General features: G+C 40.3%; 4 protein-coding genes across 7 annotated transcripts; 2 read left to right on the forward strand and 2 right to left on the reverse strand.

Annotated features, from left to right (window-relative positions):
* The first annotated feature begins 19796 nt into the window (after positions 1-19796).
* On the forward strand, positions 19797-25291 carry LOC142372071 (somatostatin receptor type 2-like). 3 transcript variants are annotated; one of them, XM_075454855.1, is made up of 3 exons: positions 20170-21435; positions 21544-21624; positions 21725-25291. In XM_075454855.1, exon 3 carries the CDS (start codon positions 21769-21771, stop codon positions 22882-22884), a length of 1116 nt encoding a protein of 371 aa, XP_075310970.1. In that variant the 5' UTR covers positions 20170-21435; positions 21544-21624; positions 21725-21768; the 3' UTR covers positions 22885-25291. The 3 variants fall into 3 exon arrangements, with proteins under 3 accessions (XP_075310968.1, XP_075310970.1, XP_075310969.1); XM_075454853.1 differs by lacking the exons at positions 20170-21435; positions 21544-21624 and adding an exon at positions 19797-20138; XM_075454854.1 differs by having other exon boundaries at positions 20170-21624.
* An 88-nt stretch (positions 25292-25379) lies between these two features.
* Positions 25380-51716, reverse strand: LOC142372070 (ubiquitin carboxyl-terminal hydrolase 22). 2 transcript variants are annotated; one of them, XM_075454851.1, is made up of 14 exons: positions 51220-51716; positions 50394-50426; positions 40438-40570; positions 37630-37743; positions 37433-37534; positions 35968-36134; positions 33777-33936; positions 33148-33253; positions 31906-32064; positions 30953-31079; positions 29222-29313; positions 28726-28788; positions 28110-28259; positions 25380-28027 (listed from the first exon to the last, which is right to left on the reverse strand). In XM_075454851.1, exons 1-14 carry the CDS (start codon positions 51337-51339, stop codon positions 27985-27987), a joined length of 1569 nt encoding a protein of 522 aa, XP_075310966.1. In that variant the 5' UTR covers positions 51340-51716; the 3' UTR covers positions 25380-27984. The 2 variants fall into 2 exon arrangements, with proteins under 2 accessions (XP_075310966.1, XP_075310967.1); XM_075454852.1 differs by lacking the exon at positions 50394-50426.
* An 8102-nt stretch (positions 51717-59818) lies between these two features.
* On the forward strand, positions 59819-60645 carry med9 (mediator complex subunit 9). The gene is made up of 2 exons (XM_075454558.1): positions 59819-59930; positions 60106-60645. The coding sequence occupies exons 1-2, from the start codon at positions 59848-59850 to the stop codon at positions 60323-60325; spliced, it is 303 nt and encodes a 100-aa protein (XP_075310673.1). The 5' UTR covers positions 59819-59847; the 3' UTR covers positions 60326-60645.
* A 479-nt stretch (positions 60646-61124) lies between these two features.
* LOC142371812 (dexamethasone-induced Ras-related protein 1-like) lies at positions 61125-62520 on the reverse strand. The gene is made up of 2 exons (XM_075454557.1): positions 62098-62520; positions 61125-62003 (listed from the first exon to the last, which is right to left on the reverse strand). Exons 1-2 carry the CDS (start codon positions 62366-62368, stop codon positions 61480-61482), a joined length of 795 nt encoding a protein of 264 aa, XP_075310672.1. The 5' UTR covers positions 62369-62520; the 3' UTR covers positions 61125-61479.
* Between the last annotated feature and the right edge of the window lie 9569 nt (positions 62521-72089).

The following is a 72089-nucleotide window of genomic DNA, read 5'->3' on the forward strand; positions in this document are numbered from 1 at the left end:
CACAGAGTTGTGCTTGAGCTAAAGCATCTGCTTCCGTCTCTGTGGACAGTCAACATTGTCATCCTTACATGCCTCCAGCATCTAAGATGACGATTTAATGAGGCTGCCATGTGTGGTGGAGGGGTCCATATGTCTAAACCACGATCTGTTCAAAGAGAGGAAGATAGCAACTCTTAGAAAAAAAAGAAAAAAGTACAACCACTTCTTAATTCAAATTGCAGAAATTTGTTTTATTTTTATTTATTTTCTGAGGTTTCGTGTGTGGTGTTCAAGCAGGATGTGCAAATCTATGCACTTTCATGCACTTGAAAGAATCCTAAATAAAGCCAGAGATAAAAAAAAAAATTTTTAAAGTAAAAGACATTCAGCACCTCATGCAGTAAATAACTTTTTACCCACTATCTTATTAAACTGAGCAGTCCTATTTCCATTATTTACTCCTCCTGTGTTGTGCATAATGTACATGATCTACTTGACTTGTATTTAAGCCTTTCTAACATCCTCAATACTCTGGAAAGGATCAGCATTATACCAGATCAAAGGGTGTCTCCAGAAGTTAAATAATACACTGTTCTCTTGTGAACAGAACACCATAAAGCGCTGTGCATCTTTGTGAGGGCAGTACAGTTTCACCCTGACAACATCCAATTAGATGGAATGAGATGTTTGTCCTTGCCTCTTGACTTTAAATCAGACAATGTACATAAAAGGCTTCAAAAGGAATTAACTGAATCTCATCAGTTAAAGGATGAAGGTCTTTTTGTATTTGCATCAGAGAACAAGCATGTTTAACACATTTAAATGAAGAAAACAGGGTGAGAGACCGAGAAGCTTCGAGGGAAAAGAAGGTTTTAGCTTAACCTAAAAGGGAAAATAAAGAAACTTTTAAATTTGATGCATTTCTTCTACTATGTTGTTGTTACATTTTGAAGCTTGTTTTCTCTGTTGTTGTTTTTCTAACTTTAGTACTTCTCCAGGCTTTCTGAAAGCCTTTCTGAGTGTTTTGTGGACATTGGCTGCTTTTTCACTGATATCAGTAGTCCTTCTACCTGACCATTTCAGAAGAATGTTTTTTTTATATATTTTTCTTTAAGCCTTTATCACTGACCTCAAGGGATGAATCAGTGTCTACACCTGAAAAACCACTTAGAAAAAAAAACAATTTTCAAGACAGTATCTGAAGAATTGAGGTTTGGCTCACTACTTTTTTGTAAAACTGTAACATGGCCACTTTTTCATGATGTCGATCAACATATTTCTACTATTTAAACTTAAAATAGAAGATATAATTTCAGTTTAATGAGTTATTACATATAAACTTCCACATATGTTCCCAGGTAACAAATTGCAGCAACAAATATTGCATTTCTCGAGCATAATCTTGAAAGAAAAGAATGTTCTGCATCAGGAATGATTTTCAGCTCTATAGTTATATAATTATACTCTACAATTATACTATTACCAAATAGTTTTGTCTTGTCCTCTTTGAATTTGTTTCTTCATCATTACACTTGGTTTTTAGCCTCTAATTACTCTATAACTTAACATTTTGAATTAGTGTTGCTCATTATTAGGTTATAACCTGGTTACTCCTTTGTAATTACATGATAATTACACAATTATAACATCTTTATTTTCAAACTATGACCCTATTATTAGTGTATTATTAAAGAGCTATAATGGAAAGTGCTTCCACTCAGTATCCTCAGTATTGACATCACGACTAAGGCTAAGAGACTTAATGCATTAACAGAGGAATAAAGAGAAAAGTAAAGTGATCAATTAAGACCAGTCAGGTATTTCTTCAGTTTTGTTGCTGGAGCAGAGATTCACAAAACGAATAGCAACTAAGCAGACAGAGAGCTGGCCTTGGTGTGTGACTAGGATAAATATTTGTTGGCTTGTCACGATGGTAGATAACATTCTTTTTCTTTATTTCAACATACCGTGTGTCCAAAGAGGCCACAAGCTTTAACAAGGTTTATTTACCATACAAGCAAAACATGACAATAGTTATGTCATAATCAGGTAATGGTTAAATGGGTAATTCGTTCTCAGAAGGTATTGTCAACTTCTTTAAATGTATTGCGAACCACATTTGAAATGGATATCCTTTTGGCAGAAAATTGTATTTGAAACTGTCAGGATCTGGGTTTTTTGGTGGTGTTTTTTGTACTTGGTTATTGGTTCTGTTTTTGTTCAGTGCTCTTGGTTCTTTCTGTGTTAGATCAGTCTTTGTTTCATCTTAGTTCTGTTTCTCTTAGTATTCAGTTATGTTTAATTAATCCTTGTGTATTCTTTGTGTTAGATTCATTTTCATAGTTAGCGTGCTCTCCCTCGCCCCCTGTGCCTTCTCTATCTCTCTCTCTCTCTTCAGTCCGTCTCCTGCCCTCTGCTCTCATTCACTCTCACCTGCAACCTGTTACTAATCAGCCACCAGTTCCTGCTCCAGACATATATCCCTAGTATATATGTCTTTCTAGTTCCACTACTCCTCGTCAGATCCTCATCTTATACATCTGAAATCCCCATTTGATTTCCACGTCTGATTTCCACGTCTGTATTCCTTGTCTTCCTCGTCTGAATTTCCTGCCCTATGCCCCTGGTCCCTGGTGTTCCTCGTCAGTCCTGTCCAGCAAGTATTCAGTCTGGTTTTGTTATTTTTTTAGTTTTATGTTCAGTGTAGTTTTTCAGTGTTCCAGCTTTGCTGTGCCTTTTGTTTATATCTAAAGAAAAAAAACTACATTAACTTAATTTCTGGCTCTTGTCCGTGTCTGCACTTGGGTCCTCCCTTAACGCACCATGACAGATACATTACTTTCATTGCATTCTGAGCCAGATATTTCACAAAAATGCACGCTCACAGAACCAAGACGAGCACATCCTTTGGCAAAGAAAGGAAGGTTTTCTTCGATCTCAACAACAGAAATGAGTGAGACCTTAATTTTCTAAGCTTGTGAGCCTGTAGCTTGGTCCAAACACAAACTGATCTATTTTTAGGGATACCAAACGTATTGAGATGAAATGCTCATAGAGTTATATTGTAAAATGACAGATCGGGCTACTTTGAAGCCAACATCAGCTTTTATAAGAAATCTTAATGTTGTCGGGTGTCTTTTTGCAGTAGCCAGTCGATGAGAGATCTGTGTTGTACAGATGGCTGAGCATTCTGTTTGCACCTCCCCTCAAGAACAGAGCAGCAGGCTGAACTAGCTTTCCTTTACCAGACTGATTTTTATTATATCTAGAGCATCACAGTCATCTTCACAAACACTCACACATCCACCACAAATATAATCAGCCCTATATTTTCATTTACATTACAAATCTCTCTCCTAGCACTTTACAAAGGTCTTTGTTCATATTGCTATTCTGTAACCTACTTTCTCAAGGATACGTAGAACTACCTGTACTTCCTACTCATTGTATGTATCAAAGACATCTTCATCACAGCATCTGCAATTCAGGATTATGACAACACACATACGGTTAGATACCAGTTAAATCAAGCTTAGGGAAAAATTTCTCAGATTGTCTAACAATAGAGACAACAACAACTTTTACAAAGAAAGAAAATGTATCACATCTTAAGCAAAGATTAAATGACAAAGTTTACTTTATCAGAGCATTCACCATTCCGGGATGAGATCATTTTTTCTACATAAGTTTGAAGTCAGTTATCATGCTGAACACAGCTTTAACAGGCTGCAATTTTATCTGAACTTTGAAATGTTCTCATTACTTAACTCGTATGTGCTAAATTAAAGACAGAAGAAGGACAGAACATATCTATTTAGCATTGTGTTAGTTACTCCATTAGTTTCCCAAGAGTCCCGTAGGCAATTTATAAATAAAATGTACATGGAATGATATGTCTTCATTATCAACAGTGCAAATTTTTTAAATGAGAAAAATTATGTGACTTAGTGAGGCAATTCAAATCAAATATGATATAGAAAAGCAGTTATAGAATTTTTAAATTCAGGGACTTCTAGAACCTCTTTCAGCAGTTATTGACGTCGGTTATTACCTGTAGTTTCCTGAGACTCAGACAAGGATAATAACAAGTCTCAGGTAATTTCTCCCATGAGAACAGTTTTAGTTTTGACCACATTTTCTTGGGCTTCTCCATTGAGCAGCAAAGTATTACATTTTCTCCATTTTTTTAACCTTTCGGTTTTTAGTTTACTCTTGTGCTCTGGGTCACTGTCTTGTTGTGTCACCACCTTCTCAAAAGCATCATGTCAAACTGCCCTGACATCGCTGTGTAGAATTTCTTGATGCGATTTTTAATTCTCCATCTACCTTGGAGATTTCAAGGCTTCCGCATTGTGTGGTGGCAAGATGCACTAAAATAATGGGGCTCACTGAACCACAGAACATTGTCCCAGATGTGTTGTGGAACATTTGATGAGACTCCATGCTGGTTTGGGAATTTTCTTTGTGGCGTCCCTCTAATAACACTACTCTAAAACCATGTTTCATAAAAATTGAGATTCTGCGAAAACAAATCTCATAAACCAATATTTTATTCATTGTATAACATAGAAAACATATTGAATGTTGAAAATGAGACATTTTACTATTTCCTAAAAATAACTAGGACATCCCTAAATTGATGGCAGCAACACGTCTCAGAAAGGTTAGAACAGGGTCGTGTTTATCACCATGTAGCATCCTCTGTTCCTAAAACATCTGGGAGCTGAGGAAACCAGTTGCTGGACCTTTGGTAGAAGAATGTCGTCCCATTCTTGTCTGATATAAAATTATTGTAGTTCAACAGTTCTGGGTCTTTTTTGTATTATTTAGCTTTTCATGATGAACCAAATGTTTTCGACTGGTGAAAGGTCCTGACAGGCCAGTCCAGCACCCACACTCTGACAATAAAACCATGCTGCTGTTGTGGATTCGGTACAGGGTTTAGCATTGTCTTGCTGAAATAGGAGAGGCCTACTCTGAAAAGAGGTCATCTGGATGGGAGCATATGCTGCTCTAAGAGCTGATGATCCAGATGTACAAGTTATCACTCCAATGCCCACTAATGCATCCCCATACTATCGGAGATGAAGGCTATGAAACTGAGTACTGTAAACAAGCAAGATGGTCTCTCTCCTCTTTACTCAAGAGGAGGTGGCATCCATGATTTAGAAGATAAAAATAAATAGATAAAAATTAGACAGTACAGTTTTCCTCGTTGCCTCAGTCCATTCTAAAGGAGCTTTAAATCCAGAGAAGATGGCAGTGTTTTTTAGTGGATTAAGTTCAAATTATGGTTTCTTTTTTCCACGATAGAGCTTTAGCCTGCATAATGTGGCTGGCACGATGAACTCTGTTCATTGATTTCTGTTTTTAATGCAGTGCTGATGGAGGACCCAAAGATCACAGGATTTTTTGTCATGTCCCTTATGCAGAGATATTTTGCAAGATTATCTGAATCTTTTACTTACATTATGTACTGTGGATGATGGAATATTCAAAGTCCTCACAATTTTAGTACAAGAAACATAATTTTTGAATTTGATCCAGAATTTTATTGTGTAGTTTTTTTGAAGGTTGTTGAAACTATGCCTATCTTTACTACTGAGAGACTGTTTCTCTAAGGGACTCTTTTTAAACCCAATCACGTCACTGTCCAGTTGCCCGTTAATCCTAATTAGTTGGAATTGAGGTTGTAATTTTGTGTGCTTCTCAGATTATTTAGAATTGTTTGTTGAAAACAATATGCCGTCTGGGGGATCAACAGTAAGAAAGAAATGGCTTTATATCTTATTCCAGCATCTTGCATGTATGAAGTCGTTGCTGAAAATTTCCATCCCTTTAAAGAAGGTTCATCTCACGACATAATGTTATGATTGGAATCAGTGGAGCTTGACATATAAGATGGCCAATGAAACTGAAATAAAGTCACAGCTTGAACCAGGAGGTGTTGTTTATCTGCACTGACTGCTGATCCAAAGATTATAACTTTGAGAAAAGGGTGTTTCCAGGCACTGGTCAGTTAGTCAGAGACAGTCTAGCGAGGCGGTCAGGGCTGCTGACAGATCATTCAGGCAGAGACCACCTAAGAGATCTTATCCAATGGCTGCTTTCAGCCATGAGCGTCATTATCTATCATCTCTGGGATCTGGAAATAGAGTGAAAAGCAATTGGTTTTGGAAGATTAGAAAACTGCACTCAGTGACCAGAAGCTACACCCCCACCTTGTACGGTGACATTAAATAGTGGGCAGAAAATTCTGTATGGCAGTGTTGCCCTGAGACAAAAAGGGTTCATCTGAGGAATAAGTAAGTTCAGATTTACCTGTTTTAAAGCTAATGTTTTTTTGGGTTTTTTTAACTTGTTTTTTAAATAGCCTGAAGAAGAAAAATCATCAGTTTATTTGCTTTTAGTATAACATTTGTAGTATTTCTATGGGAGAAATGCATTATAATAATCGTTGCTATGTTTTCATCTTGAATGTGTGATTGCTATATTTATTCACAGCACAAAATAGTTGCAACAATATTGTCTTCATCTTCATGCCTTATCTCTTTACAGAGATGCAGCTTACAGTCTATCATCACACTGATGTTTGACATCTCACTAAATGATGATGGAAACATTTGATATTGTTGATTGGGCCTTTGAACCATTTTGGCTCTCACTCACAAATAGTCAGAGTCAGTGGATAGAAATGGATGGCCAGGATTAACTGCATTCTGCAAATTCTGGCCAGATGTCACTATGTCCTACAAACTGAACCACTGATGATAGTGAAGTAATTCAACTTGTGTGAAATACACACAAAATGTTCAATCTATTTACTAGACAAAGTTTAAACCAGACGACAAGACAACAAAACTTAAAAAAAGACCAAGGATCAGACAATAGTACTACCTTTAAAGCTTTACATCAAAAGCAGATGAAAACCAATACAATGACATTGAAATCTACGCCAAGAAGACAATATAGATTATGACCTTGAAGGCATATTACATTTGACAGTAGACTCGCAATGCAAACCTACATATACACCTGAAGGTTGTGAACGAGCTGCCAAGCTCTGAAATAGTATTGAGTCCTAAAGTCTGAAAGTAGTATGGAATATTCAAAGGCTTCGTCTACATTTGAATCATTATGTTCCTCTGGATAAACATACACAAGTGTGCATAATGAGAGGGATAATGAAATGAAGACAACAAGACTTGACAGTGAAAAAGAAAAAACACAATGTGTCACCTCAAGGCAGGAAAACAATATAAAATGCTTAGTTCAAATAATGCCTTTAGATTTTCTGCTTTCAAAGATGTTGCTCACAAATCACACTTTTTTGTTTGATGTCTAATGTTGTCAAAACGAAAGTTATCACTGAGATATGCCGCCTGCCGTTATTACCAGAGAGGGAATGAACCAGAATTTTTAACTGAATCGGAGAGCCTTAAGAAGTCCGGTGACACAATCAGTCATACTTAACAACACTGAAGCAAGCAGATATTTAGCTCCCTTGCATCAAGAGAAAAGTGAGCAGCGGCTCTTGCAAGCTGACAGGTTTTGACAAGCCTTTGAGGTTCTGCGAGTACACTTCCAGTTGCCCAGGAACTGGCCAGCTGTCAATTATTAAGTGACAGGAAGTAGAACGGCGGCTGTGTGGATGAGCCACAGAAGTCAAGTCTCATTGGGGATCGTTATTAGACTCAATCACAGATTCATGTATACTGAATTTCAGCTTCATACAGGTCAATGTGTAATTCACTTGGATTTAGCATGCTATTGCATAATGTCAGATGTCACTGTTGCATCATCTGTAAGACATTTGAAATTGGTTTGTGATTTTATTCTCTGTCAAGCACTGTGATTAATATTAAATGATTCAATTTGATCCAGACATTTTTTGTGTGAACACAGAGACATGTGCAAAAAACACAACCAACACAGAAATATCATAATTTTAGCTCATGGAAGATTAAATACATGCACAGAATATATGTCACTCCTGCAGATGAAAACCTTTGAATTAGAACTCGATATCCTTCAGGAGTCACTCCCATTGATATTCCTAAAATATTCGTCTAAAGAAATCAAAACACAATAACTTAAAGAGCAAATAGGCGGCTCTTTACCTGAATAATAATGGTTGGAAAATACCTAAAATAGGCCTGTTATTAAAAAGGAATATTTGACAAATGTCTAATAATAATGACCTTACAGTAATTTAGGAAAAATATATACTTTCACTTTTTTTCTGGCTATTTCAGTTTGCCAGCTCTTTGCAAAGCTTTCCGCTGCATCTCACAGACTTCATCCATGAATGAAATTCACTCAGTTGTCATGGAGATTGCTCATTTAACACACAACGGTAAACCACTGGTTGCACATCTGCTGTTTCTGTTAAATCACGGTCCTTGGTCGGCAGTTGCATTAAATAGAAAACTTGCTGTTTCCCTGAACTTTCAAGGGCCAAAATCTGACATCAGCTAACATGTGTGCTTCAAGGTTCCAAAGGTAGATATATTATGGAAAGATTCCTGCAACAGAAGACCTACCACAAGACTTTTAAGTTTATCCATTTTAAAATGCTTACTCCTTGAATGGATTGATTTGAAAAACACCGAATGTGGACAAATCAACACACAATCGCTCAATCACTACAGATGTGCCCCTTGGGAGTTAGAGTCAGCCTCAGTGGGCTTTATCGCCGCAGCCAGACTCATTTTATGTAAATAAACAGCAGTGTGTAAAGAATACTGACAGAACAGACGACACAAATTGGCTTAGGCTTGTGACTGAGACTGCTTTTGCTGATAAGAGTCACAATGCAGTAGCAAGATGGATTCTGTTTCTGTTGTCACAGAAAATGCTTTGTCCTGATTGGCTAGCAAATTGAGTCTGAATATCAGATCAACACAAACACAATTATACTTTCTGAATCAAAGTCCCAAATACATTAAAAAGCAAGTAAACACAGCACGCTTTCATGCTTTAGTGATTTCTTACAAATAAGAGCTGTGTGTTTGGATGTGGAAAATTACACACTGTGAAGTTTAATTAGGGCTCTGACAATCAGTCAAACAAAAACATTCAAGTCACAATTTTTTTTAAACCAAATAATCATCTTCAGGTTGAAAGTTGATGTTTTTCTTCAGCAAACAACAAAATGGATCAGGCTTTGATCCATTAAACCAAAAACCACACTTAATTCTTAATGAAGCAGAGAAAAGAAACTTGCCGAGCAAAATGATCAGGTTAAAAGTATTTTACATTAAATCAAGGTAATTGGTCATTGATTGTTTCATGTGGCAAGATAACTTCTAATAGATTACTGCTTTCTTCTCTTAATCTCTTTAATTTCCTCTATGAACTTTTCACCCTCTACAGTTCCATCGTCAGCAGCCAGCTGAGATAGAAGCCATCGCTGACTTCTGATGTCTCTTTCTTTCTTTGGTTTCTTTTTTTATGTCATTTGTTTTTGCACACTAATGGGCAAAAAAAATCATTTGGAATCAGTCACATACAGGGGTTTTAAAGTGAAGACACAATGCATCTCTTTTTCCCTGATCTGCCAAAATAAAACTACTCACAGCCTACGTCGGAAGATTGTGCCCAACGCAAATCAGCGACTTTACTCCTCTATTTTACAAAGAGCTTGAAAGACACCATGGGTTTGACCTAATTAACCCTAAATTGGTTTCATATATGGACTGATAGAAGTGCCAAAAACAAGAGTGACTCTGTAAATGATTAAGAAAACAAATTAGGAAATATATACAGAAATACGTAAATAACTATGAAAATATAAACAAAATGGATTAAGGATTAAGCAAATGTGGAAATTTAGATAAAAGTGACAAAAAAATAAAAAATTGAGCAATTTCATCTGTATCATATAGAGTATAAATTCTTTTCAACAATAACAGTTTGTTTATTGGACTCTAGAAAAATTTCTGCTGGTAATGCTGGCACTTTTTTTTTTTACATGTGTTATGATGCATAACCATGGCGACGGGAAAGTTGTTTGCATGTGGGAACAGCTGATTGAGCTTTACAAAGCCCAAAAAAATGCCTGGAATAGGACGCCAGTTCCAGATAAATGAAAGAGCTGATGTCCAGGATGCAGAGGAGGAAAAAAGAGAGAGAAGAATGCGAGGTAGATGCAACCATTTCTTCCCCTGATAATAATGGGAAGAGTGAGATCAATGGTGGATTAAATCTACAATCTTGGAGCCCTGACAAGGACACAGCAGGAGTATGATTATGGCACTTATTCCATAGCTTCTGGCGGATTTAGTCAGCCTCATTTTCTGTCAGATAAGTCAGGTCTCATGTGAGATAAAACTAGGTGGGGTCAGCAGACCTTTAAGGTCATCCTGTCAAATCATTAGTCAGAGCTGTGACAAAAAAACACTTTTATCCAAAGTATCTATAACACAAGAGCAGTGTACCATCAAAATTATCTCAGGAGTTCTTCTGACAGTTTTTCTGTGTTTTATAGTTGTCAAACACAAACAAAGACTTTAAGAATACAACGATACAAAATAAAGCTTATTTTTTTTCTGTCATTGCAGGCCACCCAGTCTTTGGATAGAATGTGCGATAGCTAAATTGGTTGGCAGCACAAAATGTTGCAGAAAAAAGAAAGAAGAATATACATAAAAGAAAGAAAATTGTATTGTAAAATGATGACATTTTCTTTACTAATTTCTCTATAGAAATGCAGCCTACGTCTCACTAAATGATGTCACAGATATTCAACATCTTGCAAGCTGATGACCTTAAGACTCAATACCCTCAAGGTCTTGTTAAGTCCATCATGAACCATATGTTCAAGGCTTAGAATTTGGCCACAAATATTTTTACAGGGGAAGGAGATGTGGCTCGAGGCATTTTTTTTTTCTTCTTCACTGTCACTCCTTAATGGTGAGGATTAAGCGTTTTAAAAGGTTAGAAATGATAAAAAAAAAAAAATTGCTGGTTTACTGTAGCCTGCTGTACTAAACTCTTGAACCACCCCTTGTGTGTTCATATTTTGTTTTACAAGGACCAAGGGTTTCTTGTAATCTTTTAAAGTGGTCTCAAGCAATATTTCTCCAGGCTTTGAAGGTCTTTGAGATTTCTATGTATTAATTTATTACACTGGCTGTTCACTCACTTTCAGTCTAGTCCTGGTAAATGACCAAGTTTAGAGGAATGTGTTTTTTGTTTGTTAAGTCACTTAGCACTGACCTTTGAACCTTTTATACATAGAAATGTTCCTGACTCAAAATATGAGCTGTCTTAACACATAGCAGACAACTTATCAAAGAACCGATTTTAAACTGTTAAAAGCAGATTTACTCACATCAACTAATAAGCCAAAGATAACACTGTTTGACAAGAACAAAATACTGTTTGTGTTCCAAAGGGCTATGAGCTGAAAACAATGCATATCTTGGAAGGCATGCAATGGAAAGTTTGTTTCTTCTCATAAAGAAGAGTTTAAGGTGTGTAGGTGACCGCACAGCCTGTGACACCGTAACTGGTTTAGAAGACAGGCTCAGTCCAAACGAGACCACGTATTGACTTTAAAAAATGTGGATGATGATGTGGATCTCAGAGAAAGCAGGAACATTAGGAATGGTCAAATCTATCATTTGGTTACATAGATTTTTAAAAAGATGGGGGATGATCACATTAAATCTTCCATGTAAATAAAGCCATCTTCACTACATCAAGCCAAGTGAAGAACACTGTGCTGAGGGTGGCAGCACGTTGGAGTAGCTCTGTACCTCACATTGAGATTTTTTCTTTTTTCTAAATTTCATTCCTGTTTTTTCTTGGAAGAAATTGCATTTTTTGGACAACTGTTCCTTCCTGCCTTGCATGCTGTGCAGCTGGATTGATTTTTCCCAATACTTTTGTATATTTTGCTCTTTTGTTATGATGCATAACCATAGCAACAAGGTGGTTTACAACAGGGAGCAGCTGATTAACATTGGAAAAGCAAAAATAATTCGACAACTGAAGCCAGAAATCCCACTGGAATTGAAAAGGAGGCGTCGTGGATGCAGAGCAGGAGCAAAGAGGAGAGAGAGAAAGAAGAAGTTCAAACCATCTCTGCCATCCTGTCACGCCCATGGACTTGCTTTTATTAGTTTCATGTTTTAGGTCACGTTTTTGAGTTTGAATCCATGTTTAGTTTTTCGGTTCATGTCTTAGGCTACGTGCTCACGACAACGCTCTGAAGCATAAACGCAGATGTCCGTTTTTTTCCTCCACAATTTATCTGCGTTCTCACGAGCGTCTTGAGGGTGGATATCTGTCTATCCATGGGAACAGGGAAAACGTATAAAACTCATTAAATCCGCAGTTTGCCGATGTAGTATGCACGCCCCGGACGTAGGTGGCAGTAGCAACAATACCTTTTGTATTGTTATATGAGTTCTATTGTTACATATTAATAAATATGAGAAATGCCTGTTTTGTGGCTACTTCCTCCGCGTCAGTTGGAAGAAAATGGCGAAGCGCGGCGGCAACAACAGTACGCCTTCAAACTTTGTTTGGACAGATGATTAGGTCCAGTTGCTCCTGAACACGACACTGAACTACAAAGCCAGGAAGGCTGTGGATAATGTGGATTGGGAGAGTGTCCAAAATAAATATAGTGAGATGTGGGAGTCGTTCATGGAGAACTACCACTTAATGTGTGAAAAAAACGCACTTCTGCGTTTTGAACTGTTCCTACGGCGACGAGAGGTTGGAAAGTTTTCAAGATCTCCACTCTGGGGGGCGTTTGTGTTCTCTCCGTTTTGAACTCCTAAAAACGCCGTCGCCGTGTGCAAGATAGGCACATCTGTCGAAATGTTCTACGTTTATCTGTCGTTACCGTTGTCGTGGGCACGTAGCCTTAGTTTTCCCTGCACCCTGTTAATTAGTTCACGCACTGCACCTGTTTATTCCCCTCCAGCTGCACCATGTCCCAATCACGCTCACTCCCTATTTAAGTTCTCAGTCCTTTTTGTTCATTGTGAGATTCTTACCCTTACCCATGATACCCCTACCTGACCTGCCTGCCTGCCTTGCTTCCCATGTTCCACGTTTTTGCCAAGTTAAGTATTTATTTATTTATCAATGCCATGTTTAGTTCCTTATTTTGTCAGTTTGGTTTTCTGAATCCGGCTTAGCCGCGCCTTTTGTTGTTACTTTGTTTTTGGAAAATAAATCACCCTTTACCTTTGAAGTCCGCAATCGTGTCCTGCCTTCACCCTCAACCCACACCTGACAGAAGAATCTCACCCGCCATGGACGCGGCGGACTCCGATCTCTTCTGGGACTTAATGGAGGCCTTCTGGACCACCACCTCATGGCAGAGGCTGGAGGCAACAAATAAACTACTGGATTTCCTCTCAGTGGAGCGGACTCTCCACAACTGGACTGAGAATCTGCCCGATTTCCAGCAGGTGGCGAGGAGTGTGCAGCGTGCCTTGCTGATGGAACTTTTCGGTTTGGAACCAGAGAAGGTAGGCACGCTGTACACATCCTCCCTCACCTCTTTTACACCTCAGCCCGCAGATTCTCAGTCCAGAGACCCATCAGCCACAGTGTCCGGAGACCCAGCAGCCACAGCCACAGTGTCCAGAGACCCAGCCGTCCCAGAGCTGGCCCCAGCTACAGAGGCCTCAGGGCCTGACCCCGAACCCGACCCAGAACCTGACCAAGAGGCCACAGGGCCTGACCAAGAGGCCACAGGGCCTGACCAAGAGGCCATAGGGCCTGACCACGAGCCTGACCTCGAACCTGTCCACGAGCCTGACCATGAACCCGACCAAGGACCCACAGGGCCTGACAAAGAGGCTACAGGGGCCGACAAAGCCTCAGAGCCCATGGGGCCCCGGCCCATGGACTCACCTCTTCGAGCCCCTCCCTCCCTCCCACCCCCAGACATTGGGGATGTCTGGGATCCATCCCTTAAAGGGGGGGCTCCCCCCCCGCCGGACGTCCGGCCGACCGTCGGACGGTCCCCGGCTCCTCCTCCTGCCGCATCGGCGGGTGTCTGGGTGCCAACCAGACCACTGCCTGCTGCCACGTCGTCGGGGGTCCGGGCGTCCGCCAGACCACCGTCTCCTGCCGCCACGCCGACGGAGGTTTGGGCGTCCGCCGGACCACCGTCTCCTGCCGCCGCGCCAACGGAAGTCTGGGTGCCAACTAGACCACCGTCTCCTGCTGCCACGTCGTCGGGGGTCCGGGCGTCCGCCAGACCACCGTCTCCTGCCGCCACGCCGACGGAAGTCTGGACGTCCGCCAGACCACCGTCTCCTGCCGCCACGCCGACGGAAGGCGGTGGCCTGGGCCACGCCGTCAGAAGTCTGGGCGTCCGCCAGACCACTGCCTGTTCCTGCCACGCCGTCTGGGCGTCCGCCAGACCACTGCCTGTTCCTGCCACGCCGTCTGCGGTCTGGGCGACCGCCAGACCACCGCCTCCTGCTGCCCAAAGCCGGTACCACATGCCTGTTTCTGGTCCCCCGCCTGACCGGCTTCGAGCCCCTCCCTCCCACCCTCGGACTTTTAAGGGATGTCTGGGATCCACCCCTTGAGGGGGGGCTCTGTCACGCCCATGGACTTGTTTTTAGTTTCATGTTTTAGGTCACGTTTTTGAGTTTGAATCCATGTTTAGTTTTTTGGTTCATGTCTTAGTTTTCCCTGCACCCTGTTAATTAGTTCACGCACTGCACCTGTTTATTCCCCTCCAGCTGCACCTTGTCCCAATCACGCTCACTCCCTATTTAAGTTCTCAGTCCTTTTTGTTCATTGTGAGATTCTTACCCTTACCCATGATACCCCTACCTGACCTGCCTGCCTTGCTTCCCATGTTCCCCACGTTTTTGCCAAGTTAAGTATTTATTTATTTATCAATGCCATGTTTAGTTCCTTGTTTTGTCAGTTTGGTTTTTTGAATCCAGCTTAGCCGCGCCTTTTGTTTGTTTTTTGGAAAATAAATCACCCTTTACCTTTGAAGTCCGCATCCGTGTCCTCCCTTCACCCTCAACCCACACCTGACACATCCATCATCATGGGCAATGTAAGATCATTAGCTAACAAGTTGGATGAACTTCTTGCCTTGACAAGGACTCAGCAAGAATATCGGGAATGTAGCATTATTTGTTTTACTGAGACATGACTGCAGGATCATATCCCCGACTCCAGCAGCTCTCTGCCGGGCTTCCTAACTGTACGAGCAGATCGAGATTTAAAGAGTAGCAGGAAAAGGAAAGGGGGTGGATTGGCAGTGCTTGTCAACAACAGATGGTGTCACCCAGGACATGTTACTGTGAAGAGTTGTCTCTGCAGTCCTGACATTGAACTATTGGCAATAGTTTACGTCCATATTATTTGCCAAGAGAGTTCACCAGTGTTGTTTTGGTGGCTGTTTACATTCCACCCTCAGCTGTTGCCGACACTGCATGTGATGTCATCAGTTCCATTGTTGTTAAGATACAGACACAACACCCCAATTCTTTTGTGGCAATATCTGGTGATTTTAATCATGCCTCACTCTCTGCTACACTGCCAACTTTTCAACAGTTTGTCAGCTGCTCTACCAGAGAAAACAAGACATTGGATTTGTTTTACACAAATGTCAAGGATTCATACATTTCCAAATCAAGACCTCCCCTGGGTAAATCAGATCATAACCTTGTTTTTCTCTGTTCAGCATATAAACCCCTTGTCCAGAGACTACCTGTCACAAAAAGGACTGTTAGAAAGTGGTCACAGGAAGCTGAAGAAGCCTTACAGGGTTGTTTTGATGCAACCGATTGGATTTCTCTTTGTAAGCCACATGGAGAGGACATTAATGCCATGACTGAGTGTGTGACTGACTATATAAACTTCTGTGTGGACAACACCATCACCACCAGAACAGTGAGATGCTTCCCTAATAACAAACCCTGGATCACCAGTGAGCTAAAGGAACTATTGAACAAGAAAAAAAGAGCCTTTAGGGAGCGAGACAGGGAGTATACAGAAGCAGCTCAAAGTCAAGATCAGAGAGAGCAAGGAGGTGTATAGAAAGAAGCTTGAGAGTAAACTGCAGAGGAACAATATCAGAGATGTGTGGTCAGGAATGAAGAAGATCACAGGCCTCAAACAGAGGGAGGATCGGATGGATGGAAGTCTGGACAGAGCAAATGAGCTGAACACATTCTTCAACAGGTTCAGTTCAGGAACAAGCTCACCATCCTCCCCTCCTGTTCCCAGCCAAAGAGACATCCCACCCTCCTCTGACCCACAGCTTTCCTGTAACATCTCCACCTCCACCTCAGTCATGGATTCTTCTCCTTCCACTTGTTTGTCTTCAACCAAATCAGGAGATGCTGCTGTCCCCTTTGCCTCCCCCTCCCACTTTTCTGTTTCTAGAAGTCAGGTGAAGATGCAGTTGGAGAGACTGAACCGGAACAAGGCTGCAGGTCCAGATGGTGGCAGCCCCCGAGTCCTGAAGGCCTGTGCAGAGCAGCTCTGTGGGATTCTGCAACACCTTTTCAACCTTAGCTTGACCCAAGAGAAGGTACCACTGTTGTGGAAGACATCCTGTCTGGTTCCGGTACCAAAGAAAACTCATCCTTCAGTCATCAATGACTACAGACCTGTTGCCCTGACATCCCACATCATGAAGGTCCTGGAGAGATTCCTGTTGACCCACCTGTGTGAGCAGACCAGCACATATCAGGACCCCCTGCAGTTTGCTTATCGCCATGGAGTTGGAGTTGAAGACGCTGTCATACACCTGCTTCAACAAACCCACTGTCATCTGGACAAAGCAGGCAGCACTGTGAGGATCATGTTCTTTGATTTCTCCAGTGCATTTAACACAATCCAGCCTGATCTGCTTCGTCTGAAACTCCAGAAGACTCAGGTGGAGGCCTCAACAATCACCTGGATTAATGACTACCTGACAAACAGACCACAGTTTGTCAGACTGAAGAATTGTGTATCTAACCAGGTGATCAGCAGCACAAGAGCACCACAGGGGACTGTACTCTCACCATTCCTTTTCACTATGTACACTTCAGACTTCCAGTACAAGTCAGACTCCTGTCATCTACAGAAATATTCAGGTGACTCTGCAGTTGTCGGGTGTATCAGAGATGGACAAGAAGCTGAGCACAGAGAGCTGGTGGACCGCTTTGTGGCATAGTGTGGGAACAATCAGCTCATCTTAAATGTTAACAAAACAAAGGAGATGATTGTAGATTTCAGGAGAAACAGGGTCAGATCAAACCCTGTTTCCATCATGGGAGAAGAAGTGGAGGTGGTTGAGGAATATAAATACCTTGGTGTTCATCTGGACAACAGACTGGACTGGAGACACAACAGTGCAGCCATCTACAAGAAAGGACAGAGCAGACTGTACTTCTTGAGGAAGCTAAGGTCCTTCAAGGTTTGCAGCAAGATGTTGCAGATCTTCTACAAGTCTGTTGTTGAGAGCGTCATTTCCTCTTGTGTCATTTGTTGGGGCAGCAGCATCAGAATCAGGGACCTAAAAAGACTCAACAACCTGATAAGGAAGGCTGGTTCTGTTCTGGGGACGACTGTGGAACCTCTGGAGACAATAATGCAAAGAAGGATTTTGCATAAAATCAAGAGAATTATGGACAATCCTGAACATCCTCTCCATGAGACTGTTATCGGAAAACAGAGTCTCTTCAGTCAAAGGCTTCTTCAGTTTGGATGCAAAAAGGACCGCTACAGGAAATCTTTCCTGCCCAAAGCCATCAGCATCTATAATAACTCCTTTATTTTAATTGAGTTACATCAACATTTAATTTCCCTCTGGGATAAATAAAGTATTTTTTAATTGAATTTGAATTGAATTGAATTATCATTGGTTGTAGTTTTGGTGTAATTTGTTGCTCTCATTTCTGCGTAAGGCCTTATTCAGATCAGGTTTTGTTCGGGCATTTTGCTCTTTTCCTATTGGGTTGGTCTTAATTATTTGCTTTTCTTATGTCTTCGTTTAGTTTATATTCTATTTAGTTGTCCTGTTTTATTTGTGTTAGTGCATTCCCCTGTAATTCTGTTAACATGGCCTCCCTGTCCTCATTGTTCTCCCGGTCTATGGGTCCAGTCTGTAGTCCAAAAAATGATCTCCTATTGTCTTATCCTAAGCTCGTTACCTTGACCTCCGTGGAAAACATTAAGGAAAGATTTGAGGAAATATTTTAAAGGACTGCAATGAGAATTCGACCACACTTTCACTTATCTGTAATGTGAGTGATGCAGCACTGAAACTACAGGTGTTCAATAAATATTCTGCTTAAAGTACTTTAGATACTTTGTCTAATGCGTCTTATCACACTGTTACACAATGGTTATCATACATACCATATTAGAGATGATATAGAATGATGAGACTTTATCATCAATATTTGTAAAAAATGGAAAAAAAGAGAAGTAGTGTCACGGGCTGCTCCCAATCAATCTCTTGTCTTATCCTATTTATCCAGATGAATCAGTTTGTAGAACTGGATGAAAATGTTGCACTGCAAGGAAATGTGGGAAGAAATTATCTCCTTTCTTTCATTAAGGATAGTCCAGTGTATCTTATAATAGAGATCTTAAACAAAAGTGTTAGTGTTGAGACTTCAAACAGCTCTTGTCATGGCTGCTGCTTAGGGATATTTCACTCAGTTAAGAAGGTTCCGAAGCAAAATAGAAAATTTAACCAAACTCTTAGTTTACTGATTTCTAGACCTGCTTTGGATCTGTCATTAGTTCCCTCAAAATGTATTCGGCCCAGTTTCCTTTACTTATTAGATCATTGTCTTAGTCTTCTCCTTGGTCTCTGTCCATGTTTTTCTCCATATTGGAAATTTCTTCCTTTTAATGAATTCTGTTTTTTTTTCTGCTTTGCAACAATTTTTGTTATAACATAAACTTGTAAGTTCTGATTGAAATTTGCAGTTGCCTTTTAATTGGCTTCCCCCTGCTTTGTGTTCTGCATTTGGATCATTTACCATCTGCCGTCATTCATGGACTGTGAAATATCAAGTCCACAGGATCCAAAGCATACAACATCACAAAATCACATGGACGCAGTATAATGGCATGCATGACTTCTAATGATACAGACTCACAGTCGTTTATTGTTGTGACAACAGACAGGCACATCCTGATTAATTTGAAAGTTTTACAGGGGATTCTTGACAGGCATCTTCAGTCAACAGACTCACATTCTCAGAAAATGTAAATAAACCTAAATATCTCCTTAAGTTTGGATGTAAATAGACTCAAATTTGTCAATCCAACAAGTCTTCCCATATTTATAATGCAACTGAAATTTAAATATGGTTTGGTAGGCTGAAAATAAGTGTCTGTGTCCACATGTTTGCAGAAAAATATTTAATAAAATAAATCAACTAATACTTTTTTTAAAAGAAAAGTGAGCCTAGAATCATGCCCTATTAGTGTCACTGGTTTGTTTAGTTATTTCAACATCATATATTATTTTAAGGTCAAAGTAAAAATAATTCTACTACCAAACACAACACAAGGTCAAAATTTCATCAGACATAACCCGAGTGCACGTCTAGGCAGGCAAAAAAAAAGTCATACTGATCCTGACGTGACCAAAAAACCTAACCCACATTTTCAATTTAGCAGCTTTATCTTGCGCCATTTTGAATCCACTTCTATTTACGTCTTGGTTTCGACTTTATTGTAACCCAAAATTCTCCAACTCTCCTCTCCTCACGTGGTGTAAGACTCTGAGCGCGCGTCAGAGGGGCTAAATGTGTCTTTAAACGGTCAGCTCCACGTAAATAAGCTGATTCTATAAGCAGGAGTGATGTGTGCATTTGAGGCAGCGTTTCTCTTCGTTCAGAGGTGATACTTCTCAGCACCTCCTCGGCTCTGTTCATGACGAGTCCCTTAACATCTTCTTGCCCTCCAGTTGGAGGCAGTCGCTGCGCGCACCACGAGCGCATCGGAGCTTTGCGCCTTTCTGCTCGCGTCAAATGCGCAACACATTATGGGATTCTTCAGAGAAAATTTAAAGTAGCTAGATTTTCTCCGCCTCAAAACCGGTGAAGCAAACTTCAGGAATGTTTGAAAATGAAGAGGAATCTCCCATGAACACTGGAACACTTTCATCAATAAAGAGGTGGCGTAGATGTTTTGAACCGTCACAGGTAAGACAATTCTTACATACTTTACGGCGATTCTCGTGGCTATTCTAAAGGTTATCTGCACGAAGATGGTGCCTGTAAATGTAAAGATTTCACGTTGAAAGATTTTTTTTTAAATTTAACGTTTTATGGACAGTTACACTGTCAGTTTAACGCAGGGCATTTTTTGTTTTACTGTGGGCCAAAAATCCATTAAACAGATAGGATGCTGTTGTGTATTACACAACTGCGATTTCATAGCGCACAAACCAAACAGAATTGTCAGCTGCTGTGTGCAGAGTTTCCCAACATTGTTAATGACTGACATGACCTCGTTCTTCCTACGTTGGATTCAATGAGATTGCATTTATCTGTGGAGCAAAAGTTAGAGCAGAAATGATGGTCTTCTGATAATAATATATAATTATTATTATTAATAATAATAAAACGGGATATATTAATAATTTTCTAAAATAATTTACAGATTCCCCAACATAGCAAGACACACATTTCCCCTTGTATGTGATGGTGATAATGGCTTTCAGCTTGTTTTTCAGAGGTGATACCTGTTGCACTGCAGGCACTCTGCCTGAAAAACAGCATTTTCACGGCTCACCGCAATCTCTCACATTACTCACTTATACCAACAGTGGTCATTGAATTGCGATTGCATTCAGGGCTACAGGAACTGATATGCCTATTACTGCTTTACATTTTTTGTTTCTGTTCAGTCTGACTGAGATAACAGGCATTTAGCTGTCACTGAGCTCCCTTCGAGTCAAATGTGGACACCTGTTCAGCCACTGTCCCCTCTATCTTGCTGCTATGGAGAAAATGACAAACTGGTATGATAAAAGCTCTGATATTACTGGCACTGAGCTAAATTGTCAGATAGTGTTTTCCTCCTGTGTATTGGCGATGACAAGCACTTCAATCTGATTGCAGCAAGGCTATTGGCAGTGCTGTGATTCACTTAGGCTGGGATTCATTTACATCCATGCCCAGACCCTAATAAATTGAAAATAATGTAAGCAAAAAAATCAGCATAACCTATCAAAGCTCATCTTTTAGCAGTATGTGAAAAGGCAAGCTTTTCCCATCTGATTTTAGGATTGTTCGTGTGAAAATATTTCCCTTGGTAGCTGTGGGCTCGACCAAATAAACACACAAGGAGGTCTGATCTGTTTTAAAAAGGTTTGGCTCCTGTGAAGCTGTTCTTCAAACACGCTATCAGCGAGGTTTGTCCTCAAGAGAGATGATCAGGATGTAAAATCATAACATTCCTTCCAGGAACTGCTGTCTTTCTGCTTGACTTGAAAAAGTAAATATACTCTAAAAACGCTGGACACACAATATTGATTTGTGTTTTGTCACTCATGCATACAGCATGACTGTTGAATGTCATGTGATAGCTGGTCATTACATGCAGGTCATCTGGGTCGACTCAGCATCTGTCAACAAGTGATGCCAGTGTCAAAGGAAGAGGGATTACCTTCAATATCCGATGAATGTGATGACTATAAATCTTCATTTTCTTCCTCTGGGATACAATCAATATCAAAATGCATATCAAGCGTTTGTGTTTTGACAAAACTATTCTTTCTGCACAGGTGGGATGCCATAATCAGAAATACCAGGGAGAGATTGAGGTATCATGGACTCCTGGATATTCTCATCAAACCCTCCGAACTTGTCGGACCACCTGTTGTATGACAGCTTCGTGCAGTTTAATGGGTCGAACCTGAACAACAGGAGCGACACAGACCATAGCTTCAACAGAACCAGCACAGTGGTCATCACTTTTATGTACTTTCTGGTTTGTGCTGTGGGTCTCTGTGGAAATGCTCTTGTCATCTACGTTATCCTGCGCTATGCTAAGATGAAGACAGTCACCAACATCTACATCCTCAACTTGGCAGTGGCAGATGTGCTCTTCATGCTGGGCCTTCCTTTCATCGCCATCCAATTGGCACTGGTCCACTGGCCGTTCGGGCCCGTGCTCTGCAGGGTCGTGATGACTGTCGACTCCCTGAACCAGTTCACTTCAATCTTTTGCCTGATGGTAATGAGCATTGACCGCTACCTGGCGGTGGTTCATCCAATTAAGTCCACAAAGTGGCGGAAGCCCCGCATGGCCAAGACGATCAACCTGGCAGTGTGGGGGGTGTCTTTGCTGGTTAATCTGCCAATCGTTATATACAGTGGCCTGATTACAAAGCAAGACGGCTGCTTCTGCACCATTGTGTGGCCTGAGCCTCAAGAGGCTTACTACACAGCATTCATGTTCTACACCTTCATTCTGGGCTTCTTCCTGCCCCTTACAGTCATCTGCCTTTGCTACCTGTTCATCATCATCAAGGTGAAGTCTTCAGGCATTCGTGTGAGTTCCTCCAAGAGGAAGCGATCAGAAAGAAAGGTAACCAGGATGGTGTCCATCGTGGTGGCAGTGTTTGTTTTCTGCTGGCTGCCTTTTTACGTCTTCAACGTGACCTCAGTGACTGGCACCATCAGCACCACTCCCTTTCTGAGAAGCACCTTTGCGTTTGTGGTGGTTCTGGGATACGCCAACAGCTGTGCAAACCCCATTCTTTATGCCTTCCTATCGGAGAACTTCAAGAAGAGTTTCCAGAATGTTCTCTGTCTTAAGAAGGTAGGAGGGCTGGATGAGGTTGAGCGCAGCGACAGCCGGCAGGACAAATCCCGAATGATGAATGACCCCACAGAGACCCAGAGTACTCTGCTGAATGGTGACCTGCAAACCAGCATTTAAGAGGAAGGTAATCTGACTGTAACACACACACAGAGACAATTAGACGGCATTCTTTCAGAAACAGTCGTCTGTTGGCCGCTCCCTCGGTAGCATCAGAAAGGAAATCCTTATTGGACTAAAAACTATCCTGCTGGAAAGGACAATGCATTAACAGCATTAGAATCAAGAAGATGAAAACTGTTATGTTCCAAGATTCCCCAGATTGTAAACAAATCCATTCTAACAAAATCACTGGTGCATACAAATCTCTTCAATGGGCTGCAAGTGAAACATGGCTGATGCCTCTCAGCTCTTAATATTATGACTTTAAGAAAAGGTAACAGACAGCCCCAGTCACTATCAAATGGCCCCTTGAGTGACACGGATTTTCCTTTTGAGACCCAGGATTACCGGTATATCTGTAGTTTACAGCAGAGGGCTTGTGCCAACCTTTCATATTTCTGTATTGTCTGAAAACCAGAATAGAACACAATGTGCTCATGTTGTGGCTACAACTGCAGGTTTTTGTTTTCTGCAAGTTTATTTGTCTGTAAATAACTGTAAATAAAATGGGCAAAGCGATTGTACGAAAAGTCAGGTGTTATTATTAACTTCTTTCATTTAGTTTTGAATAATCAGACGTGTAAACAAATGATATGAATCAGAGGCAGAATGTGAATATGAGATGGTGCTGTTATGTTTCCCCTATGTTTTTCCACACAAGGTTTTTTTTTCTAATTAGTTTCCACTGGGTATGTAAATTATATAAATGTTTAGTAAGTGACCACACGTCTTGTGTCACATTTACGCTGCTTTACTCTGGTTTCATGCATAATTTATGCTACAGCCTTATAATGGTAGTGGTTTGGCTATGTATCAAGCCAGATTCTAACCAAAGTGCTGCTAAGATGAATAAAATATTGATAACACTGTTTGATAACAGTGTTGCACAGTATATTTTTTAAAAAAGAAAAAGGAAAAAATGTCTGCCGTCTGTTTTTAACGAGCACATTTTCTGTAGTGTTTTTTTAATCTTTTTTTTTTTTAATGCTGCTTATCTGTAACAAATTACACTGCTGCTGTCATTGTTTGTTAGTGTTTGTGTTACAATAACTTGTTGAATTATGTGACTTTGAATGATTTAGTGTTAATCCTGAGTTATAACTCATCTTCACAATTTGTTTGAGTTATATCAGAGCATGAAATCTGTCCAGATAAGAGTTTCATGTATAATTTTCCTGTTCGCCTCACTCATCTGCTAAGATTTAACAACAGGCTGAAGTTCTGAAGATGTGAAGCACTGCGGGAATTTCAAACAGGAACATTTATGTTTCTTATGTTACTGCTCTCATCTCTTTGTCAAAGAGTCTGGGCCAGTCCCCTAGTGTCTCACATTGCCATTTTCTTATGACACCGGTCATTCGAGAAGCTACAATTTTCAAATAGGCTTTCTAATACTGGATAACTGAGTGATGTGAATTTGTGAAGGGCTAGAACACTTGTCCTCAAGAGGTTGTGTTCTTTTATCATCATCACAGTGCAGCTCCACAGCGTCCACACTTCACCCTGACAACCTGCGACTCTGTCCGTTTCTACAGGAAGATCGCTATCTTTGTGATTGATTTCCACCACATGTGCGCGCGTCCTTATAATACATCAAAGCTCCCGAAGGATTTGGACTGATGCACATCATATCCTGACCACGTTTGTGTTGTGTTGTGTTGGTGGAAACATCCCAGCTTAATGTGTGGGTAAAATGCGATATAAATATCTGTTACTGCTAATGTAACCACGTTTTGTTGATTCTGTGCATAAACTGTCTTTGTGTATTCTGTGCATGCACACACACGTACTGTGAGCCACCTGTGTAATCTAATTCCATATTCTATCTCTGTCACGGCAGCACTGCTGAATCTGGTCTTATTTAATCATTCTTTTTACTGCTGAAAGACACGATGCACCCTCTCGTGTTCTGCATTTCTACAGCAGCAATGACCAGTTTGTGTCAAAGTCCATCAAGCAAAAAGCTATGAAACCAAACATGTAAATATCATTACAGCAGAAAACAGTGTCAGATCTGTGTTAGTGAGACTAAATGTAAGCCAGTGCAAAACAGACTTGCATCATAGTAGCAAATACAACAGAAAACAGTGTTATCAGTTATTGTTTGTGATGCTTACTTTTCACGATGGAAATATTGGTCTTCTTTTTTTCTAATAGATGCATTTCATGAGATTATATTGGCATTTCTTTTTTTTACACATTTGTTCCACTGGTGTTTTAGGTCGCTGTGGTTTTCATCGTGACTTTAGCCGTTTCTGTCATTTTTCTTCCCCCCCTGCTGGTTCTGCTCCGTCCTCACTGAAACAATTCTGATGAGCAAAAGCTGTGTATACCTGTGTTAAATTAAATAAAGAATGAGAAACAGTATGGTTTTCTTTTGAATTATTGTGGAATATCTCCTCTGAACAAAGAAACAAACAAATAAATTATCAAAATTAAAAGCCAATTTGGTTACTTAAAAAATCTTTTAATTAATGGTGAGATATGTTCACATCAACTTAACGTTTGATTTCCCCACATCACATCTTTTTCCACCAAAATCATCATATCATTACAAATCACAAATATAGTACAAGCTTCGGTCACGTCAGATAATATTCAGGTATTATTGATGCCCGTTATTTACCTTAGAAGTGTGCAGCATTTGATGACAATATGAAAACAAATTTCAATGTAAAGCTTTTATTAAAGGTATATCTTCTTCTTATTCTCTTTTCTTTTTCAGTCTGGAATGTGTCGACATACCTGGACTGCGCATCAGACTTTATTCTTTTCAGACTGTATTGTGCTTCTAAATGTGGCCACAAAGTGGCGCTATAATCATGTGCATAACTACAGCTGCTCAAAGACCAGACTGACAGACATGTGGGTTTAACATGTTTTTAGATGTCTTTAACTGGTGTTTGCAGCTTTTGACAAAAAAAAAAACAAACAAAAAAAAAAAACATTTTTTTTTTTTTTTTTGCTTTTCAATGCTCTCTTCCTCCGCCCTTGAAAATACCTTCTCAGTAATACCGGACCCATCCAGGAGACGGCTTTAAACACTTACTTGGGGATTTGGCTCAGATGCACAACAGCGCTTCACCTTCGATAGTCCTTTAGTAAGAAACATGACACAAAAGACAGCAGGCAAAATACACGTTCCAGTTTGTTCTGAGTTTAATCACTGAAACAGATAAGCTCTCCTAATTTTTCGTTTCAGCTGTTTCCCTGAATGTTTCTTAGGCGGCCTAAACTGCTCCACAACGCATTAAAACCCTAGTGTGGCCATTTCAGAAATCCACTGTCGCCCTCTTGCCGAGGCTCTGCAGCAGGCTGAAGGGTGTGTGTGTTGGATTTCAGTTACAGAGCAGTTAAACAAACAGGGCTTGTGTTTCTTTTTCTTTTATTTATTATAATGCGGCATCACGGTTTGATAGGTTACCCCCCCCCCCCATTGATCATTTAATTATTATTATTTTTTTTTTTTACAAGAGGGAATATCTTTAATTCTGTACTTTTATACTAACACAATCAGCGACCACAAGACCCTGACGTGTAAGCACATTATCTAAAGTTTTACTTGACGGCAGAATGACTGAATTGAGTAGTATATTTACTGCACAGCAGAGGCAAAACGTACCACAAACCACATCGGTCTACACCAGCCACAGTTGCCATGGAGAAGATTAACACTGATGGATTCAGAGCCAGACTGTGGTCACATAGTGCCCATTTATGTGCAATGTGTTGTTTTTTTTTCAATCTCTATCTATATCTCACACATTTGCTCTCCCATTTTCCAGAGAACAAAACAATCGTGATGGGGATCAAGCCTTGAGCCGCTATAGAGGGCAATTTTTCAAAGATCACAAGAGCCAAGACATGCATTGTTTGTTAAATGGGCTTTTTTGGTATGCGAGTGTGTTTGTTGCACAGGACGTTCAAGGCGTTCATTCGAGGGAGAACACATCATCCTGACATGCAGGATCTGTTGTTGAGTTCACGTATCAGGTCTTCTTTTCAGAATGCAAATAAAAACCCAGAGCTCATTTCTAAACAGCAAAGGTAAGCCAATTAACACCGTCATTATACCAACAATTCCACAAGAATGAAAGTATAATATGCCCAAAAACATTTCCTGTACCAGGACAGCGAGGGACATGACTGAAAAAAAATAGAAATAAAATTAAAAAAATCTACACTGAAAAGAACAGTAAACAAAAACTCAAAGTTCAACGAGTTGCTAAAAAAATAGATATTCCCTGCCCTTAACCAGACTTAAAAATAAACAGTCAACACAGTAAAATAAATGAACATGAGTACACTCAGGTCCAAATCTGTTCAGTTTCCATGGCAGTGCTTCCCCTGCAGCCAACAAAGGCTGCGTCTCAAAGCTCTCCCATGTTCTCTTTGCTCTTAAAAAATAGATGATACTAGATTCGTACAGTATTTCATAACTAAATTCACAAATGAGAAGAATGATAACCATACCTTTAGAAATGTTCTTGCAAAGTTAATAATACACTGATTTGTATATATATATATATATATTTTTTTTTTGCAATCAGTCCTATATGCATATGACAACTAACTGTTTGCCATCATGACTAAGTTAAATGCTTGGTCAGTCAAAATGAGAGCACCATGGGAGAAAAATGGAGGGTGTGTGGGAGGTGGAGGGGTCAGAATACTGTAAGAAATCCAGATGTGCCCAAACTCATACTCGGCCCCTGCAGCAGGTAGGAGAAGGGGCAGAGAGTGAGGGGTGTGGGGCCTCTTCCCTCTGCCCAAGTGTGGAGCCGACGATGCCGACTCTTCTACTGTCTCTCCTCTTCATTCAGTTTTGTCAAGTAGATGCCAAGAAGTAGCTCAGTGCTTGATTATTTGTTTGTTTTTTTCCTTTTGAAAGGTTGCATGATTTTACATGTCTTTTTATTTTTGTCCTCCAACAGCTGGAGGAGTAGCCTGGTAGTCAAAAGGTTTCAGGTAGGTTTGTGTGTTTTCATTTCATCCTGCCCCCAGTCCCTGACTCTCCCCTTCGAAGCAGTGGTTCTTATCGCTCAGTGGTCACAGAGACTACTCATATTCAAGGAACTGTTTATGGTAGAATAAGAGATACCTAAAAAGGGGAAGAAACATTCAATTCAGATTTCAGGAAATGTAGCATTTCAGTGTTGCCAACGTCTCATTTAATTTCTTACCCTTCGCTATCAAGTACATCCTTAATGCTGGCCTTGGTGATTATGGCATCGTCACATTTGAACCACTGGTCTTTGTGCTGACGGATGAAGCTGGTGTAGTGGCCACTCTCTAATGTGCCTTGATGGTTTACCACAGCAAACAAGGAATACCTAAAAACAAAGAGGATAAAGAAGTGTGATGAGCTGTTTATACATTCGTAAAGCCTCATTTAGTTTCAGCCTTTTGTGCAAAACCCTTATCTAACAAAGCCTCTTTGGCCAGAATTTTCTGCAGTGTTTCAAGGGGATTTTTCACACCACAAGAAAGATAATGTTGCGCATCGTGGTTTTTTGCGAGCACAAGAAATGCTGACAGTTCTCTCAAGACAATAAATTTCTAATAAATGTGCTGGGAAATTTAAATTGATTCTAATTGCCATGAATGAGGTTTAAGCAGTTTTAACAAGATTCAAACTGATTTCATTAGGAGTCACAGCTGGATGCTTCATGTTTTTGCTGCACAGCTAGAGTTTAAATTCAACTGCCTTCACTTCAATGCCAGGGCTGCTGTGCAAGTGCAGCCAATGAGGCGTAAGTAAATCGGTTCCCTTTAATACACACAGTCACAGGTACTCACTTATTGTCATTGTTTAATACATCGACCGACTGTTGATACTGCCCATTCATTCTGCTCTCTTTACTGCGGGAGAGAAGAAAAAGAAGACCAAGACATTAATTAACCTGATGCATAAGTATGTTACACTGGCATAAGATTCCACTAGGTGGCAGAATAATACAATCTACGAAAGCAGGTAGTTCTCTGGTCTGTGAAAGTAATGATTTTTCTGACTTTTAAGAGAGCTGAATGGATGCTACACTCAGGGGTGGGGCAAGACTGCTGCTGCTGCTGCTGCTACTGCTGCGTGCTCTACTGACACCAATAAATTTTAGTATGGAGCATTTAGTAAAGCTGTTTTTACATATATGAGAGCATATCATGAATGCGTTTGTTGACAAAATACAGGAAGTGGAATGATGAGATGCTCATCAGTGGGTTGACTAAACAAGGGCCTGCTTTGTGGTAAAAGAAAAGGAAATAAATAAATGAACACCAGCTTCCATTGGAGTCTCACCTGGATGCCATGAAGGGGGTCATGTCCAACTCTAGAGGGAAGGAAACATATGTAGTAATCTTCCTCCGCAGTTTTGCAGAGTGCTCAAATCGCTGGGGATGGCCGAAGAGGGAGGATGAAAGAGAAGGGGGGGGGGGCAAAAATGGAAAGAAAGAGGGAGGAGTGGGGGATGGGAGAAGAAACCGATTTAGAAATAACAGATAACAGTCATCATCCTTACAAATACAAAAAAGCAAAGGATAAGTGGAAAAGCATGTTTTTCACTCTGGCATTACAGATTCATAACAAGACAATAACAGCCTTGGATTTATCCAAGACAATCCACTTGCAGTGTGTTGCTATGAATATCATAAATACATTAAAGGTCTGTAGACTGTATGATACATAAAACATGAACAACCGACCACTGTGTGTGTCATTACAATCATGGGTGTCCTGGGACAGCACATGAAAGCACTATACAGCAGGGAGCAAAGCAACAACAACTTAATCAAATTATGAACAGATCTACGCACAAGCAACACACCATATAGCCGAGTTAAATGGGTAAATGGATAAAAAACTAACTCAAGCCACACGAGGCAGCATGAATAATAAGGTGTCTGAATGCAAATAATTTAAGGCTAAACCATGAATTATTTTCAAATAAAAACAATCACAATTTGAAACCAATTGCGATGAAAAACTGCAATAGCCAACACATTACATCTGCATCTGATTCATCTGATCTTTTAAAAGTTATTGTCATCATCTTGTGATGGGTCATGTGATGGGTCACCCAAGACAGGGTTTATGCCCAATAACAATACACACATGGAAGAAGACTTAAACAACTTCGGCCATGGTTCAGAACCGTAAGATAAGGCTGGCAATTTAGTCCTAAAGAAAAGCAGCTCATCAGCAATATGGAAGTATTTCAGCAGCGAGGGCAGGCATGCACACCAAAATAAGGTAAGAAAACACCACAAGCCTGTTTCAGCAGTTCTAAATGTACCGTAGGTATCTATATGACAAGTGTACGGCAAAGTGTCTTTAAAGCGATGTTCAAGTGCAACACTGTAAACTTAGGTATCCAAGTCGCTTGCAACGGTAACAGACGCGGTTTAGTGAACGCAAGATGCCACATGTGATGTTGTTGTATTTTCTCCACACAGATTGCCAATTTTCTAAAAAGGTTTCCATTGAATTCCAATCACACTGTGGGTTAAAAGGGCTCATATCAGCATCAAAGATGCTGTGCTTCAGTGTGGCAGCACCTGTAAAGACAGCCCCTGGATACGTTACTTATTCTGCACAAAAGATATCAAGAGGCGATTGCTAATAATAAAATTGTTTTATCGTATTATGTTTACGTTGTCGCATCGTTAATGCTTTTGTTTATACCCTTTATTCAGTGTGACACATTTGGAAACATTTCTTGTTTCAGGTTCCCATCCGTACATTAGAATATAGAACAGTTCATGTTTTTGATGTTTTCTCATGTGATAATCCTATGTGATAAATCTTAACTAGAGATCGATTTAAAAAATAAAAGATTGAAGCGCAGTTCACAATGTCAGTCAGAAAAAGTACAATGAGATATTTCTCCCATATCATTCAGCCCTAAATTTATTTTGGAATGATGCCTGATAAAATTGTATGAACAAATGATGGAAGCCCAGTGTACCCTTAAATCAACTATCAGAAAGTGACATAGTGTAGCGAGCGATAACTGGCAGAGCATCGACTCACTTTGAGATGGAAACATGCGACGATGGGGAGCTTCTTCATTGTCAGCTGTTTAGTGGACTCCTGGTAACTATGGCAACCCCCGCACTTGATTTTGGCACTGCTTCCAAGATGCTCAGGTCGTGTAAACCTGCAGACCAGAGGAAAGAAGGATGTGGAGAGCATGTGACTGAAAACTTAAAGCGCTGCAAACAGGGAGAGTGAGGAACTAAAGTGTAAACAGATCTGCGTGATATAATTCTTATTTCAAGTATCGACATCAGCCTAGTCACAGATCTCACTATCGGGAATCTAAGGGCTCGTTAAATAAATAAAAGAAAAGGACCGCCTGCGGGTTTTGGGTGCACGTCGGTACACCCGATCAAAGGCCCTGCTTGTACTGCCAACGCCTCGATTACCATGGCGACAGCAGCAACCTGCTCTGTACCTTTAAGAGACTTGCTGCAGCAACTCAGGGTGTGCGAGGAGCTGCGGTATGAAAAAAAGTCAGCAGGGAAGGAGGTGAGAAAAGGGGAGGAAGGGGGTGAGGCAAATGTGAGAGGTGGAGAGTGAGGGAACAAGGGAAAGGGAATTAGGTGAGGAGGGGAAGGAATTAAATAAGATGAGGAGAAGGGAGAAAGACATTGCAAGAATGAAGAGGCTGAGGAGATTTGAGAGGTCACACCTTCTCTGTCAACCCAATCATGGGAGAACATGAAATTCAAGCGTAACAGAGTTGTTGAGATGGAGGAGATGCCTTATGTGACACTTTGTACAAGTGGAGGGACAAATGAAATGTGTTTGGCTTCCACCAAGAGGGGAAGGCAATAGGTAGAGCGGTAGAACTTTTCAAAATGTTATGAACATGATTTATTTCTGTCCATGCTTACATAATGCGTTTCTGCCAGCAGCACAGCAAAAAAAAAAAGGAAAAAAAGGAAAGAAAAGCCTGATGCCATCACAGATCGAAGCTGTACCTGCGCAGGCAGTCTGTGAGCGTGGTGGACCCTGTCTGGTGGCTCTCTCCGTTGACTGTGCTGCCATCCCCTCCGGGGCTGAGAGGCCAGAAAGGCGTGGATGAGCCTGGCAAGTCCAGACTAATGTCCCAAAATGGATCTATTGTCGTGGAAACCCCACTGTAGAATAAAGGCAGAGAGATTAGTCAATCACTATGTTTAATAAACAGAATGTGGCTTTGTGTAGTTCTGCGTGTCACTCATTACAGGTCGTGATGAAAGGATGATGACACAGATGGTAATACATGAGCTTAAAATCTCACACAGCCTCTGTGGATTCTGAGCATGTTTTTGTTTCAGCCTGCTGGGAGATTGAAAGAGTGCATGTGCATGGCATTCATATTGTCGCTCCAGTCATTTGCAATTCAATGAAGGATTCCATAAAAAAAGACAGCTTTGCGAAAGAAATTTGTATTATTAGAGCCCAAGGACAGGGATGGGCTGTAAACGGCTTCCAGTGGAGAATGCACGAAGTAATCATATATATAAAGTATATTCACAGGGAGGAGCTGTTTCACATTATCATTGATGATTAGATGAGTCATGGTTTTGTAATATCCAGAGGTACCCGTGGGACGCTAGTAAATCAAATAGAAATGCATTTATGGTGATGAGAGAGCCACCTCCCATGAGTTGCAGTAACATGGCACCATTATGGAGCCTCGACTGCATTTCAAAAGCCTGATGAATTATGTTGTTTAATTGTGTTCCACTTGTAATCTGTTGTCAACAAGGCTCTTCAGAAAAATTAAGGTGTTTGATCGATTGCTAAAACAGTACATAAAACGCCAAGTTCTACTTTAAGAATCTTTCTTTCCACTGCATGCAGGTCGTATCGCAGGAAGCCGAAGCTCGGCCCAGCTCGCCTTCTTATCTGGGCGAGGTGCTTTGCAGTTCAGTGCAGCGTGTATGTGTTAATGCGACAGGACAGCTCTAGGGGGCAGACAGGCAATGCTTGAGCCGTGCTGCTGTCTAGACAACCCCCATTAAAGTAGCTCTGCAGGGACCAGGCCTTTCAATAAGAGCAGTGGAGAGGACACAAGCAAAGGTTCAAAAAACCACGAGATGACGGTCAGAGTACACATCGATCAGAACAACAGGGTTAGATGGGTAAAGGCGTGAACTCAGGGGAGCAGAAAAAAGCGGTTCAAGTACCAATGTGATGCTCACAAGCACACTTACTAAACAGCCATGCAAACTTACTGGCAAACTTGACAAGTAACGTCTGATTGCAGGCCCCCTGTGAAGATTTGGTCAATGATGCAGTTACAGTGGTTTGGATTGTTGGCCTTCTTGCCATTGTCGTCTCCTGCGGGAATCATAAAAGAACAGATTGTGTAATTATTCACCCCACCCATCAACAGCAGTATCCTCTTTGACACCTTTGAAAAACTGGCTGGCCCTCTTTCTCACTTTACCATTGACCTGCAGCAATGCCTCTTTGCCACTTCACAACTCCACTTTTCTCTCTAGCCAATCACAGCAGGCCTTACTGCTGGGTCTGTGGGCGAGTCAGTATGTCATCACATTGCAGCAGGGCCTATTGACATTCCTTACACTGTGTGCACACCGTCTCCTTGGTACACAGCACTGCCTGTGTCCCTCAGTATGTTTCCAGTGATGTAAGGGACTATGTTCTGCGAATAGATCTACATGCTGGATCAAAATCAGTGGGTGGCTCAGCCTTAGACACACTCGTCTCAATCTCAGCTGACTCCGTTTTTAAACTGGGTTTTTCATTCAACTGCAACCCTAAGTAGATATTCCCGAATGTACATACAAGAGCTTTCATTGTCATTGCGACTGGTCAGAGGGACTGATGTGAATCTTACTGATGGTGTCTCCTTTGCAGTGCCTATGTAGTACATCCAACGCTGCGATGAGGAACTCATGGGCATCTTGCTGCTCGTAGCCTGCAAGGTGACGCGCATGAGTCCATACCAGGTGCAGCAGCCGGAAGGGAATGTGGGGCGAACGGTGACCCGAGTAGAACTGAGAGCAAGAAAGAAAAATGCATGATGGGGGTGAAGGAAAAATGGTTAGCTTCTCTCATAGGTTGATGGCTTTCAACCGTAACACAAATGTTCTTTCAGTCAAGGTGACTATCCGGCTCGTTTAAGCACTTCTCTCTACAGGTCTCGACAGATAGAAATGAATTCCAACACGTCACATGGCATCACTGGCTTTAATGACAGCACACCCACAGAGAGGGGAAGTGTGAGGTGCAAGACGAAGCCCTCAGTGAGTGGCTGCGAAAAGCGAGTGTTTTGAGCCAATAATCCATCTGTTAGGTTCTGAAGTCTCCCCGGGTTGCCATGGGAATTACAGTGAGTGACAATCCAGGTCAGGGTGAGAAAACGTAGGTATAAAGTAACAGAGCTGAGCAGAACACAAGCAGTACAATGAGTTGTGCGCCTCGTGCTTTATTCTACGCAGTCATCTCAGATGTCTGATTGTTTCTTTATGAATCTTACAGACTCTTCCCTTTTTGGCAGTTTGAAAATGGTTGACAAACAAAAGAGACTACAGGAAGAAATAAAAAGAGGACAAGAACGGCTGATCAAAGCAGCCCGTTTCTCTCATTTTCAAATCTAAATATATGTGTATGTGAGACAACAAAGACTACTTTCGATTAGATTTGCAAGCGGCTTGGACATAAGGAATGACGGTAAACTATAAATCCATAACGAAGGAATTGAAGACAGAAAAATGTTTTCCGTTTCAAAGGCTTGAAAACTAAATCAATATCCGACTGGGGGAAAGAGGTGAACTTTTACCTCCCTCGTATGTTATGTAGCTGAACAGTTCAGCCAACTGAAACGGGACAGAGCTCTGCAAGTCTCTGTGTTAGTGTTGTAAGGGGGGGTGACTCAACTCGTTATACATTACAGAACCACTTGCCATCTGTGGGCCTGTATATACCAGGAAGTGAGAGGGTGTAAGAAGTAAGTGAGGCCGTGTGGGAGCTAACCAGACAGCCATTATGTAAGACTTTCGGTTGATGAGTTTGTTCGACATAAACAGGCAAACTTTTACAGCACATAAGGTTGGTTGGTATACAACATCTTAATTCATATCAGTGCTTTTTCAAACGGTTTGTACAGATATGATCCTTTCTCCTGTAAAGCTGTGCCACTATGTGCATTTCTCCTCACTCATGAAGCAGCCCAGTTTCTCCCGCAGTATTATTATCAGGTGAGCTGCAGCCTTGATCTGAGCTGCGCATATGAACCGACATTCTCAGAATCCTTTTACGTCTGCATACATCGCAAATCAAAAGTGATGTTGTCAAAGGTGATTTCAATCGGAGAACTTTCTGTTTATAAAAATCAGTGACTGTTGGTTAGCGTTAGGTATAAGCGGTCGAGTTTTCAATCGATATTTGACTCACTTTGCTGTCTCATGAGAGAAAGAGAAAAGAAAATGCAAAAAAAAAAAAAAAAAAAAAAGAGCTTTAGGGGCTTTATCATTTATAGCAAATACAACACATAAGAGCACAGATTGTAGAAGTGAATCAAACAGCTGTTGAATTCTTAATGGTCTATAGAACTATTATTATTATAATTAAAGTAAATAATGTGTATAATCTATACATAATATATGAATATCTCAATAAAATATTGAGATATAGACCTTGTATCATCATCTAAAACTACAGAGGTAGAATACTTTTGTCCGTCCACCTTGCCCTACAAATAAGGAAAGACTACACACGGCAGCCTAGCATCATCTTCAATAACTGATCGGGTGCAATGACAGTGTAAATACTGCATTATGCTATTTCATTTGATTGTGGCTCTGCACATTCCTTGCAGGCAGGATTTCCCCCTCCTCTGTTCCCCTCTTGGACTCTACAAAAGAGTGCAACAGTGACTCAGCCTTCTGCAGTGGCTTAAACTTCAGGAAAACATTCTTTATTGCAAAGTTCCAAATTATGGCTGTGCGTTAACCAAAATGACCGAACATTAGAGGGATTTAACAGAGCAAAGTAACAAGTTTACACATGAGAACTGTGCATCATACCTCCTGAAAGAGCTGCGACATCTCACACACCAGACAGGAGTTTGATTGCATTTCGCACTTGTGTCTGTCAGAGAGAAAGAAGTCCCGCAGCAGTGGTGTGTGTGTTAGGGCCTGAACAATACAGTTCATGAAACATGTGTTGCCCAGGTTAATTAGCCCTCGTAAACCTGCGGGGACAGGAAGACAGAAAGAGGAGCATGAGAACATCATGGTGGTGGGATGACACTCATTTCACTTCACACTGCAAAGGTGCCAGGTATTCTGAATATCTTTGGTTTTCAACAAAGAAATGAGAAGACATTGCCTTTGGCCCCAACAATTGGGTTTTTGAAGAGTCAGAATTTACCCTCTCAGTTTGTTTCGGTCAACTGTAAAATAATTGCCAGTTTAATTAAGAAGGGTAGAGAGGTTGTCTTTCAGTTGGAAGATGGCTGGTCCAACACCCAACTACCCAGTTTACATGCTGAAGCATCCTTGGATAAGATAATATCCTTACTAAACACTTGATGCTGTCTAGTTTCTGCCTACCTGTTGCTAAGTGACACCACCATGCAGTTATACCTTTGACTCACCACAGCCCTATCACTGAGATCTAAACAGGGTTTTATGGACATCAGGGTTTGGTTTTGTTGCAACATGCAAAGTGAATTTCGAGACCTTGCAGACAAATCTCAAGGACAGTTGCACTTAACAATTTGAAATAGAGTACAGCTTCCTACTTCCTTTAACATTATTTTTAATCCATCTAAATTTGAATTTCTAACATAATAAAGTGTGCATAAAGAGAATGTCTCTGAATACTTCCCAAATCCATTGTATGCATGCCTAAAAAGTTAACAACATGGTGTTGGGTCATGTCTGCCAGCAAAACTGTGTGCATCCTGGAGAGGACTCCAAAGCTGTGAATTAATTCATTTAGAGTCCTCAACTGATGGCCAGTTGAACAGGTGAAGCGCAGCCAGCTCTTGGATATAATCCAACAGAGAAAGGTTTGGTTCTGGAAGAGAGCGCTCAGTGAGAGCTTAAACACATCCCACTCGCCCTGATGTGCATAAACACAAAACAACACACAGTCATTGTCAGTCGGCCCGACCAGTCGAGCTGGCTCAAGATCTGAGGGTTAACTGAGAAAGGGTGCACTCAGCACATGTTAAAAATTAGTGACAACAGAAAGAGCAGGATAAAAAGAAAGCAACAGATTACAGGAAGAAAAAAGAAAAAAAAAAACTGCGCAGAAAGAGACTAATACAAGCCTGTTGTGGCGATGCATTTATCTCTGAGGGAACATTGTGTTCTGCCTGTGCGGCTGCCCAGTGCAGTTGACCTTGGATATCGCACTTAAATGTACAAGTGACCCCAAGTTCACTCGCATAATGTACAAACAGCATTCAAACACATAACTGTCAAGGAATGAAAAGCTGGCTGATTAAGGCGTGCAGACTGAAAGGTGCACTGTATATCCCACCTATGGTACAGTTTGTAGTGATTTTCCTTCGCTTAGGATTGTGTCGTAATAATTCTAGTTCCCTCTTGGTAGGCTCCCATGTTGTGTATTTCTCCCCAATGCCTGTGGATACAAAGACACACAAATGCAGCTGCAGTAAGATATAAGATGAAAAGATTTCGAAAGCTGCATTCATTTCTTTGACCAGAATCCTGTACCTTGCAACTTCCAGGCTTTCCTCTGTTCCTCTTTGGCAATCTGCTCCATGTCTTTGTCGTATATGTAGTCTTGACACACAAAACAATATATTCCACCGTACAATAAGTCTATTGCTGGAAGGGGGAAAAGAGAGGACGAATGAGAGGTTGCTCTATTATTACAAAGAGTTTTTGCAGCACAGCACTGTACCGTGGGTTTGTTTCACTGGCCCAGCGAGCTGCAAGGTAAATGCTTTCCTGTCCCTACACGTTTCATTCACCATGTCATTGCATGCGCTCAACCATTATAAAGTATGGCAGGAGCAGTGAATGTATAGGTGCATTTGTTTCCCACTCTACCCTGTGCTTTTTACTGACACAAAACACCATCATCTTCCATTCTTAGTCCAGAGCAATAATACCTCAGCTCTGTTGCCATGACAACTTATTTTCAGTTTAATTGCACCTTTTTCACGGTTTTTGGCCCTGCCCACTCTAAGAAACCTAATAACGGTATAATGCTTGGGAACCCCCCCTCCTTTAGGTGTGTACGTTCCCGTTCGTTGCTATAGTGTAAAATAAGAACAATGCATGAGTACAGCTGGAGGACTCAGTTAACACCTAAAAATAAAAGCAACAAAAGGGGCCGCGTGAATCAGAACACATAAACTACAAGTGCTGCACGAGACATGGACAGGAATTCATCAGTCTAGCTCAGCTCAATGAATGATAGGGGCAGAGAATGGGAGAATGAGGATGTGTGGGGCAAAGAAAACACAAAGAATGCGGCAGACAGGAAAAGGAATGAGGATCTACATAGACCTGAAAGTCAGGCCATTTAGAGCAACAGGTAAAAAGAAACTAATAAAATAAAAGGAGCATTGAGAAGAGAGCTTAAAATCTAGCAGTCTAGCAGACAGGGGAGTTTGGATTCATTTGATTAGAGGTAGAGATGAGTAGAGTGCCAATGTCAGAGCAGCTCCTGTGGAAAGCTCAAAGTTAATTAACACTGTAGCTCTGCACTTGGGGTACGTGTGTGTAACCAAACTGTTGAAATGCCTTAAATCAATTAAAATCATAAAAATGACAAGAAGTCATACTACTGTGGCCAGCATTTCCATATTTTACTGTCCCCATAAGGGTTATATCCTAAGCTAGCTTATTAGTGTCTTTTTAAGCATAATTAGCATATAAGGCTGAAGCTTGGCCTTTTAATAGCTATGGGATAGTAAAGCACCCACCTACAGCATGAAGGGAAATATAGAAGCTCATGCAGGTGACATTTGACTAGCCTACGCTATCCCTGTGGTATGGTAATGTGCTGTGGTGGGAATTAAGTTCAACCGCCCCCCCTGACTGCTCAAAGGAGGATGTTAATTATACAATTATTTAAGTTTTTAGTTATCAGAGAAAGATGTTTTCCCTTGATGTGACCTGAAAACAATTTAAAATCAAATGAAGGGCTGATTGCTATGACATGCATATTTAATAGAATTCATTAGAAAGAAGAGAAACTTAATCAAACATAATTAAGCCCGTTACTGTCACACTCAGTGTAAACAGAAATTTGACATCTGGAATTTGATATTTGGACATTTTTCAGTACCGAGTGAAAATACAAACACAAGCAACTGCTCCTGGGGTTGGAACCAACATTAAAACAAGAGGCTTGCTTGTGAGACTGGTTAGTAGCAGTAGCACCTGAGGACTGCCCTCTTTGGATTTCAGCATCCTTCATGGAAAAGGAACAATACCTTCTGACATCAGTGTTATTAATGCCAGAAGGTATTGCAACTTAGTGTTTGTTAACTTTTCCATAATTGTCATGCCGTGGGGACAGTTGATCCCTTGCAAATAGAGAATTTCATTTGTCCAACACGTGTGTTTTTCCCCTGGTCTTGGCTCTACACAAGACGTGACAGTGTGTGAAAGGTGGGATTTGGAGTCTCCCGTTCAATGCAGACTTGAGAGCCCTGCTTGTATGACATTAATTTACAATCTGTGCGCATTTCCCTCTACATAGAAATCAACACAGGAAATTGATATGCTCAAAGGCGTACGATGCCAGCGCTTTGGAAATTTTGGAACCGGTTCTCAAGTGGAACCACCTCTCAATTGCCATCCCTGGAAATGTGGCATGCAAATATATATACATTTACATTTATTTTAAAGGGTAGCGTAAGCAGCAGCATAAATCAAATTCTTATAATCCCGTGAAGAAAGTGATGTATACTGTGTAATACTATTGCTCAAATGTTACTGACTTTCAGTACACGGATCCAAATACAATTCTTATTTTTATTCTTTTAAACAAGATGATCGCCATCCATCCATCCATTTTCTATACCCGCTTAATCCAAGTCAGGATAGCGAGAGGGGTTTCTGGAGCCTATCCCAGCTGTTATTGGGCGAGAGGCGGGGCACTAACCCCCTGACCGGTCGCCAGTAAGATGATCAACATGATTTGTTTAGCTAAATAAACACATAACTACAATGTAGAACGGTATCAATTAGATCTCCATTAAACAGATGGATAGAATTGTAAACATTAATGGCGTGTCTTTGACATTACATATTGAAACTCGTAACAATGCAATCCTTCACTGAGAGGCGCTCATATATTGCAACAGAATGCAAGGATAGATGTGTGAGGACAGACACTGGGATTGGGCTTTCTTGTAGGATGGAGCAACATACCAATGTGACGTTTAAAAGTTTTCTGTGATCTTTTATAACATGATCATTATCATATCATAATAAATGCATCACAGCCATTTCATTAACATTTATACTATATGTCAATATCTCATGAGACAGTGGGTGGCTTACCTAGATTGTGTCTCTTGTTTTTTGCGTGCTCGTGGATGTGTTTCTTCGTGAAACAGCCGAAAAAGACGCAGTACAGACAAGAATGGAGTCGGTTCAGGTGCGCGCCACACATGTGACAGATACACGACTTTGCCTGCAAAAAAGAAAAAAAAAGACCCAAGGGGGAAGGGGGTTGGGGGAGGACAAAGGAGAAAAGGAATTAAGAGCTATGTCGGAATGAAACCTGATGTAGAGGGGGTAAGCATACAGAGAGTGGAAGTCTCTGCGAGGTGAAAGCAGATTTCTATCTTCCCGTCAATCACACAAACACTTCAGAGGACACAGTGCTTGAGAATAAATCAAATATAAAAAAGACTAAAGATTGCTCAGCCCGTTGACAAATCAAAGGCAGTTGAAAAACAACACATTTCCACACAGAACCCTCTACTCTTGAACATATACAGGCAAAGATTGGATTTAAATCGTGGCAAGAACACTGGAGGAGGCAAGCAGACTCTAAAAGACACACAACAACACTCAGTGAGTATAGCACTAAGTAGTGATCTGAAAAATTGTGCATTAGCACTCTCGACACCAGTGATAAACCTGTAAAAAGCCAATCCAAGTCCCCTTCCAACAAACAATCCCCATTACATTTGATGTTCACACTCCAAAAATGTACAAATTTTACAATAAGGACTGTGACAAGTTGCTAAGTATCCTATGACAAGCAAGCAACCGTGTACAGCGAAATGCAGCAAGGGAATGAATAATAAACTAAGCCACTGAGCAAGGTGTAAAGACGTTAAAAATGGTGGGCGCAAATTTGATACAGATTCTGTTTGTGTGTGCAGGCACACCTCATCCCTCAGCAGGGCATTCATTTTCAACACAACCCCCACTCAAACAGGCATCACAAATAAAGGTTATACAATACAAGCAGAACATGTACAACAGGCTGGTGGACCTGCGACGTCTGAACACTGATAAACAAGATGTGACAAGATGCAGATGAGTGAACCTCGTGATGAAAAATCTAATAAATGCACCGCATTAACACTCAGCCATCTTTAACTGAACGCATTTTTTCAAAAACAATAGTTAGTTCATTAGCAAAAGCAAAGTCTTTTCGTGCCAATTGAATTTTTTTTTTTTTTTTTCATGCGTAATATGAGCCACAGCACAACAGATGCCTACTTTGAGAGGGAGAAACTGAATAAGGAGGGAGGGTGAGGGTACAGGTCTGCCGCAATGAGCCGCCCACTCACAGGAGACAAAACGAGAGGGAGAGGAGGTGGGAAGCAGGTGAGATGCATAAAATGAAAAATAAACTACTGCCAGGAGCTGTTTATCAGTTTTGCGTTTCTGGCATACTGTGTGAAAATAGCCCACGAGACGCACACCTAAATGTCTGAAGCTGTTGGACACAAACTCAGCAGATGCTTACAGCTTTGTCCACTTACTGGTTACAGTAGTGTAACCCAACACCATCCGAATGACATCAAACCAGTATAGGAGGAACATAAAAAGGTGGTGTGGTTTTGTTTTGCTTCCCTTTCCCCAGATGAAACACAATATATCTATTAGAACATCACAATGATACACTACACAACCCCACATTTTAGTTCGAAAAGAACTTGGACAATCTGAAACAACCATTAAATCCCTTTTCCACATCCTTATCACTCACTAAAGTCGTTCTCAGATGCGGGCTGAATAACACCAATGTGCTCAATAATCTGTTGCCTTGGCATTTAAACACTCGTCACTTCTGCATCAATGTTACTCACAGCTCAATTTAAACATAGCTGAGAAAGTGACATATATAGCCACGGTGTGCACAAGATAGCCGCCACTCACCAAAGATCAAACGAGAAGGGTAAACCGCTCGAGTCTTCACAGAACAACAGTTTTCTCACTGTAAGTCATAGCTTCAAGATGATTCAGGCCAAAGCGGTGGAATAAAACAATGCGGCGGTGGATGAAAGCAGCTGAAAATGTCCCTATTCAACATTTCTAAGCCTACTGAATCGTCAGTGTTGTACCCACAAGGGTTTCGTAACACTTATGTAAAAGCACAGTTGTTATACCAAGGAAAAAATATCATGTGTATAACTTCACATGGGAGCAATGTCCCCAACGTGTCCACAGGTGAAACCCTGTCCGAACGCTGCAAGGCTTTCTAAAGTTAGTTTTCTCATAAGGAAACTTTATAGCTTTACAACAAAAAAAAAAGAAGAAGAGGATCGTGTTAAAACTGCAGTGGAAGGGGTAGCTGAAAGTACTTATTTATAGTCTGGACAGAGAGCAAAAGATTCAGCTTCACCGCAAACACTTCTAAGTACCGTTTCCTCTTGTTATTTTGTCTCAGACAAAGCACAAAGACAAAAAAAAAAAAAAATGACTCAGTGCTGCAGTTTTTTACGGCAGATGAAACAATGAAGGAGGGAAGTTTGGAGAGCATTGTTACGTTTTACCTGATGTCACAATTTGTCATATCCTCCTGAAGAGCTAATCGAAGCCAAACTGACCCACTTGACTGCGTGGGCTCATTCATTAAAGTGACCATGACAGTTTAGAGTTGCGCCACTTAAAAGTGAAATGAGTATTTGTAACTGGGTCCGACCCACCAGACAACTGATGCAAAATTCCATGGAAAAGCATGAAGGTGCTCGTTCATACATTGCACCGACAGGTTCGATTGCCACCAGATTAATGGAAAGCGGTGCGCGTCTGAAAGGGGCTTAACAGAAACAAATGCTGCTCATTTTCCTTGTGACAGATGGCAGACTCATTTCCAACAAAACAATTTTCACACAGTGCTGGATTTCTGCTGAACTGGTGCATCTCGTCTGCGGGAGTGGATGGAAATTTTGTAGGAGCTGGTCGGTGCAAGATTGAAAAACCAGGCCCGTGCAGAACTCTATTGTTAGGACCGGTGGACAGACACGAGTGAAGTGATCCACTATTCACTTGGGGACGACTGGAACACAGCACATCAAACGCACCAATGCACTTCTACCAAAAATGGCAGAAAAACAGTCGGTTTGTGTTTCGGCTGACCATTATCAGGCATGGTTTCGTAGGCAAATATAATGATGACACTGCAGTTGAGTGGATATTCAGGGTCATGAATACTCTGTTTTTTATTCAAATTGGTCTGTTAAACAGCCAGCTCGGAATAGTTGTGTGAGAGAAGGTGCTGCACCAAAGCGAAGAAGAGAAGGCTTTTCAAGTGGGATGAACCACGAGGGACAGGAGCAAACAAAGTCACTGAACCCATTAAGACACCTACAGAAAACCGGAACTTTTATGGTAACGTGTGTATTATATACTCTCTATTACAGAGGGTGTAGAATGCATGATTTGTTTTCAATAGTCTGAAGAGAGCCCACGTATATTTGTGAAAGAAAACAAGACATTCTGTCGAAACCACAGATGGGTTCAACAAAATTCTTTATGTGAGAGCTTAACTCATCCTGCCTAAGCAGCAGTATGTCTAATCCCTGTTCCTCCACTGCACCACGAGAGCGAGTGAAAAAACAAGAAACCTCTTCAGTGCCGTGCCATGCCCTTCCTCTCACCCTCTTCTGCCTCAACACCCTTCAGAGGGCAGAAAATCTATCTTTGCTCTCTCCCTGTGACAATAGTTCAAAGGCTGTTAATACCTCAGTGTCAGCAGTCCTGCATCTTTTCTGTGCCCGGGGCATTTTATGTTCTATTAAATCGGCTATCGATCAGCCGCTGGCTCAGATGACTGAAACAAGTGTCACACAGGTAGCAAAGCTCATGTTCATGGCACGCAAGGCTGCATCTTTCATCTGGGATGCCCTCTTTGAGGCCAGTCAGGCAGTGCTACATGTGAAGGAAAGGACCCCTCTAATGTTCATAGCTGGTCATTGATGGATGAGTGGATTCTGACAGGCATTAGCAGAATGAATAGATCTCTAATACATCTTTAATGTGTATCTAAGACAGCATTTAATGCGTCATAGGTTCCACTGAGGTTCTGAGTGGCTGTCAGCTAAAAGGACTCATGTCCAACAACTATGAATCAACCAATGTTCTAGATCCAGCTGCACACATAAATAAATCTAAAAGCACCATTCACACCTCACACTCAGGTTCCTTCTTGGAATCCTTTCGGTCTGGGCACATTACTCCTCCCTCAAAATGTAAGATAAGTCTTAATGCATTCATATAGACAAACAAAGCAAGTAATGCGGTGAGCTGTAACTGAGGAGGGGAGAGAATGACGACAACAAATATGATGTGGACAAAGGTCTGGCTCTGCCGAGCACTCTCCTGCTGCTGCAAAAAGCACGGGGGGGAGGGGGGAGTCAATACAGACTAGAGACTATGGCTATATGAGAACAGTGACTCACATTCATAACCCTGTGCACTTAAACACACACACACGCTCAAATTTGAACTAATTCATCAGTGCATGGCTGAAATATATATGTCTACGAACATTTGCAGAATATCTCCACAAACAAGCGCACATTGTTAGACATTTGTTGCAACCTGACACATATATATATACCATCAGCATTCACCGCCCTCTTTGATTCTATATTTAACACGAGGAAGACAGGGTAGACTAGGGAAACTGATGGTGATGCTCAAGAACTGTGCTACCGACTGAGCCCATGAGGATGCTGCCTGTCAGTGCCTTGCCAGGATGATGATGATGTAGTCCCCCCGCACCATCTCCACACGTCTATGCTAGGCCTACAACATGCACTTTCAGTAAGATGCCCTGGGGACGTATGCAATATGAATCTTTTCTGCTCTCTTTCCACGTCTGTCCTCCATCAGCTCATTGTAACCTCTGTTGACAAAGACATGTTGTTTGGGCTTAGTGTGAGAATGCATTTCCACCTCATCCAAATGAATCCGAGTTGAGGGAGATATAAGGGATTTTAGGAGTGTGTGGTTCACCCTCATACTGTCACACAGAGCTATAAAGACATTATAGCTAAACCCTAAGCCTCAGCCGAAGGAGTGTAGCTTTTGCCATCTCCGAAAGGAAATAAAATTGAATAAATTATGGATGAAGTTGCTCTCCAAACTCAGGGCTTTGAGTTTGGGTTTATCGGCTCTAGGTCAATGTAATAAAGCAGGGCTTGTGCTGCATACGACTGATCAGCATAAAGTATGCATGAATATAATTAAGATCACTCAATACGAGATGAATAGGCTATATTCTTTGTTGATTTCCAATGAAAGAGGGAAAAACAGGCAGCGACAGGCTAAATGCTTAGAAACCAGCCACACTGCCTTAAAAGGTCATAGTGAATCACTACAAGATGTACACTCCATAGTGACCCAACAAAATATTCAGCCACACAACTCAAAAGGGACTGCTTTTGAGGCTAGCGTGCATGTCCCAAAGGTTTCAAATGATCCTCTTCAGGTTTATTTCGTTGTTATTCCCAAAACACCAATCAACTTCTACAGAGGTTTAAAAAGGACATACAGGAAAATCTAAAAGCACTTCAAAATAGAGGCACAAGGTGCTATTAGTGAATCACTGAGCCATTAAAAGTAAGATTATATCGAGTCTACCCATGTTATACATTATCCCACAATCTTCATGTTTCTCACAAGGACTGGGAATCATTTCTAGACACAAAGCCTTGTCCAAAGAAAAGCTGTCAATTGGGTCCATGGTTTTAACAATAGGGAATAACAAAGTGTCTATGCTAAAAGAGATTGATTGCCTCTTGGTTCTGGGCCGGAACAGCCACTGAAGAGAGATTGACAGCTCATTAGCCAGATGGTGATACTAAGGGAGGGGCTGGACAGCAGCCTCGGGCTGGCTCAGGCTGTGACCAGCATGTTTTTTAGCTGTGATGCCTTTCCAAAAGCCTGTTGGACAGTCAAATGAGATATATCATTTCAATTTTAAGAGAACACAAAGAAAACTAATGGGTCAGTTGGAGGGAAAGATGGGGGGGGGGGGAAATCAGGCAAAGAGTTGAATGCAGCTCACAGAAGAGTGCTTACTTAAAAAGCAAATTCATGCTCTTTTATAAAAATCACACAAATCCATATTCAATTCTAATACTCATATAATGAGGCCACTTAGAAAATACAAATCACAAAGAATAAGAACGATTTGTGAAATTTGTGGATGCACTTCCTAAATAAAATATAAAATCTTTCAACATCCATTCAATCACCAAGACCAAGCAATTTAACTGGCGTGTCAATACAGCTCGTCGACCCTATATCTACTTGACCAGAATTTGATCCTTACGGAAGACTGATTAAGCTCATTCATAGCCCCTAGCCTTTTTTTTCTTCTTAAAAGCCACATCTAAACATTAAAAATGAGAGTGAAATTTGGCAGTACGAGCATGGAGCAGTGGCTGCAAACTATAGAAGTCGTTGTTGAATGAATTTATCACGCTACATTCTCTACAACTCAAAAAAGTAAGTGGGAAAGCAAAAGATGACATCACGATTACCCCAGGAGTTTACATTTGTTTGGTCTGAGTCACTGAGCCACAGTCACAGTGACTGACAAACCAAAGGCCACATCAAAGGAGACAGGAGTGACAGAAGGCATACGGACATGGAAGAAACGGGAATAAATGAGGACCAGAGAGCAGCATCTGAAACCACCAGACCCACACTGGGTAATGGATGAGGCAGTCATAAGGAAAAGCAACAGGACATTTTCCCAGAATCCAAAAATCATTTGCATACGCTCCTACATAAGAAATTAAAGACACTTTCAGCACTTTAGGTTCTCTGTAACACGGTACAGTAATCATCCAACGACAAGCCAACGTTGAAATTAAATTGGACATTAAAGAGACAACACAAATTGTGAGCTGGAAAAGGTTTACAAATAGAAAAAGTAACCGCAAGCAGGGAAAAGGAGAAAGCAACAGCGTGGGAGTAAAGCGCAGAAGAGGAACAAGCGAGTAATATGAAGAGTCTGTAGGAATAGATCCCGTTGCAACAAATGTATGCTGATGAGTCACAGAGCAGGCCTGTGATGTGATGGAGCCAAATCTGACAAAGAGATCTGCTCAAAGCCCAAAAATCAGCCGCTCTCTGGGATGAATCGTGCCTCGCTGCCTGAGTCTGTGTGCGTGTGTGTGTGTGTGTGTGTGCGCCACCTCAAAGTAAAGGAAAGAGAACGGAGCGACATAAATGTGTCAACCTTAAAAATATATCCGCTTTCCTACATCTGACATTCCCAGCAAATATCCAGCATCCAGGTTTGCACTTGTGGGAAGGGGGAGGTGTTTTGCTTCCTCTGATCATATATGACTTATCAAAAACCAGCCGAATCCTCTAATCGTGACCCTCACCCCTTTAATCAAAATGACAGCAAATTCTTCAAAGCAGTTACAACTGTAAAAAGTCTGCCAGTCCCGCCCAAGCTGCTTTTATCTCATATCTAGTAGCTTCATTCAAGCCCAATGCAACACAGGTCTGTGCACTTTGTTTCAACAATAAGCCACAAGAACGATTTTCATTTGTAAAGATCGATAAACATAAGGGTAACGTTAATCATTTAGGTTCAGCATTTAGCCTCTCAAATGGTCTTCCTTTTATGTTTCAAATCACTTTCAAACTGCCAGTACATTTTTTTTTTAACACCAAAAAAACATTGAGCTTCTGGACCGATGGGCTTAACAAACATCACCAAGTCAAGTCTGTGATTTTGAGCTGATACCTATAGCTATATATAAGACTGATAAGTCAGTTATAGGGTGCACACTCGCACTGCATTAGCGGTGCTGTTCGTTTAAGATTAAAAGTGCATTTAAGCTCGAATCAACATCCAAAAAGAATCGTTATCCAAATGGTCCAAAAATTAGATGTAGCAAACCGCAGGTGACACTGGATCATCGTGTCTCTTCTACCAGCTCCCATTAGTGGCTTTCTTTATGCTGTTTGATACCCATGCTGGCTTTAGATTGTGCATGCAGAGCAGCGCATGCTCCTGCACGTCACCTGGGAATTGATTTTAGCCTCAAGCAGAGAGGATGACAGCTGCTGAGGACAAACTGAAGAAAAGGGGGGGGGGGAGAAATGAGGGGGAAAAAAAAAGAATACATGAAAAACAGCTATTTGTGGGACTAGCTAATGAAACCAAGTCACAAACCCAGTGTCTGTCAACATCCGCCTCTGCAAATTGTGCCTCTAATTCTGCACCCGTCGCCATGTGCGCCATTGTTGGAAGAGAAATACGCATCTTTTGATCTCAATTTTGAGACGGCGAGGGCAGATTTTGTTTAAGTGGTCCACAGTCAGCACTGTTGTGTCGAGCTACAGTTAGAACTGGACCATCATCCCTGTAACAGTATACAGGCAAGGGAGAGGAGTCGAGTGACTGACTGAAGTATGTCAGACGACGTGGAATGCGAGAGAAAACATTCAAGACATTATGCCGCCTTGAATATTCTCTTCGGAGGATCAACATCCGTGGAAGTATAGTTGAATTCACTGTGCAGATATTGTCTTTAGGTTGTGTTAACGGTTATTTCGCCAGATGAGGTTGGGCTGCGGTTATTAGAGCAGAGGGTCAGTCTGAAAATGATTTTAGCGACCGTGAATTAACTTGAGTCTCAACGGCTGATTTTCAACTACAATTTCGGACGTGTTTAGCTGTCTGACAAAAGAAACTGAAAACTACGTGAATGGGAGCAGCTTTATTGGGAGTTTGGCTGTATTAATAATTTATGCTTTATCGCTTTTACAAAAAGGTGTAACTTTAAAGCATGTGTGGGGCGCAGAAGCCCATTTGAGCATATAAAGACTGGAACGATTCAAACCCCAACCACATTTTCTGGGTGTGTTAGTCAGCACGAATGTCTCACCTAATAATCACAAGAATAAAGAGGCTCTGCTCCTCTGTTTCTAATGTGGCTGGGGAGTAAAGAGGCTCAGTTAGAGGGTGTGAAAAACAAGACTCCCAAATAGATCCATCCTGAACTGTGATTAGGCAATGCTTCCCTACTGTCTCCTTTTTATCTCCATTAGTCACATTCGCCATAATCACGACAAACATTAAAATGCTATCACATGACAAACAAAACCCAGAGAATGGCACATGTAAGTAAAGCTGACTGTACATCTTTTCTTTTTTTCTTTCTTTTTTTTAACATTTTTCTATCGGTCATTAAAGAAAGAATACAATAGCATAACTGCTTTGTAAGTACAATTTCCAGCTGTGCTTAGAACAGAGGCTGATCTTTGTCTTTATGCTCGTCTGTCAGCTGAAAGGAAACGCATCCATAAACCTGTTATTTCTCTTTACAGCAATTGTGTGAACTGACAGAAAGGTAGCAGATCCTTTCTGTTAATCATGTACGACTACTGAATGATTCCAAGGCCACAAATGTCGTGTAACACAATGGCATGTAAGAGAAACTAGCTAGAGCTCATTTAAAAAGAACAAAAAAGTGCACTGACGAATTACATAAAATGACGGTGGATAGTCTACAAAAAAAAAAGGAAGATGAAGTTCACCATATGCTTCATGAATTGTAAAAGTATTCGTCTCGACACAGAAGTGACTTCAACCCTTTTTAGATATGGACTCAATGTTTGAATTGTTAGGTCCAGACATTGTCCAGAGCGGTCTAATTCACACAAGTCAACAGGAGAGCACATCTGACACATTAAAAGCACTAGATACAGTCCAGACTGGTGTCTGGGATGGGTGCAGGAGGCATACCATGATACAAAACACACAAGCTATTCTTGTTGTCATTTTGGTCATAGGCCAAATGTAGTCCGTTTGGTTGGAACAGTGTAGCACAACTGATGGGGAAGATTCCTCCAGCAACATTGGTTTACATCTAATATTCAGTCCATTACGAGAGGAGACACTGAAGCGGGTGGGCAAGCCGGGGGAGAGAAAGCAAGCCAGCTCTTATTCATCTGATCTACCTGCATTATGTCAGTGCAGATGGAGAGAGAAGGGGGGGGGTTAGGCATCAACTCACCAGCTCTGTCCATCCTGCATCACTCTGAAGCACCTAATTCATCACAACGACAGATTTATTACATGAGAGAAGAATGGACTTCTTATGAGCAAACAACAAACTGTTACAGTGAAGCAAAAACCACGTTTTTCAATGTGAAACATCACGACACAAACAGAAAGGAAACAGTGGACAAAAGGGAAGACTAAGGGTGGGAAAGTGACATCACTTATCGAGAGCAACTGGGAGCGGTGCAGGCCGAGCAGGTGTGGGATGAGCTCAGAAAGAATCTGGCTACATGGCAGTAAGATGAAGCCCCCCTCATTCAAAGTAGTGAGCGAATTACCAGGGCAGGAAAAATTGAGCCAGGATGCTCGAGGGAGAACTGCTAATGTATGGACCCAGCGTGTGTGGGTGGAGATACACAATAGGTCCATTTGGTGTGGTAATGTTAGCCCATGGACACAACTCTCCAAAATCCAGCAAACCGCACAGCCAACCGTGCCGACCGGCTCACGACAAAAAGGCTCAGTTGTAGTACCCTTTTCTCAGTAAAGGGAAATACAGTTTAGGAGTCAACACTGCAAACAAGCAAGCGGTCCCCGCAGTTCATCAAGCATACAGTAGTGCTGCTAGCTAACTTACCGGCGATTACCTAGCTGGCTAACAGCAGTGCATGCTACTGCAGGAGTACAGTCTCAGTAAGAGCATAATTTTGTTCAACTCGCTCAGTGGTTGTGCTTCACGTGGGACATCATTTGCAGGCTTGTTACATTTGTCTCTCGGCCACAACGACATTATTTCCCTTTTGTTTCAGAAGCTAACGTTGCAGTTCCTGTGTTTTTACCTTGCGTCTCCGGGTCTCAGCAGTACCACTCCAAACAAAGCATTGGTATATGACTCGAAGATTTTGTTTCCAATTATCCACCTTATAACCGTTCACATGGGAGCACCCGGCTGGACTCATGACAGACAACACATTCAGTATGGGTTTTTAGGTGACAATGAAGAGTCTCCTGGATTAATTCACTTGGCTAGGCTAGCTAGCACGAACTGTTTGTCCAGAAATGGTTTCCGTTTGGAAATGGGACAATCGATGTAGTATCCAAAATGCTCCTCGGGCATCTGATAAACACGGTCTTTGATCACCTAGCAACAATTCAGTTCATGCAGTCATTTAAAAGAATAATCACTCCTCTAATATTTCTGCACTCCTTTCTCTTTTGACAGTTGTCTTTTCCTTTAACGTTAGCTCCACTTCCACTCTCACGATTAGTTAGCTTTCTTTCTCTAGTTAGCCTGCTAACTCTAAACTACAGCTTCACAATGCCCGCCCAGTGTGAATCATGATTTGCCAACACAAAGAGGTTACGTCACTACGTTCAATCTTGGGGTACGTTGAAAGCGCTTGGTATGTGCTCCTGCATGTACCGTTTGAGGACTCTGGGATTCAAAACCGCTGGCTACCTTACTGACGTTGTCTTCACAAAAAACACCTCCCGTTCAAGATAAGAGGGAGTATATAACCAATCCTAATGTTATAACAGCGTAATTCTGAATGGTGTAAACTGTATTCATAGGTATAAAATTGTGCTTAATTTTATCGAGGAGTTAAACAGAATATCAACAAATATAATATTCTTTTACAGAGTTGAGTCATATTACTTTAATTTGAAGTCGGTTTCTAAATACAAGTTACATTGTATTTTTGGTCATGGCACATAGTCCACAAAATAGCATATGCAATCCGATCCAATCCAATTACTTCAAAAGCATTTAAATTCTGCGAACCTCACTTGTCTACAACTGTTTTTCTCTTTAAGAATCTCAAAGCATTTTTAATGCAAACAAATCAATTATCCATAGTCAGCATTGCATTTGGTCGAATGAAATCACCCTTTCAAAAACAGCTCTGTCACAGCCTACAACTGGCACTGTGTGTCGTTTGAAACATCTGAGATGTGGTTCTTTACACAGCATCGGCCGTTTTTAAAAATAGGTGACATAAAAAAGGAAGAAGAACTCCATTCATAAATAATCAATGAAAACATGAATATATTTTAAGATGGCCATCACTAACGAAACATATAAACGTGAGAGTTGTTTTCTAAAACATTTTCCGAGACATAGAATATAATCAAGTAATCACAAAATAAATTAGAGATAGAAGTTGTCATTTATAGAAGAAGAATTTTCTTTTAATTGACCTCCAAAGGCATCTTGTTCTTGATGTGAAGACATTGAATTGCATTTTTCAAACAAACATAATCTGGTCTGATAACAGTTACTTGTTTATGTAATCAGACTGTACAATCCCAATGACTCAGTTACTGTATAGCTCTATTCCCTGCATTCGCTCTGCTATTGCTCAATGCTCTTTTTTGAAAGATTACTTATTTTTCATTCATGTTCATTCTTGATATTCACAAGGAAGTTATACCGAACTTCCAGCTGAAGTTTGTGACATCAATGCGTGTACAGTAAATATATTCAATTTGAGCAGCTATAGAAATCCCCCCCATCTGTAAGCCTTTTACAATCTTAAATTCAAGCCTGCCACCCAGTGGATGTACATGTGAAGTCACTGAAATGAAGCATGAGACATAACAGGAAAGCAAGAGGTTATTCACATGTCAATTTGGTAATCATACAGTACAGAATTAGTTTTTTTTTAACTTTACATTGGAATAACACCTTTTTTAAATGAGTATTTTGTTTAAAAAATACATTAAAAATTTGTTTAAAGAATTTGGCTAAACTAATCGAATTATTGTTTCCAGATGGTTTCTTTTTAATGGAGGGAAAATATATTAAGGTCAGAGTAGACCTATGAATTTATTGTTAAATTTTTTTTATCGACAAAATCACAACCACTGATTACTAGAGAACATAGTTTTGGAATAATTCTTGACTATGTCAGCACACCTTTCAATAACACGATAATTGCCGCAGTTGTTGCTTTTCAATTCAATTCAATTCAATTCAATTCAAAAATACTTTATTTATCCCAGAGGGAAATTAAATGTTGATGTAGCTCAATTAAATCAAGGAGTTATTATAGATGCTGATGGCTGTGGGCAGGAAAGATTTCCTGTAGCGTTTTGCATCCAAACTGAAGAAGCCTTTGACTGAAGAGACGTCATTCATTTCATCACTGTATTTCATTTCTAATTTTCATTAGTACACTTCAGCTTATATCCATCAACAAAAGTATAATAAGATAGAAGGTTACCATGATCATCCATAAAGTGTACGGTTGACCAATCCCCCTATCCGTCTGGATGTAGGAGCTATTTCACTATTTTTAGTTAAGTCTTAGAATTTAGATTTATTTTAAATTATTTACTTACTTTTTGGTTGATAATTAGTATTAGTATTGTAGTTGTTTAGGAAAAATTGGTTTGTAAGTAATTTAATTTTGGGAAATTAGCATTTCACACATACATACTTGGGTTTAGGGAGCTCTGGACGCACTTGCGTGGTCACATGGTTTTTTACCAGTTCTCAGTCGTCAATCGATGGGTGAACAGGTGAGGCAATCAGGCAGAAAGAGCAAGTGCGGGAATCGGAGCAGGAGAGGCAGGAAGGGATCCTGTGAAGCTTGCCATGTTTGGTTTTGCCTGCAAACTTGGAATAAATCCATGATGAACTATATTTTTGACGTTTTGGACCTTTTGTACTGCGTAAACCAGAAACCCACAATGTGTCAAGTGACTATCTGAGTCATGTTTAATTTTAGTTTGGTCACCTTTAAGTCAAAAGTTTTTTCTATTATTTTCATAGACAATAGTCACGACAAGGGATTTAACGTAAGTTATAACTTCAAAGTCAACTTGGCTCCATAAATTTGTGAAAGTATCTATGGATATGAAGTATGGAGTTTGAACATGTCTCACATGTCTGGGATGTAAGCTATGATTCCCATAAAGACAAGGCCTTTACTTTGGATTTTTCAGTCTCTTTTTTTCAAATAGCTCAATAGCCCACAAAAGATTTAAAACCTTGTGACCAAATGTAGCTGTGAATTCATAATTAATACAAATACAATAGAAGGATAAAGGCCCAATGTTCAGATTACAATGAAGATTTTATTATTATGTTCTTTTTGGCTATGTGGTCTCATTGTGTATATGTAGCTCCAAGGTGCCACAACAGAATAGTACATTCCAAGTGCTTTTGCCTTGTGATTTATGGATGTCTTTTGGGAAACCTGACAGAGGTTGCAGTGGTTGTAATGGGCAAAATATGCACTTAAGTGGAAGGACATGCCTAGACACAGCTACTGCAATTTTTACATAAATTGAGAAATGAGAAAAAAAAAGAAAAAAAAAAGACACTGTGAAAATTATTCTTTACAGTGTTTCCTTGTGTTTGCACTGGAGGGCAGTGTAGGTCTGTTGATATAAAGAGTCTGAATTTTGAGATCAAATGGGAAATTCTAACTTTAGAAATAACTGACTTTTAAAATACACATTATTCCCTAATGAATTCCCTTATGGCGGCATGTAGGTGTAATACTTCAGTTCTATTCATTTGCTTGTTTGTAATCTTGCCTTTTACAAATAAAAACTTTAAATAGAGCTTAAAGTGAACACATTGTATCAGCAATTGAATTGTATATTGAAAAGAAAAGAAACTAAACTTTCAATTAATCATTTTCAACGGAGAAAGTTGGTATGAATTCATGCTGCTGATCACTGATTGGATAAGAAGTTTATTCTTGTCGAAAAGTTTCATGTCATAGGAGTCCTTCTTATACGGATGTACATGTGAGACTTTGTGAGACATGTTCTCAGAATTATTCATAAATTACATTTCAAATGTAAAGGTCAGGTGTAATGTACAATAGATAAAGTACATTGATAAAACACTAACACTATTCCATTGTATGTCTGTCATTTACCAATGACACTATAGTGTTGTTCATCTAGAATGGAACACATAAGAAAATTCAGTGCTTGTCTTGCAAACAGGAATTGCCTTTTCCTATAATTGTTTTGCCAACTAACTTGAACCGACATTAACTACGGGGCTTCTTCAAAGCTTGCATGACTCCTTTTTAGTAGAGACACCAGCTGAAATGAGATTATGCACCAAGGAGGCCAATTAAACACGGGAGGATTATCACAGCTCCATGGAACTGAGCTTTAGCTCTCAGAAATATGAGAACTTTCACAGAAACACTAATGTGTGTGAGTTTGATTGTGAAATAATCAAAGTAGCATTTGCAGAGACAGTTCTGGGTAAAATTAAGCGTGAACAGCCATTTAGTTTGCTAACTCCACAGTCTAGATCTTTCTTTTTGTCTATCTTTCTTTTTGTCTATCTATCTATCTATCTATCTATCTATCTATCTATCTATCTATCTATCTAGAGGGTGTTAAGGTGCAGACATGAAAAGATTCATGCGTTCAAAAAGCAACTTAGGATGCATCATCTATTAATCAAACAAAACCATTGAATCAATCTAATCAACACGTGTGACTAGCTCATTTTGTTTGAGGTGAATATAAAGATCATTTGTGAAAAAAATCTTTTCATGAAACATCCCTTGACTGGGCTTTCACATGATGGGAATTTATCTCTATACTTCTGTCTTATCTGATGAAGAATTTGTTTTGCAAGAGCAGTATTGAGGTAAATCCTTGAAGCTCAGAATTAGTATACATTCGCAGTGATAAATTAAACTAACGTTGATCTTTTTGGGGAAAAAATAGTAGATTTGAAGGTGACGTACATCAGCAGTGACTGACCATGTCTTTTATGTGAAGAAGTGTGCTAAGATTAGATGACAAATCGGCAGGCTGGACATCTGCATCCTGCCAGCTCCCTGCCAGAGATGCTGGGATGTGGCCCATCTGCTGGAAACTGACAGCTTTCACGTCATGTCAGAGGGTGGGTGGGGTAAGGCTAGCCACTTGGGGACTATTATAAATGGGATCAAATGGAAGTGTCCTGAGGTCACCCAGGCCAAAAAGTTATCCCCAACTCCCTGGTGAGTCATACAGTTTACTCTGAGCTGCATGTTAGATGTTTTTGGTGAAGATGCCCGTGTTTCATGTTTGTTCAAACATGGGAAATTCTGTCAGGGGTCATAATTTGACCCACTGATAGTCATGAGTCATGAGTAGGATGGGAGAAACGGGTTTATTGTTGAAAAGATAGAGTGGAGGAGTGCAGGCATAGAAAATAAATTTTTTGAGCAACATTTTCAAGAATGATGAACACATGCAGTCTTTGTGAGCAAATGTAGTCTTTCTTATAAATAGAAGAACCTCTTCAGACAGTTGATTAAACAAGAGGATACAAGTTTTTTCGACTGCATTATCAAAATTAAGAACACATGCGGCAGAACTTTTTCTTTTGCTAGCTATATTTTTACACAATTTCTAGACAATAAAAAAAAAACAACCTCCCTTCTTCAGCTGTTGTTGTTTAGATTTACGATTAGTATAGTAGAATATAAAGAAACCGTGTGAGACCTGCGCGACGAGGAAGGGAGTGTGAACGGAAGGAATGTGTTGATTGATTGTAAATTAATAAAGAAATCTTCCCTAATGCCATTAGAGGCCCACTTTTTCCCCATCTCAAGATTTAATAATAGTTTAATGGTGATGCTACTGCAGAATAAGTGCTTCTTAAAATAGACTGCAGAGGCAGTTCTTCAGAATCTTATGGGACATAACTCAGTATTTACTTAAACATCAGTCTTTTTTTATGTATACTTACTGGGACTTTAACTAGAATTCCAGCTTATGTGATCTCTGTAATCAGTCAGCGTCTCATCTCTAACTTACTTGAAGTCATTGATTATTTGACATCCTGTATGTTGAATAAGCAGTTAACCCCATTTCGAACAATACACATTTTTTTGGGCTTACATATGGCTACATATGGCTTGAGTACAGAAAAGTTAGACAAATGTCAGTAAAGATCCCTTTTGTCATTGTCTGAATGAGCTCTTGATTGAAATTTTGGGAAAATGGTAAAGGGACTAGCTTTGACATAAACACAACCATAGCTGTATACTTGAATGTGTGAATGTGACTTCCAATAATTGCACCAAGTTCTGCAGTTTTGGCAAATAAATTGCAGCAGGAAGACTTGCTGGAACACAAGATCAAAGTCAGGATGTGTTATAATCTTTATTGCCCCAAACATGTTAATCTGTGAAGTATTCTGTGACATCAGGCCATTCACTGTCCCAATTAGCATCCCATTCCACTAAAACATGTTTCATTTTGTGCGAGATGAAACTCTAAGACCACAACATGGCCCACTTTTTTAGAGCTCATGAATGCATCACCGCTCTTCCTGTGACCCAAATGGTAAAACACTTGGGCAACATAAGGCCCTTCAAATTCAAATGTAGGTCAGCTATACAACCGCTGTCAATTTAAGCTCTATGTTATTCTCACAGACATATAGGGGATTATAGTGAGCTCTGATTTTCGAGTAATATCATCAACACTACCACTATATTAGAGGCATGGAAAGAGAAAACATTTGATTAACCACACCTCTAAATCTGGAGTTAAATCCCACTAAAGCTACTCTTAATTAGTTGAGAGTCTGTCTCTATGGTATTCACTAGGTGTGAGTAATCAGAGTGTGGGATGCAGAGCGCATCAGGTGATGAATACGTCCTTTGACGAAAAAAGCCAAAAATCATTCAATGATCTCATTAATTGATCATTATGCTGTGATGAGTTTGACCAAGGGACTGGATAGTGTAGTGATAAGATACCTCCAGTAGGTCCTTAGGCAAGACCCCCTTACGCTACCTGGCTACCTGGGATATGAGTTCAAGTCGCTTTGGATAAAAGCGTCTGCCAAATGCATGAATGCAAACAAAGTTAATATCAAAGTTAATCTCTGATGCTCTTCATCAAAAGTTTTTATTCAAATTATTACTTTTATCCAGCACCAAACACTGAGTGACTTCCTTGCAAAATCATGAAGTTGTGAGGCTAAAAGCTTGGAGACTTACGGGTGAATGATGTCTCACATGACAGGAATGTGGGTCAGTGTCCACAGGAGATGAGACTGGGTTCACATTTCCACAGCCACAGCGTTTCTGTGCTTGCTTGTGTGATGACACCGAGATATGTTTGCTTTTGTGCTTGTGCATGTGACCAGCTGTGTTTGAGAGGTCATAAACTGTTGCTGAGAAAATACAGTAGACAATAAGCAGTTGAAATGGTGCTATATTGTGTGGTTTTCCCCTTAAATCCATTTCCTTGTAATCCAACATTATCAAGCCATGTGCACAAAGTAAAGGAAGCGGGATACCCAGATGGTTGTGCATGACCTGAATATGTCCGTTTAATTATCTGTAGAATAGATACATAGTATGACGCATTAGCATCCATTAGACTATATTTGTGCTTGTCATGCGTACCATTGTTTACACAGGATGGCGCATTTCACTCTTCATGCATGCCATGTGTCACACTTGTATATTTACTGGGTCAACTTTAGGTGTAGGTACTTTGGGTTGCTAGGTAGCAGGATGTGGAGCATTGAAACTCTGCCCAATCACAGGTCAAGTGTGTTTGTTCTTTGTATTAATAGATTAGGTGTGGCCTATTACTTGGGAAATATGGGCTATCTTTCAAGTAAATATTAATTTGGGTAAGGTCTGATATGCAGCATAATTAAAGTATTTTTGAGGTTCAAAGAATTAGAAATGTATACGATATTTGTCCTGAAGATGCTTAAATAGAGGATTCTTTAATAAATTAACAAATAATTAAATATTTGAGTCCTTTGGGTCTCCATGTAGATGTCATGCATCCTATGATTAGAGAAAATAGAACATACACTGATACTTTTTTTCCTGCTGTTGTGCCATAAATCATATGCAAATAAGAACTTGATCGACCAGTTTGTCAAGTTAGTTGGAAACAACTGTTTCTGTAACTTTGGCCTCTAGTCAAATGTAAACCTGTTGATAAATTGATCTATTTATTGGTTAATGTATCTAATATTCAGCAGGTGACAGCAAAGAGAATCTGAATTTTAAATTACACAGTTAAAAGAAAACTATTATTGGAGGAAAATGTAGACATAATCCCTCTTTTTGGAAAGGAATTCATAGCTTTCCCTGATTTGTCTACACAAAGATTGGATAATTACAGATAACATGTCACCAGGATGATTACAAAAATAATAAACTAAAATAATAACCACAAGTTTTGGTTTCACAATCACAGATTACTTGAATACATTCTGATTGCACGTTTTCAAAATGACAACAAAAACTCAAAAGATAGTAGATGCAGAATTATGGAAGTGTGTTTTTTAAGAAATTCGAATTGTCGTTCCGCCCATAGACATTATAAAGAGATTATAAAGAGATAAAAAACATTCTTTATGTCTGTGGTTCCGCCTCTTGGGTTTCTTTTGAGTCGCAAATTGGGACGTCATTAAATTGGTGCATGACGTAAACAATGTGCGCCGAAGAGCAGGCGGAATGATGGCGGTGGCACAACCGAAGCTTGAGAAAGAGACTGAGGATTGCTCTTTATTGCCTTTAGTTCACGATATTATCAAATGGTAAGTGTGTAGGCCATGCCATGTTTGTAAATGTTACACATTCACCGTTCAGTGATTTAGTGGAATAGTGCTGGTTGATGTGTTGCTAAAGCTAACAGAGAGCTATCTCTCAGTTTAAAATCCGGTATACAAGAATAACGAATGTGTTTCCCTTCCAACGTTGTACTCTATTAAGTATGGACAAGGACAGCCAGGATGTCCACCAAGATCTGGCGAAGCTCAAGACAAAGATCCAAGAAGCACGGGAGCAGATCTCCAACATGCCCGGGATAGACAGCAGTCCGCAGGAGCAGCAGCAGCAGCTGGCCACGCTGCGCGAACAGGTCCGCACCAAGAACCAGCTGCTGCAGAAATACAAAGGTCTGTGCATGTTTGATGTGCCAAAAGCATCATGAGACTGATGCCTGGGTTACTGCACTGACAGGAGGACACGGAGAGATGGTGGAGGTGAAGGACACATTTTACATAAATATTAACTTAATAAACACGAGTCGAGGACAAATGGATGGACGTTGGGTTGAAGAAGGGCTTAGTTTCCCTTTATTTGCATTGCAATGCAAAATGTGTAACTTCTTGCATTTCTTTCTTTTTTTTTCAATTTTTGGAGGTGAGTTTTGTTGTGGTATGTCCTAACAGTGGGATTTCAGTGACACATTTTCTTGTCTTGTAAAATATCACTTTTGTAATTAAACAGGTTTTTTTTAACAAGCTTCAACCTCAGCCTTTGTCCGTCCATCCATCCACTTCCGCTTTTCCCAGGTCGTGTCGCCGGGGCAACAGGTCCAGGAGAGAAACCCAGACATCCCTTTCCCAAGCAACACTCTCCAGCTCCCTTTGTCATTAATCAAATATATTTACTTTTATCTTTCCATCTGTTGCTTTTAGAGGGGAGTTATTCTGACACCAGTAACTTTTTTTTTTTAAAAAGGCCAGAAACTGAGTTGTTCCAACTGAATGAAAGTACAGTTTGGGGAGCACAATTAGGGCCCCTTATGAATTCAAACTTCAACATGATGCAATTTTACATCTGCCAATGTATTTCAGAAAAACCTGATCCAACAAATTATGGGTTTTCACTAAATTGAGAATATTTTCCAAAGGTGGGAAACAACAGAATGGACTGGACAGAAAAATCTGCACTCTTGGTTGTGTTCTTGTGTAACACTTACAATGAAAGACGAGAGGAGAACAGGCTATGAAAGTAGCAAGAGTTTTATTTTCACAATGCAAAAATTGACGTGGACATAATAAATACACATGTAGAATTTGTTCATCCTGCAACAAACTTTCAAGTTTCACCATGTTTGGAAAAAAAAAGAAAAAATAGCAAAATTGTAAACTTGTTTTCCTCCAGTGCTGCTCCCAGAAAGCTAATGTTGAGACAGATTTACAGCATTTTCAGAACATCTACTGCAGCAAGTGTCTCAGACCAGTTTGGCTCAGGGTGTCTACAGTTTATGGTCTCGTGTTTACTTTGGGTAGACTGACTGACCAACTCTGTGTAGATGAACAGAGAGAGAGAGTCTTTTGCACACGGACAAAGATATCTTCAGCAAATAACACAGCCCTTCTCTTTAGTCTGGCTGCCACCTATCGCCTTCCCCTTTATGTACATCAAGTCACTGTGCACGCTTGGCCTCCGTGCAAACGGCGCCACAATCCCATATGCGTTCCCGTCTTTGCACTTCTTGGTTTTGAAGGATTTTCTGTGGAGCACGTCGCAGTACTGCAGGGAAACTTTGCAGTGGCGGTCGGGGCTCATTTCGTTTGGCAGCTTGGCCATGGTAAAGAGAGTCTGAAACATCTGGTCAACGTTGGTGTTCTTCTTTGCGGATATTTCAAAGTAAGCGCAATGTTCTTCTCCGCCAACCAGCTTCTCGATCTCGTCGTTCTGCACTTGACGGTAAAAGTCCCTGTCACACTTGTTGCCGCAGATGACGAGCGGGACGTCCACGTTCTCCTTTGTTTTGTTTCGCAGACAGGACTTAGTCTCGTATATCTGGCGTTTCAGGCGCTGCACCTCTTGGAAGGAGTCTCTGTTGTCCAGGCTAAATACTAGGATGAAAACATCACCTGGAAAACAAGAGAAGACAAAATTTTAATTCCGTGTAATTTAAGCAGCGAGATGGGTAATGTGGGCTTGAAGAGGTTTGAAAGCTGAGCTTACCGGTAAGAATTGAAAGCCTCCTCATTGCAGGGAAGGGATGATTCCCAGAAGTGTCCAGAATGTCCAGCTGGTAAACGTCCCCCCTGATGCTGTAGAATTTCCTGTGGAAATCTTCTATGGTGGGTGTGTACTGGTCATCAAATCTCTCATTGAGAAACCGAGAGATGATGGCTGTTTTCCCAACTTTAGTGGAGCCCATAATCACCATTCGGTGGCAATTCTTGGCCGGTATATCGAACTCATTCTCGGATGGTGCCATTTTTTTTATCATAACTGCAGCAGGTTGCACCCGGTGATTGTTGGTGCTGTGTCCCGAGATAGTTTTTACATCCAAGCAGTGACGTGAGCCGTCTGAACTCGCCTTGTCTCTGAAGCTGGAGAAGTGCAGGCTGAGAATTTATGGGGGAAGTTTGCCGCGCCTCCAATGCGTCATGTGTCACCCTGCAGCTCCGGGAGCTGGAGCAAGACCCGAAATCCAAACGTTTCTAAGGCTGTTTTTGTGCGTCAGCTCTGCCCACCCCTCATGATAAGAAAACTGGGAAGATACGAGCTTATGCTTTGAAATTATGCTTAACAATTAGTTATAGTTTCATCTGCAGTTATTACAAATTAAACTAAATTGCTTTTTTATTAGCTTATCTTTGCATACCTCAGAGTGTGCGCAGTGCATAAAATCACTTTAATTACGTTGAAAGCATGGAACTATTAACAGTACCTACGTTTAACTCAACAGCATTTTTGTTCCTTTAAAAGCGCATACAGCTCAGGGAAAATCGTCTGCCCCCACAAGCCGTCTGTCTGTCTCAGTCACCAGTAATAAGTAAACAGGTTTTCAGGCTGAAGTAAGCAGCTGGATAAGGTGTAGGGGACGGATGAGGGCGCAGCTGCGCATCCAGCATGTGGCAAGGTTAGTGAGCTTTGTTGCTGTCCTCATACGTCCACTGTTATTCCCCTCGTGAATGACATTGTGTGTCACCCCTTTAGAGCTTTTATGTCCCTTCATGTTATTACTGGGTAGACAAAATGTCAGAGTGCAAGTGATGTTGTAGCAAACGTCACAAAGAGAAAAACAAACACACAGCCGAAGTGCAGTTTGTTGTAACTACTGCCTGCAAGCCATCCAATCCAATTTATATCGACTCTCTCATATGGCCTATTAATTATAGTAGCCCAAGATAGAGCCCGCTGCTTGTGACTCAGACTCTGCTCATCCACTTTGTCACCTTTCACCTGTCCTCTTACCAATGAAATGGTGAAGAGAGAGGAAAGATTGATACTAAAAAGGAAAGTCTTGAGTAGGACTTATGCTGCATGTGACAATCCATTATAATGATCCAGTTATTTTAGAAATAATTTCCTTTCTGTCTGTAAAAGTTTCAAGTGCCACATGATTTTCAGATTTTGCTGTTGTTTCAAGTCTTATGTACTCTGTTTTTAAATGTACCTTAGATATTTTAACTAAAAAAGGACATAATAGCTTACAACTTACATCAATGCTAGACAATACCAATCAAACAGTTGGGGCTGTTCATGTACAACACCACAAAGGCTAACACACTCCTTTTTAAGTTCTCATGATCATTTAACCGTATCATGTTGTCTCGGACTTTTGAGACATCTGTTCACGTGGCTTTTTTTAAAACTTAATTTAGGGTGCCCTGTGTTGTGGGCAATTAAAGAGTAATTTGTAGGTCACCTTATATTTCCACTGTGTACATTTTCCCTGACTTTACAAACCACGTCATCCTTTTTATTGAAATGAAGTAAGACAAATGTCAGCAAGGTTCAGGGCATTGATATCATAATTATGGCTCTATTCGTCCTTATGAACTATTCTCTAAGTCTACTTTTTAAAAAAAAAAAAAGTTCTACAGTTTACATTATGACAAGGTCAAGTGTAACCATATGTCTCCGCATTTACCTTAATTTCATGCGAAACCTCAAACTCGCCAACACTAATGACCTTTTTAGCCCTTTATGGGGCAGCAGGATTGAAATCAGATAGGTGTACTTAAGCCTGGCTGTTCAAAGCCTCAGCACTGGATTTGTGTTACCAGGCTGTAAAGGACCAGTGCTACGCCCTTGACTATTGGTCAACAATTAAGCCAGTGAGTTCTTGGTGTTGCATAAAACATGACACGTGCAGAACAGCTCTTAACATGACACTGCTTCCATAATAATACAGCGAATCATTCTAACCTGTAGAAAACACATAATTACTGGTCTTACTTGACTTTACTTTGTTGTATTGAAAGCATTTACTGCACTTCCCTCATAGATTTGGTAGTACATATATAAACTAAGGATTTTTTTTTTTAAACTGGTATTACGCAATTGAGAAGGTTGTACAATGAATAGTGCATCAAATTACATTGCTCAAAGTATGGTTTTCAGGTTAAAACCAATAAATGACGCATCATTTATATCCTGGTGTGAGCTTACACAGAACAGGTAGAAGACAGAGTTTCATTGGCTTAAAGAAAGAGACGCATCCACATTTTCACTGTGAATTTTGTTTAACCCCAATGAAAGATACACAGACCCTGAATGCTCATCTGAAAACGAGCAGGGTCAGAGAACATACACAACAGTATAATGTGTCCTCAGGCTCAGTCACTTTGTCTTTGTTAATTTTGCCTCATGCATCTAATTTTGAGCCATGTTTTGAATTCCAGATAATTTGCAGCCTGTTTTGTTAAAGAAAGATAGATGAACCCCGGTGCACACACTGTTTTGGTAACGTATCCCTCAGCAGAGTAAACACACTCCGCTCAGGCCATGGACAGTTATACTCATTTCCCTCATTTCCCTCTTAGCCATCTTTGCTTTCAACTAATTAGTAAAGCGAACAACAAAGCATTTCTAAAAGGTGATGAGTTTGCCTGAGGGTACAGAATTCTTCACACAGAAACTATATGTCAATGCTATGTTTTTATTGAGAAAATTTCAATTCAGTTAAAAAAAAAATAAAACATAGGCTCATATTTTGGCATAATTATGATAAAGCTGCAACAGGAGGAGACACTGCCTCAGAGTCTGTTGGCATCTTCTTGCAGAGGGCCTAAAAAGATATTTTTTTGTGATGTTTTAGTTTCACCATAAGTATATATTTGAGTATGAAATATTGCATCTGATCTTACAAAACAACAGTGACCCCTTTAGCTATGTAAGCACATATGCTAGAAAACCCCACAGATGAAGCAGACACATTTTTGGTATCATGTCAGCCTGTTTCTTGTAATGGCAGCTCACAGATTCACAGCCAGGAGTGTGTAACATATTGGACACTTGATGGGTTAGTGAAAGGTCTGATTAATAGTTGGCAAGAACAGATATGCCTTTGGGTTTACAATATGTTGAATAGAATGTGACTGTAATGTCACATAAATATATAAAATATATATATATATATATATATATAAGTGTTTTCTATCAGTATGTTTGTGAGGACTTGTGTTGGTGTACCGTATCAGGTACAAGCTGAAAGATTTTCCATGGCCTTCACAGTCCCCCAAACTGAACATCCCAGCAAAATCTGTGAGTACACCTCAAAGGGCAGTTAATCTGAAACATCCTAAAAAGCCTTGTGCTGTAAGAATTCACAAAATTCCCCCCCAAAAAGGACTTAAAAATCTTTATTTTCCAAAAGGAGGTTAAGGTTTCTATGCACAGTCAAGCCTGGGTGCCTTAACCTTTGTAGGGTTGTTTTTTTTTTTTTTTAAATCATTTGGAGAACAGATTATCTTATTATCACTTTCACAGATGATATTTTGACCAACTAACTGAATACAAAAATGCTGTCACACCAATATTTCCATTTGATCAACTTTACCATTGTGGTAACAAAGAATAAAACATAGATGTTTAAACTATGTTCTGGATGTAATTTTCAACCATCAGGTTTAAATCTGCAGGTTGGTTCTGCCTGTGTGGTGCAAAGCAACTGGAGGGAGTTGGTCTTGAAGTGAGGAGGCCACATGATCTTGCATGTTAAAGATAAGAGGAGGGGGGGGGGGGGGTCTTGCCGTGTTTACATGGCGTGAGTCCCCGGTCTGTTGCATGTTAGCCTGTGCTATCTTACAAAGAAACCGTTGAATGAAGCATGAGCATGTGATTTCCGATACAAAGGCTTCACATGTCAGAGCCTACCAGAGTCCTGGCCCCAATCCAGGTTTAGTTTACCGATCACCTGTGTGTTTTGATAATCTGACAATCTGTCATCTGCGTTATTATCTGTGACATGTGGTCTGATGTCAGGCTTCCTGCATGGCATATAACATAAGGTTGTAAATATGTGATTAAATGGCAAGCACGTACAAGAGACTGAAGCCTGTTTTTCATTTTCTTCCCCCGGACTGTTAAAGTGGGTCTGCTGGGCAACATTTTACCTTCACACAGGAAAAGTGCATGTTTTGAGCCATATGAGAAAATATTACTTTGGAACTCTAAGAACAAGTTGTTACAACAATCAGGTATCAGGACCATTTCTGTGTAATCAGAAAAGATAGGGCAACAGCTAATGACCTCACATGCACTGAACAGACGGTTGTTCAGAGAGTTTGCCTTAAATGACCTGGCTGACCACGAACCCTTCTTGCCAGGTCACTTTCAATATGTACTAACAAATGATGAATGTATAAACACATTCATTATAGCTGCTTAGAGACCTTGCTGGAAGGATTTCAGTCGGATCAATATTCATGTTCTCTTCTTGAGGGACAGAAAAAACATACTCATCATCCAGATGTTGACTCATTTTTGTTTTACCTTCACAGCACACCCCTAACGTGACCGTGGTCCTTTTCATCCTGGTAATTTAACCAAAGATCAAATAATTCCTTCAAAGGTATTACTTGTGATAAATTAAAAATGTTCAATTACTCGCACGTTTGCAACCAACAGCGCACAACCTGCAAAGTACAAACAGCTGTCTGTGATTAGTGACTAGCTTTGTTAGAAAAGAGGGGGATTTGGTAAAATGCCAGGCTGGGGCCAATACAGAATGAATATCAAACTTTTGTTTCTCAGTCGGACAAAAACACTTCACTCGATGACTGCTGTTGCTGCTGGATGTGGAAATAGGCAAACGGTTGCCATCTCAATAGCATTTTCAACTTTATAACATGTTAGTACAGCATGTCCCAGAGTGGCCAAAAATGAAGAAAGGTCCAACTTGACCCTGCTTCTCAAGCCCCATCTCATGAATTTACTCCTCAGGTCCCTCCACTCTGAGCCAATCTAAATTAAGCATGAGTAAATGGCTTCTGTTATACAAACAGAAAGCTTCTGCCATATAAATGGACAAAACCTTAAACACATTTTTCCTGAAATCTCTTTCTGAAAAGATTTAGGAACAAAGGGAAGCCATGTAGTTGTGTAATTTCCATTTATGTTAGACCTTTAAGGTCTTTAAAATTATATTCCAACTCTTGTATGTTAGGTGCTCAACCAGTTAAATAGTAATATTGCAATGTCAAAGCTAAATTAAGGGGATTATAAGTCAAAATATTATAGTATTACCATGCATATATGTGATATAAATAACAAACTTAAAAACAAACATTTGTTGTTTGTAATATCATATTACAAACAGTCCTTTCGTATAGCAGAAGCCATCCATTCATGGCTACTCAGTGCCTGAAAAGTGAGGTCTGCAGTTGGATTGTCTTGGAAAAACTGCTCAAGTTTAATTACAAGCTTTCTGGTTTAGTTTTAACAGACACCATTTAATTGTGAACGAAAGCCAACACTAATTCAAAATGCACTACCCTTTCATACAACATATTTCACCAAGACAACAAAAGCAATACAGACTGATATCTCACATGAATGTTTTTTGTTTAAGTCAACAGTAAGTAATTGTAGATGTCTTCCCTTAATACTCAGCTCAATATGACGAGCGTAACATAGGATCCTTTTTTTCCCGACGTGACTCTGTAACAAGATGGGGAGCAGCTTTTGGAACATTGGCCTTATGCATTTTCCTTTTTCCATGAGGCATTCTGCAGACTTGTATTAGGAGGCAACGGACAGCTCCAAATCTGTGCTCCTTCACTGGGCAGCGCATTTGGTAAATGTGGCCTCAACCGAGTGATCTTATGAATGCTTAACTGTAGACGTCAGCACACTTTGCAGCACACTTTACTGATGGCTTCACCAAAAAAAGAAAAAAAAAAGAGGGAAAGAGGGGACGAGAGAAAAGAGAGACAGGTAGCAAGTCTTTGACGAGGTTTAGTCTATTTAACTCCACTTCACACTCGTACGTACACACACCTTTAATACCAAATATTATTAAAATCACTTGAGCCACCCTCCTGGCTGTTATATCAGCACTTAACCTGCACTCCCAACCCCACCTCCTCCACCCATGCACGTACACACTGACAGCAAGCAGCAAATATTACCTAAAGTCCCCACCAGGTACTTGAGTTGGGATGTTCGTTAAAAATGTTTTATTTCACAGTCACTCAGTGCTCTTTGTTAGAAGCGAAAGTTGAAAAATAATGTCATCCTCTGGAAATTGCTGGCTCTGTGACATGATGACAGGATGACCTCTGTGACACGATGTGCTATTTGGACAAACAAATATTTCATATTCTTCAACCCAGAGCCTGTAGATAAAGATTGCATTGTTCACCTCACTCTGACAATGGCTTACTAAGATTTTGACCACAGTTAAATGCACACGTATGTACTTAAGCATTGTTTACCATTCTGTTCTTTTACCTTCATTTTTTTTCTGATACATTCTTTGGCTGATTTGTTTGTGTTCTCAGGAATGTTATCTATTTAAAAGGCCAACTGCTAACTCAGTTAAATCAAAGACTAAGGCATTTAGTCCTTAAGGTATCAGATCAAACCCAAACTTTAGCATCTGCATTAAACAATCCTAATGTTCTTGTAACATAACAATTTTCAGAATCCAGCACACACAGGATGGAAAGCAAACGAGGCCAGTTTTTCAATTAAACAATGTTTTCAAAATTAGGCAACTCTTTGTCATTCCCTGGATCGATCAATCAATCAATCAAACCAGCATCAAAGTCTGTAGAGTTTTTGAGACAAAGTGCGCTTTGTCCCCCTTTCATTGGCTTTGACAATATCTATTGGAGGAAGAAACTGTTCTGGTGATATGCAGTACTGTTTACTTTATAAGGACGTGATAAACTTTGAGTAAGAGGATAGGAGATTTGGTGGTGGAATAAATTGATGTGCTGAGAGGAAAAAGTCTGATTTCAGTGTAGTTTGTGAACCTGAAATCCTTCCAGGTCAATAAAAATAACAGGATCCAATTTTGAAAACCACAAAATTATTTTCTCCATGGTAAAATTTAATTTTCCTTGTATGAAAGAAAGTCTTTCCAGGTGTTGTGACTCAAACCTAACAAGGCAGGGTTTCATAACACAAGATGAGACAATAACTGCTATGACTACAGATATAACAGGGGTCTGTCCATCCCCATCCTCTCTGTTTTTGTTTACACCAATGCTGTTTAACCAGTGCTCATTCTGACCCAGTATGATATCAATTCCACTAACTGCTGTGGGGGATATCGCTCAGCAGCTAACACGGACATTCCTGCTGTTCAACTAATAAGCTATATGCATGTTCTTTTCAAATAATGACATAGGACACATGCACAGGCATGCTCACCAGACTGATGCAGTGGTCTCAATGTTGGAGACATGATTGAGCCTTTGTAATGTGCACTGATGTGTGTCTTTGTGTTGAGTCAGATGTGTAAACAAGGTAACACATGGATCACAAAGTGCTCAGAAAAAAGATTAGAAACACAAAGTTCAGTTTAGCATTTGTTTTTGTGTTTCAGTATGTTTAAAGATTTTATTGACTAAACCAGGGATCAGTTCTTATTTCAGAATTTCTAAATTGCATAACAACAAACTCACCAATCTACATACATATTAACATAATTCTTTCAAACAATGTTATTCTAATCATATCCCAGGAAATCATCATCCCATTTCATCAGGCAGAATTGTGCATAAAAATGACTATTCAATAGTAGAAAGGAACATAAAAAAATCCTACTGCATAATACACACATCCATTCATCAGAAAGCCCACATGCAGAAAAAGTGTAGTTCATATCTTTATCCTAAAGCCAAAGACCTCTGGACCTGTTCCACAGGAAAAAGCCTGATTGAAGGTTTTCTCTATTCTTATTGACACTTCTTAGTTAAATGCCCAGTCTGTAAAAACCTTGCATCATGGCAGAGTGCCATTTCAAGTAGATGCTTTCAAGGAGGTTTAAATAATTCTAGTGAATCGTGAAAGACCTCAGGACTAATGAAAAGTTAATTGACAGGTGGTGCTTTACTGCATGCCTCATTGTTTAAGTGGTCAGATACTGTGATGAAAATTAAAATGATGGGGTTTCTAAAGTTGTTGTTCCCTTTCTCTTTTTCCTTCAGTCACGCTTTTCTTTCATTCTCATTCATTCCTTACACTTAACAAATACTTGGTTAATGTTAGGCAGCATGATTTCATTGGTAGGTCGAGGCACTAAACTTTTCTGGTTAAAGTTAGCAAACAGTCATGATTTGGACTCCAGTACATTCTTTCACAATGCAATTGGTGTGTTACTACAAGTCATTTTGTTTGTTGCCTAGGTGATGCATCACCTCAAGATTCATTTACAATATGAACCAGCAGGCACCAACTGCACTCATAACCCCTATGGAATATAACATACACATAAGTAGGTAGATGAACAAGTAGACAAATAAATCAATAAGTAAAAGGTATCTTATTGAGATTTAAATTTGGTACTGGGGCTAATGTGAATCACAAATACCACAGAAATAGAATCTAATAATCAACAGTTTGGGGAATGATTGAAAATTTGCACACTAATAACACAAGGACGAGGTAAGTTATGAGGTTGGTTTGTCTTTTAGTCATTTTTGTGAAACAGATTGTCAAAATAGATACAAACCATTTTGCATTCACTCCATTCGTTACACAGCTTCCCATTATTTCAATGCTGGAGTATATATGACTATAAAGGTTTTGCTTGGAGGTGTTTTTGGAGTTTATTTGTTGGATTGCTACTTCATTTATCAGACTTCCTGGCACACACTGAAATCCACTGCAAAAGTAATGCACTTCAGGCAATTCGAGAGGAGAAAAAAACGGTAGGCGGAGTTTCACACATCTATCAGAGATTAAGTGGATTCCCATAGGAATTAATGAACTCCAGTTGACTTATATACGAACACACACAAATGTGGAAACAAGACATCAAACCCTGTGAGCTATAACCCTCTAGGTTTATGAAGGCAGCACACGGAGAGTTTTGTTTTAATTAATTAAGATAAATCTTTTCATAAACAGCGTTTTATTAGAGTGTGTTCTTGTTAACATCACTTAACACAGAGTAATTTTCCACTGAAGGCAGGTTTGGGAGATAATTGTCTCTTGTTCCCAATCACAACTGTTACTGGGACAAAAACATACTTAATTGGAAAAGCAAGGTTAGTCATACCTTGTTTTTTTTAAGAACCACGTCAATATGCATTGCATCACCTTTGTCATTTAGCAAAATAGCTTTCATCAGTAAAGGCTGCGAGTGTAGTGGCTTCTGATAGCAGATTAATGGAGGAGCAAAGGCCTAGAGGCAGACTTGCTGTCAGTGTTCAGTTTCTGTCCAGTTAATTAGTCTGCGGGAGGAGAGGTTCGTCTCCTGCTGCTCACAGCTGGATTCTTATACTCTGTACCTTCATTTATACCACCAGCAGTAGCAGCCCGGCCCTTGAAGGAGTACACCCTTACCTGATTCAATCTTTTCCACATCCAGCTACAGGGATCCCAAGTGTCATTCAAGAAATCATTTCATGTCTATTCATTGTATGTGATCTACTGTGAGTCTACTTAATTTTAATCTTCCATGCAATGTAATTAAAAATGCAATAGTATATGAATATATAAATAATTTACAGAGATTAGCATCAAAGATAGAGAGCATGATATCC

The sequence above is a fragment of the Odontesthes bonariensis genome, chromosome 21 (assembly GCF_027942865.1).
Source record: "Odontesthes bonariensis isolate fOdoBon6 chromosome 21, fOdoBon6.hap1, whole genome shotgun sequence".
In the NCBI taxonomy this organism is placed as follows: domain Eukaryota; kingdom Metazoa; phylum Chordata; class Actinopteri; order Atheriniformes; family Atherinopsidae; genus Odontesthes; species Odontesthes bonariensis.

What these genes read in the sequence shown, in the direction of transcription:
- LOC142372071 (XM_075454853.1), top strand. Translation starts at nt 21,769, where the DNA reads ATGGACTCCTGGATATTCTCATCAAACCCTCCGAACTTGTCGGACCAC.
- LOC142372070 (XM_075454851.1), bottom strand. Translation starts at nt 51,339, where the DNA reads ATGAGTCCAGCCGGGTGCTCCCATGTGAACGGTTATAAGGTGGATAAT. An exon ending in ATGCAGGATGGACAGAGCTG is followed by an intron (nt 40,571 to 50,393) that starts GTGAGTTGATGC and finishes TCTTTTTTGCAG; the next exon opens with GCAAAGTCGTGTATCTGTCA. An exon ending in ACCCCCTTCATGGCATCCAG is followed by an intron (nt 28,789 to 29,221) that starts GTGAGACTCCAA and finishes TCTCTCCCGCAG; the next exon opens with TAAAGAGAGCAGAATGAATG.
- med9 (XM_075454558.1), top strand. Translation starts at nt 59,848, where the DNA reads ATGATGGCGGTGGCACAACCGAAGCTTGAGAAAGAGACTGAGGATTGC. An exon ending in GTTCACGATATTATCAAATG is followed by an intron (nt 59,931 to 60,105) that starts GTAAGTGTGTAG and finishes TACTCTATTAAG; the next exon opens with TATGGACAAGGACAGCCAGG.
- LOC142371812 (XM_075454557.1), bottom strand. Translation starts at nt 62,368, where the DNA reads ATGATAAAAAAAATGGCACCATCCGAGAATGAGTTCGATATACCGGCC. An exon ending in GAGGCTTTCAATTCTTACCG is followed by an intron (nt 62,004 to 62,097) that starts GTAAGCTCAGCT and finishes CTTGTTTTCCAG; the next exon opens with GTGATGTTTTCATCCTAGTA.